At 41.8% G+C, this 72089-nt stretch overlaps 1 long non-coding RNA gene across 1 annotated transcript; it reads left to right on the top strand.

The window, feature by feature from the left end:
- The first annotated feature begins 53636 nt into the window (after positions 1–53636).
- On the top strand, positions 53637–65582 carry LOC131808254 (uncharacterized). Its single transcript, XR_009344746.1, has 2 exons — positions 53637–53760; positions 65424–65582. It is a non-coding gene; the product is annotated as an uncharacterized LOC131808254 (long non-coding RNA).
- Positions 65583–72089: the final 6507 nt, after the last annotated feature.

The raw sequence follows: 72089 nt of genomic DNA, 5'->3' as shown, positions 1-72089 counted from the left end.
GCTAGATAGCTTATCTAAAGATTGCAAACACCTACAAATCCAATGGCAGATCGAAGAGAAGAAGAACAGCAATTCTACAAGCAGATAATCAACCACTTTTTGAAAGGTAGGACTGGCGGGGAAGTGAATCCAAGGCGACAGGAAGATAGACCCTGGGGGGAGGGGCCAGCTCCGGACAAGTGGTGGAGCAACGGAGCACAAAATTGGGACTTTTAAAAGTCTGTTCCACTGAGGGACATCGCTCCAGAGGCAAAACCGGGGTGAAGCCCACGCGGGGTCAGCGTGGGCTCAGGTCCTGCAAGGTCACATAAGGATTGGGGGTGTCTAAGTGTCACAGAGCTTACTGGTATTAGAACAAGGAAGCCGGCTACAGAGACAGAGCCAAGGAGTGAGCTCCCAGCTCAGGGTTACCTTGAACTGGTCGCAGGCTCGGTGAGCTCGGAGCGTGGCCGGAGGCCAGGGAGATGAGAGTAATCGGACGCTGTTCTCCGAGGGTGCACTGAGGAGTGGGATTGTGGGCTCTTGGCTCCTCGGGGCCGGAGACCCCGAGGCCGCCATTTTTATTCCCATCCTCTGGAAATCTTCAGAAAGCGCTCAGGGAACAAAAGCTCCCGAAAGCAAACCCCAGCGGCTTACTCAGCCCGGCCCCTGGTAAGGGCAGTACAATTCCGCCTGGGGCAAAGACACTTGAGAATCACTACAACAGGCCCCTTTCCTAGAAGATCAACAAGAAATCCAGCAAGGACCAAGATCACCTACCAAGGAGTGCAGTTTCAATACCAAGGAGAGCAGCGGAATTCCAGAGGAGGAGAAAGCGAAGCACGGAACTCGGCTTTCTCCCCGTGATCTTTAGTCTTGTAGTTAATTTAATTTTTTTTCTTTTTCAATTTTTTTTCTCTTCTTCTGCTAATTTTATTTTACTTTTACCCTTTTCTTTTTTAACGTTTTTAAACTAGTTTATCTAATATATATATTTTTCTTTTTTATACTTTTCTTTACTCGTTTTCTTTTTTTTATTTAAATTGCTTCTTTTCTTTCTTTCTTTTTTTTTTTTCCTGAACCTCTTTTTAATCCCCTTCCCCCCACACCCACGATTTGGGGTCTCTTCTGATTCGGTTAAAGGATATTTTCCTGGGGTTGTTTCCACCCTTTTGGCATTTTACTTTCTCCTTCATATATTCTTATCTGGACAAAATGATAAGACAGAAACATTCATCACAAAAAAAAAAGAACAAGAGGCAGGGACCTAATCAATACAGACATTGGTAATATGTCAGATCTAGAGTTCAGAATGATGATTCTCAAGGTTCTAGCCGGGCTCAAAAAGGGCATGGAAGATATTAGGGAAACGCTCTCGGGAGATATAAAAGCCATTTATGGAGAAATAAAAGAACTAAAATCTAGCCAAGTTGAAATTTAAAAAGCTATTAATGAGGTGCAATCAAAACTGGAGGCTCTCACTGGTAGGATAAATGAGGCAGAAGAAAGAATTAGCGATATAGAAGACCCAATGTCAGAGAATAAAGAAGCTGAGCAAAAGAGGGACAAACAGCTACTGGACCATGAAAGGAGAATTCAAGAGAAAAGTGACACCATAAGACAAAGCAACATTGGAATAGTTGGGATTACAGAAGAAGAAGAAAGAGAGAGGGGAGCAGAAGGTATACTGGAGAGTATTATTGGAGAGAATTTCCCCAATATGGCAAAGGGAACAAGCATCAAAATCCAGGAGGTGCAGAGAACTCCCCTCAAAATCAATAAGAATAGGTCCACACCCCGTCACCTAATAGTAAAATTTACAAGTCTTAGTGACAAAGGGAAAATCCTGAAAGCAACCCTGGAAAAGAAGTCTGTAACATACAATGGTAAAAATATTAGATTGGCAGCTGACTTATCCACAGAGACCTGGCAGGCCAGAAAGAGGTGGAATGTTATATTCAGAGCACTAAACGAGAAAAACATGCAGCCAAGAATACAATACCCAGCTAGGCTATCATTGAAAATACAAGGAGAGATAAAAAGCTTCCAGGACAAACAAAAACTGAAAGAATTTGCAAACACCAAACCAGCTTTACAGGAAATATTGAAAGGGGTTTTCTAAGCAAAGAGAGAACCTAAAAGTAGTAGATCAGAAAGGAACAGGACAATATACAATAACAGTCACCATACAGGCAATACAATGGCACTAATTCATATCTCTCAATAGTTACCCTGAATGTTAATGGGCTAAATGTCCCAATCAAAAGACACAGGGTATCAGAATGGATAAAAAAACAAAACGCATCTATGTGTTGCCTACAAGAAACTCATTTTAAACCCGAAGACACTTCCAGATTTAAAGTGAGGGGATGGAAAAGAATTTACCATGCTAATGGACATCAAAAGAAAGCAGGAGTGGCAATCCTTATATCAGATCAATTAGATTTTAAGCCAAAGACTATAATAAGAGATGAGGAAGGACACTATATCATACTCAAAGGATCTGTCCAACAAGAAGATCTCACAATTTTTAATATCTATGCCCCCAACGTGGGAGCAGCCAACTATATAAACCAATTAATAACAAAATCTAAGAAACAAATCAACAATAATACAATAATAGTAGGGGACTTTAACACCCCCATCACTGAAATGGACAGATCATCTAAGCAAAAGATCAACAAGGTAATAAAGGCCTTAAATGACACACTGGACCAGATGGACATCACAGATATATTCAGAACATTTTATCCCAAAGCAAGAGAATACACATTCTTCTCTAGTGCACATGGAACATTCTCCAGAATAGATCACATCCTCGGTCTTAAATCAGGTTTCAGCCGGTATCAAAAGATTGGGATCATTCCCTGTATATTTTCAGACCACAATGCTCTGAAGCTGGAACTCAATCACAAGAGGAAATTTGGAAAGAACCCAAATACATGGAGACTAAACAGCATCCTTCGAAAGAATGAATGGGTCAACCGGGAAATTAAAGAAGAATTGAAAAAAATCATGGAAACAAATGATAATGAAAACATAACGGTTCAAAATCTGTGGGACACAGCAAAAGCAGTCCTGAGAGGAAAATATATAGTGGTACAAGCCTTTCTCAAGAAACAAGAAAGGTCTCAGGTACACAACCTAACCCTACACCTAAAGGAGCTGGAGAAAGAACAAGAAAGAAACCCTAAGCCCAGCAGGAGAAGAGAAATCATAAAGATCAGAGCAGAAATCAATGAAATAGAAACCAAAAAAACAATAGAACAAATCAACGAAACTAGGAGCTGGTTCCTTGAAAGAATTAATAAAATTGATAAACCCCTGGCCCGACTTATCAAAAAGAAAAGAGAAAGGACCCAAATAAATAAAATCATGAATGAAAGAGGAGAGATCACAACTAACACCAAAGAAATACAAACTATTATAAGAACATACTATGAGCAACTCTACGGCAATAAATTTGACAATCTGAAAGAAATGGATGCATTCCTAGAAACATATAAACTACCACAACTGAACCAGGAAGAAATAGAAAGCCTGAACAGACCCATAACCAGTAAGGAGATTGAAACAGTCATTAAAAATCTCCAAACAAACAAAAGCCCAGGGCCAGACGGCTTCCCGGGGGAATTCTACCAAACATTTAAAGAAGAACTAATTCCTATTCTCCTGAAACTGTTCCAAAAAATAGAAATGGAAGGAAAACTTCCAAACTCATTTTATGAGGCCAGCATCACCTTGATCCCAAAACCAGACAAGGATCCCACCAAAAAAGAGAGCTATAGACCAATATCCTTGATGAACACAGATGCGAAAATGCTCAACAAAATACTAGCCAATAGGATTCAACAGTACATTAAAAAGATTATTCACCACGACCAAGTGGGATTTATTCCAGGGCTACAAGGTTGGTTCAACATCCGCAAATCAGTCAATGTGATACAACACATCAATAAAAGTAAGAACAAGAACCATATGATACTCTCAATAGATGCTGAAAAAGCATTTGACAAAGTACAGCATCCCTTCCTGATCAAAACTCTTCAAAGTGTAGGGATAGAGGGCACATACCTCAATATCGTCAAAGCCATCTATGAAAAACCCACCGCAAATATAATTCTCAATGGAGAAAAACTGAAAGCTTTTCCGCTAAGGTCAGGAACACGGCAGGGATGTCCATTATCACCACTGCTATGCAACATAGTACTAGAGGTCCTAGCCTCAGCAATCAGACAACAAAAGGAAATTAAAGGCATCCAAATCGGCAAAGAAGAAGTCAAATTATCACTCTTCGCAGATGATATGATACTATATGTGGAAAACCCAAAAGACTCCACTCCAAAACTGCTAGAACTTATACAGGAATTCAGTAAAGTGTCAGGATATAAAATCAATGCACAGAAATCAGTTGCATTTCTCTACACCAACAGCAAGACAGAAGAAAGGGAAATTAAGGAGTCAATCCCATTTACAATTGCACCCAAAACTATAAGATACCTAGGAATAAACCTATCCAAAGAGACACAGAATCTATACTCAGAAAACTATAAAGTACTCATGAAAGAAATTGAGGAAGAAACAAAGAAATGGAAAAATGTTCCATGTTCCTGGATTGGAAGAATAAATATTGTGAAAATGTCTATGCTACCTAAAGCGATCTACACATTTAATGCAATTCCTATCAAAGTACCCTCCATCTTTTTCAAAGAAATGGAACAAATAATTCTAAAATTTATATGGAACCAGAAAAGACCTCGAATAGCTAAAGGGATATTGAAAAAGAAAGCCAACGTTGGTGGCATCACAATCCCGGACTTCAAGCTCTATTACAAAGCTGTCATCATCAAGACAGCATGGTACTGGCACAAAAACAGACCCATAGATCAATGGAACAGAATAGAGAGCCCAGAAATAGACTCTCAACTCTATGGTCAACTAATCTTCGACAAAGCAGGAAAGAATGTCCAATGGAAAAAAGACAGCCTCTTCAATAAATGGTGCTGGGAAAATTGGACAGCCACATGCAGAAAAATGAAATTGGACCATTTCCATACACGACACACGAAAATAGACTCAAAATGGATGAAGGACCTCAATGTGCAAAAGGAATCCATCAAAATCCTTGAGGAGAACACAGGCAGCAACCTCTTCGACCTCAGCCGCAGCAACATCTTCCTAGGAACAACGCCAAAGGCAAGGGAAGCAAGGGCAAAAATGAACTATTGGGATTTCATCAAGATCAAAAGCTTTTGCACAGCAAAGGAAACAGTTAACAAAATCAAAAGACAACTGACAGAATGGGAGAAGATATTTGCAAATGACATATCAGATAAAAGACTAGTGTCCAGAATCTATAAAGAACTTATCAAACTCAACACCCAAAGAACAAATAATCCATTCAAGAAATGGGCAGAGGACATAAACAGACATTTCTGCAAAGAAGACATCCAGATGGCCAACAGACACATGAAAAAGTGCTCCATATCACTCGGCATCAGGGAAATACAAATCAAAACCACAATGCGATATCACCTCACACCAGTCAGAATGGCTAAAATTAACAAGTCAGGAAATGACAGATGCTGGCGAGGATGTGGAGAAAGGGGAACCCTCCTACACTGTTGGTGGGAATGCAAGCTGGTGCAACCACTCTGGAAAACAACATGGAGGTTCCTCGAAATGTTGAAAATAGAACTACCCTATGACCCAGCAATAGCACTACTGGGTATTTACCCTAAAGATACAAACGTAGTGATCCAAAGGGGCACATTCACCCGAATGTTTATAGCAGCAATGTCCATAATAGTCAAACTATGGAAAGAACCTAGATGTCCATCAACAGATGAATGGATCAAGAAGAAGTGGTATATATACACAATGGAATACTATGCAGCCATCAAAAGAAATGAAATCTTGCCATTTGCGATGACATGGATGGAATTAGAGGGTATCATGCTTAGCAAAATAAGTCAAGCGGAGAAAGACAACTGTCATATGATCTCCCCGATATGAGGAAGTGGAAATGCAACATGGGGGCTTAAGTGGGTAGGAGAAGAATAAATGAAAGAAGATGGGATTGGGAGGGAGACAAACCATAAGTGACTCTTAATCTCACGAAACAAACTGAGGGTTGTTGGGGGGAGGGGGTGGGGAGAAGAGGGGTGGGGCTATGGAAATTGGGGAGGGTATGTGCTATGGTGAGTGCTGTGAAGTGTGTAAACCTGGCGACCTTTACCACAGACCTATACCACTGGGGATAAAAAATATTTTTTTTATTAAAAAAAATTAAAATTATTAAAAGAAAAGACAAAAGCTGCCTAAAAGGGTTCAAATATTGGCTGATTGACTAGCCACCTGGCAAATGGGTTCTAGAAAATGCAAGGATCCAAGAATAGCAGGACTTCAACTCCCAGACTCCATGAACTTGGATCTAGCTCTGGAGGTCAGAGTTACAGTCAGCTACATCCTTGTGTTAAGCAGGAGTCAACAACCTTGTGTTAAACAAGGAGCTCACAACCAAATGTTCCCAACATGGAGAGACCATTTCTATCTATAACCTTCTATTCTCATCTTCTTGCCTCAGCTCCTATGGAAATGAGTTTAGTGTTAATCAATGTGATGGTATAACCATCTTCATCTGCTTTATCAGGTTGCTTTGTAGAATATTTAATCATTGCATGTCATATACCTGTTACTCAACGAAGAATAATACATATTTATACACATCAACAGAGAAAGAGAAATAACCAAAAAAGGAAAGAACAATGAGTAACAATGACATCACTAGATAAATAATGCAGTGATTTAAAAAAAAAATATATATATCTATTTATTTATTTATTTTTTAGATTTTACTTATTTGAGGCAGATAGTATGAACAGGGGGAAGAGGAAGAGGAAGACGGTGAAGCAGGTCCCTACTAAGCAGGGAACCTGACGGGGGGGCTTGATCCCAGGACCCTGAGATCATGAGCTATGCCAAAGGAGATGTTTAACTGCTTAAGCCATGCAGACACCCCAAATTTTCTTTACTTTAAAAATAAATTTTGAAGGAATCTGAGGCCTGACTTGGATGCCTGGAGGACAAACTCATTCAAATAAAAATATTCTCAGAGACACTTTAAACATTTTTTTTAAAGATTTTATTATTTATTTATTTATTTGACAGACAGAGATCACAAGTAGGCAGAGAGGCAGGCAAAGAGAGAGGAGGATGCAGCCTCCCAGCTGAGCAGAGAGCCAGATGCCAGGCTTTATTCCAGGACCCTGAGATCACAATCTGAGCTGAAGGCAGAGGCTTTAACCCACTGAGCCACTCAGGCATTCCCCAAACATTTTTTTTCCCAAGGGAGCTTTTTCGAAATCCAAATTTAAACCTTTACCACCACAAAGAAAAACTATTCTGAAAGCTGGACATGTGCCAGGAGGCTGAGCTATGAATAACAGAGACAAACTTACTTTGCAACTTTGCATTAGAAAAGGATGGCCCCAGAAGAACAGAAAATGTAGAGGGTGGATAGAGGGTTAGAAGGAAAAACAGCCTGAAAGGTATCTGAATAGAGCAGAGGGCTGGATAATTGAGCAAGACTTGGTAAAGAACAGGCTCTGTCAGATTAATTGGGGGAGGAAGGCAAGTGAATGTGGGCGTGACTCTAATAATAAGATAATGGAACCTTTCAGGTAGCATTGTCAAGATGCAAAATCCTGCTTTGGAGCTGCAAATGCATACTGAACAAAGAAGCTGGGCTGGGAACAAATTTTTTTTTCCCCTCATGATCAATAATATTAATAAATTGATATTTATATTGATGATGATTACACTGTCTCATGCTCCTATACTTCATTGTATTTTAAGACCACAACAAATAAGAATACAGATAGAGATGCATTGTGGTAAAAAGATGCCTAGCTAGGGAGTCAGGAAGCTTCATGCAACCTACCAGCTGAGAGGTGTGTGCAGGTTCCTCTTGAGTTCACTCACCTGTGAAATGAGCAGTTGGAATTTAGGGAACTTGAACAAAGGTGTATGTAGGTATTCATCTGGGTATTTCAAGAATGTCTTGAGATTGCAGATAATAGTGTATGTGTGTGCAGTTTTCAGGGGAGAGGATGAGTCTGTAGCTTTCATCAGACCCTCAAGGGACATGAGGTGCAAACACTATCAACCACCACTAAATTGGATCATATCTAAGGAACATTTTAGCTCACTGATACTAAAGGTAATGGAATGCATAGAAAAGGAAACTGAAATGACCTTACATACATCAGAACCTATGAAAATTGGTTATTTGGAGGCAAACTGTCTATGGGATAAATTGTCATACACAATTTTAACATAACTAGATTATGTTCTTCATGGATGAATGCCTTAATTTTGATTCTCCAAAAGGACACACCAAGAGGTGCAAGTACAGGTGGTTTCCAGGGAGAGAATCCCACAGAATATAAGTGAGGAATGGAGACGTGAGAAGGGAAAGGGGTTGTTGATGAATCAGTAACTGCTATCAGCAAGTGGGACACAATTCCACCGGGGGGAGGGGTGCAGCTATAGACCATGTGGAACATACCTTAGGATTGTCTCAATAAGGTGGGAATACAAACTCATGAAGATGGTATTAATGTATCCAAGGACTCTCATCCGTCATCAACTGAGGTTGCCCCTTGTCATAAAATCTATCTGCTTTGTACATGGGCATAGGGACTCCATTGCAGGTAGAGGAAATTTCAAGTAGAGAAGTGGAGAAACACAAGCATTTAGGCAGGAGAAGTGAGCATAAATGGACAGACAACACAGCCTCTGTGCCTGAAAAGATACGAGTTGTGGAATGAACAAATTGGACCTGGCACATGAGTCCAATCAGATTCCTACTTGATGACTGTCTTTGCAAGCCATGAGCCCATAAAGGCTGGGAACAATGCATGGGTAAGAGTGTGGGCCTATCCCTGAGGCAAGAAAAACAAAAGCAAAAATAACTATTGGAACCTCATCAAAATAAAAACCTTCTACACAGCAAAAGAAACAATCAACACATTTAAAGGTAAACTACAGAATGAGAGAAGATATTTGCAAATGACATAGCTGATAAAGGGTTAATATTCAAAATATATAAAGGACTTATACAACTCAACACCCAAAAACCAAATAATCCAATTAAAAAATGGACAGAAGACATGAACAAACATTTTTCCAAAGAAGACATAGAGATGGCCAATAAACACATGAAAAGATGCTCATTATCACTCATTATCAGGGAGATGCAAATCAAAACCACAATGAGGTATCACCTCACACCTCTCAGAATGGCTGAAATCAACAACACAAGAAATAACAAGTGTTGACAAGGATGGGGAGAAAAAAGAACACTTACATACTATTGGTGGGAATACAAACTCATGCATTGAGTATGGCATTTCCTCAAAAAGTTAAAAATAGAGCTAGCCTATGACCCAGCAGTCATACCAAAAGATTACAAAAACACTAATTCAGAAGGATACATGCACTCTGATGTTTATAGTAGCATTATTTACATTATATAATGGAATATTATTCAGCCATTAAAAGGATGAAATCTTGGGGTGCCTGGGTGGCTCAGTGGGTTAAAGCCTCTGTCTTCGGCTCAGATCATGATCTCAGGGTCCTGGAATTAAGCCCCGCATTGAGCTCTCTGCTCAGCAGGAAGCCTGCTTCCTCCTTTCTCTCTGCCTGCCTCTCTGCCTACTTGTGATCTCTCTCTGTCAAATAAATAAATAAAATCTTAAAAAAAAATAAGAATGAAATCTTGCCATTTGCAATGACATGGAACTATGGAGCTAGAACATATTATGCTAAGTGAAATAAGTCAGTCAGAAAAAGACAAATAGCATATGATTTCACTCATGTATGAAATTAAGAAACAAAAGAAACAAACAAAGGGGAAAAAATGAGAGTCAAATCAAGGAACGACTAAGCATAGAGAAGGAACTGTTGGTTACCAGAGGAGAGACAGGTGGGGGATGGAGAGACAGAGGTGAGACAGGTGGGGGATGAGGGAAATAGGTGATGGAGATCACCTATTGTGATGAGCACTGAGTAATGTATAGATTTTTGGATCGCTGCATTATACACCTGAAACTAATATCACACTGTATGTTAACTACCTGGAATTAAAATAAAAACTTAAAAAAAAAGTGTCTGCTCAGATACCTGCCTACAGTCACATCCTGGCTCTGCTGTGTAGCCTTGTGCAAGTTAGGTGACATCTCTGTGCCTCAGTTTCTTCATCTGTAATATGGGGATTTATTCATGCAATAGCTGTTCACTGAGCACACCCCATGTGCCATGCTGGGTTAGGCACTGGGGGGCTGTAACTGCCCAGGTAAAGCTTATGTCCTGGGGGTGGGGGCATTCTGGATAAATAAAAAATATGTGCACCAAAGTCCAGCAAGTCAGAGGGTAAATAGGACAGAGAATCTTGGGGAGGGGTTTAGTTTAAGGGTAGAAAGGAAGGTATTCTGATAAGATAAGGTAAGGTATTCTGATAAGAGGTATTCTGAGTAGAGACACAAGTAAATTGGGAAAGGTGTGCAGACTCAGGGAGAAGAATGTCCTTTTTTGAGGAAACATTGACTGAAATAACTCTTCATAGGAGACGTGAAGCCCAGATGGGTTAGCATCAGCACAGGAGGCTCAGAGGATGTGCCTGGCCTATGGGAAACAATCCTGCCTATTATTATTATTATTGCGGTTATTATTACTATTACTATCATTACATTATCATTAATTTTATTTTGAGTATCCTTTGATCTAAGTCTTGACTTGTGAAGTAACCACACTCTCTTTTGAAGCTCGTTCCTGGGAACAAAACAAGGGCTTCTCGTTCTAACAATCTAGGAGCAGTGAAATTGGAGGGACCTCGGAATATTGTGTAAAGGAAACTGTAGAATAAAGCAGGCATCTAAGAAGCCTCCTGGCTTCTTCCTAACACAGGGGATGAGCTGGCTGGAGGTTGTAACTGATTTGGGGAGAGGGGAAGGCAGCTGTCATAAAGCTGTGTTACTGTGATAAGCCCAGGCCATGTCCTTCTGTCCCGTGGGCATGTCCGTCTGTCCCATCCCTCCCCCCTTCCTCATACTGAGCCATGTAAGGGCTGGCCCTTGGCACCTCTGGAGTGTTCTCCCATGTTGTCCCACCTTTCTGAGAATATGCTTGTGGCCCTGTCCAGTAACATAGTCCAAAAGGTCAGCAACAATCCCATTGCCCTGCTGAGGAAGGGGCTAAGTGTCTTGGTCTTTGGGGGCTTCTATAACAGACTACCAGAGACGGGGTTGGGGGTGTGCTCATAAACAACAGAAACTTATTTCTCACAGTTGTGCAAGCTGGAAAGATCAAATTCAGTGTCTGGTGGTCCTGCTTCCTGGCTTGTGTTTCTACTGCCCTCACTGGTTGGAAAGGGTAAGGGAATTTTCTGGAGCCTCTCTTATAAGAGTGTAAATCCCATTCACAGGGGATTCACCCTCATGACCTAATCACCTCCCAAACATTCTGCTGATGGCACTAAGCAAATAAGATCTGGACTTAGAGGGCCCTGAAGCAAAGATGAATTAACAGATATTTCAAACAGGTGCTGAATATCTATATGCTGCCAGAATAACCCTGTTGGGAAAGGCTTGCTAATTGGCTTTCAGGAGAAGTGCTGGGGCCAGCAGATGTGTGCAGCTAGGAGAGAGAGGCCCCTTCTCCCTGGCAGAAGCCCCCAGCCAGCTGGTGTCTGTGGAGAACAGAACTAGAGGCTCCTAGGGGCAGAACAGGGGAGCAGATCTCCCAAGCCAGAATGGCCTAATGTCTGTGTGCAGAGACCTTCTCTAGGGCCTTCCGGAGCCCAGGATGCAGCCCCATTTTCATGGATTCACAGGTAAGGGTGGGAGAGATAGGGGAAGAGAAAGGAGGCAAGGAGAGCAGGGGCAGCCTTAACTGTGAGATCAGGTAACTCAGGCAAGCGGGCCGGGTCTTGTGGGGGTGCAGGTTACTGGCATCCCTGAAGGCATCCTGTCCTAAGACCCAGAAAAGAAACATGGGATGTTTGCTTGTTGCAAATGTCTCACTTCATTTTCTCAGGCAGGAATCATTATTAACCCCATTTTAAAGCTGAGAATGCGAAAGGAGAGGAAAACAAGTAACTTGTTTGAGGTCCCAGAGCTGACAGGTGTAGAGCCCGTAATTGCCCCCAGGATCCTGAGGGACCCAGCCTCATTTAGTGCCCTCTGCTCCTCCTGACTGCTTGGGGCAGGGCAGTGTTTTCAAGGAGGGGTTTTTTCAATGCGTGCCTGTTGTTCTCAGTTGGATATGTAAAGTTTATTAATTTGTTAAAAACAACACAATAGGCCCCAAATGGAGTTCCTTATGCTAAGTCCCACATCACCAAGGTGAGACCTAATTTACTTACAGTTTAGGGTCTCTCAAAAATGGAATTTTAAATTAGTCCGTCAGGAATCACCTGGTCAGCACTAGCAAGGTAATCTGCCTGGCAGACCTCTGCCATCTGCTAGAGGAAAGTAGCATGCCTCACTTTTTTTTTTTTTTTTTTCCCCTTCAGTGTAACCTCCTGTTCTCACTCCCTTCTGCTTATAAAAACTTTTTATTTTTCACAACTCCTATGAGTTCCTTTCCATTGGCTGAATTGTATGTGGCCTGATTCATATATCATTCAATAAAGCCAATAAGATGTTTAAAATTACTCAGCTGAATTGTTTTATAATAAAATTGTTTTGAGACAGTCTTGTTGAACTTGGTCAACGTGGTAATGTTGGCTGTGAGTGGACAAAGATCTGTGTAGTGTTTATACCTCCCCATGTCACATGTGAGTGAGTGTATGCATAATGCTGGCCATATCTAATCATTTCTCCATCTCTTGTAGGTGACATTTATTGAATCTACCAATACCGGACACTGTTGTGAATCCCTGGTACATATTCTCCCATTCAATGTTTAGAACAATGTGGGTACAAATTTTATTTCCATCCTCAGATGAAAAAATGGGGTACAGAGAAGGTGCATGATCCTCTAAAGGTCACAAGACCAGTAGGGGGATGGGACAGTGGCCCCAACCTATGGCATGGGTCCTGCATGGTGACCTGACCAGGGGCTTCATGATTATACTGTGCTGCTTCTGTGATCCAAGCTGTGAGTTTTTACCAATGTTTGTGTGAATGTTTACCTATGACCTTAAAAACAGAAGAGACAAAGAAATTGTGAAATTAAAAACAAAACAAAACAAAACAATCTCAATGTACGAAAGGAATCCATCAAAATCCTTGAGGAGAACACGGGCAGCAACCTCTTCGACCTCTGCCGCAGCAACATCTTCCTAGGAACAACGCAAAAGGCAAGGGAAGCAAGGGAAAAAATGAACTACTGGGATTTCATCAAGATCAAAAGCTTTTGCACAGCAAAGGAAACAGTTAACAAAATCAAAAGACAACTGACAGAATGGGAGAAGATATTTGCAAACGACATATCAGATAAAGGACTAGTGTCCAGAATCTATAAAGAACTTAGCAAACTCAACACCCAAAGAACAAATAATCCAATCAAGAAATGGGCAGAAGACATGAACAGACATTTCTGCAAAGAAGACATCCAGATGGCGAACAGACACATGAAAAAGTGCTCCATATCACTCGGCATCAGGGAAATACAAATCAAAACCACAATGAGATATCACCTCACACCAGTCAGAATGGCTAAAATCAACAAATCAGGAAATGACAGATGCTGGCGAGGATGCGGAGAAAGGGGAACCCTCCTACACTGTTGGTGGGAATGCAAGCTGGTGCAGCCACTCTGGAAAACAGCATGGAGGTTCCTCAAAATGTTGAAAATAGAACTGCCCTATGACCCAGCAATTGCACTATTGGGTATTTACCCTAAAGATACAAATGTAGTGATCCAAAGGGGCACATGCACCCGAATGTTTATAGCAGCAATGTCCACAATAGCCAAACTATGGAAAGAACCTAGATGTCCATCAACAGATGAATGGATCAAGAAGATGTGGTATATATACACAATGGAATACTATGCAGCCATCAAAAGAAATGAAATCTTGCCATTTGCAACAACATGGATGGAACTAGAGCGTATCATGCTTAGCGAAATAAGTCAAGCAGAGAAAGACAACTATCATATGATCTCCCTGATATGAGGAAGTGGTGATACAACATGGAGGCTTAAGTGGGTAGAAGAAGAATAAATGAAACAAGATGGGATTGGGAGGGAGACAAACCATAAGTGACTCTTAATCTCACGAAACAAACTGAGGGTTGCCGGGGGGAGGGGGTTTGGGAGAAGGGGGTGGGATTATGGACATTGGGGAGGGTATGTGATTTGGTGAGTGCTGTGAAGTGTGTAAACCTGGTGATTCACAGACCTGTACCCCTGGGGATAAAAATATATGTTTATAAAAAATAAAAAAAAAAAAAGAAAAAAAAAAAACAAAAAAACAAAACAAAAAAAAACACAGGAGAAAGCGTCAAGATGTAGAAGAAACCCTATTCCCCCAAATATACACAAGGGATGACTAGACCAGCAAAAGGCAAATGTCATTCATGACTGATTTCTCTGAGGAATAAAGAGGAAGAAGTTTCTGCTTTAAGGACATTTTACAGTGAGTATTAGAACCTAAATGAGCAAAAAGAAAAGAGAGAGTGAACATGGAATTATTATTTGAACAAGGAAGGAAAATATATATAAATGAAGATAGGTTAGCTCTTGGTGGACACCTTCTTCCACAGTGTATGCAGGCATGGAGACCAGTCTTTGTCCTGTGCCCTCCTGCCCCAGGCAGGCCGCCTGTTTGCCCTTGGAGAGCTCAGGCTCCAGCGTGGCAGGGAGAACTGACCTGAGCAGTGACAAGCCACCTCCTTCTCTAGGACAGGGGAGCTGTTTATGCTGACCTGGGTTACCCATAGCTAGTCCTCAACTAGAAGGATGGGGTAGAGCGAGGTGGTAGCTTCCCATCAAATGAGGAAGAGGCATTCTTTCCAGGCAGCCACACAGCCTGGGACTCTAGCAGGGCCACACACAAGGGAAAGGTGTGTCTTCCTTCCTGTGGGACTCACTATGTACCGAGGAGGACCACCAGGAGCAAGCAGGGCTCCACTGCCCCACCCCAGGGTTCTGGACCTATCAGACACGGCCCTGTGTCTCATGCACCAGCTCTCAGATTTCCTTCTCTTAAAATGGAAACAACAAAATATGCACTGAAACTCCACTACAGGAGTACAAAGATGGGACATGGACAAACAGCCCAGATCACACCCTCCACTTTGCTTTCCTGGGGATGCCATAACAAATGCCCCAAATGGGTAGTTTAAGGAAACAGAAATTTATTCTTTCACAGTTCTGGATGCTGGGCTTCCAAAGCCTCTACAGGTGGTTCTGCCTCATGTCTTGCAGTTTTAGGAAGCCCAGGCTTGCCTTGCCTGGTGGACCTAGCACTCCAGTCTCTGCTCTGCATTCCTCCCCTTCATGTCTAGGTCTCTGGGTCTCTCACCCTTTTCTTTCTTTCTTTTTTTTTTTTTCCAAAGATTTTATTTATTTATTTGACAGATAGAGATCACAAGTAGGCAGGGAGGCAGGCAGAGAGAGAGGAAGGGAAGCAGGCTCCCTGCTGAACAGAGAGCCCAATGCAGGGCTCTATCCCAGGACCCTGAGACCATGACCTGAGCAAAAGGCAGAGACTCAACCCAGGCGCCACCCAGGCGCCCCTCTCTCACCCCTTTCTATAAGAACGTTAATCATATTGAATTAGAGCCCACCCTAATGACCTCACCTTAACTCAATTACATCTGCAAAGACCCATTCACAGATACTGGTTAGGACTTCAACAAATCTTTTGGGGGAACACTTAACCCATAACATCCTCTAGTGGGAGCTTTTCAAGGAACAGTGGAATTTACCCCTTTTGCAGCATCCCTTTGTGATTAAGAGACCTGTACCCCTGGGGATAAAAATATATTATATGTTTATTTAAAAAAATAAATAAATTTAATAAATTAAAAAAAAAAAAGATCCATGCACCATCATGGTAAATGGTTTATCAACACCTTCTCATTGGCTGCCTTTCCTCCTGCTTCCCCCACCTCCCCTGCCATTATTCCCTTACCTCCCAAATAAACTACCTCCTCTTGAACCCAACCTAAGACACAAGCTGCAAGTTCATGGCTTTGGTGGTAGAGGAAGAGGGATGGGGCAGGATCAGCCCCTTTGAGGGTACTTCATCTTTAGATCAAGCACCAGGGAGCCTATGGCGCAAGGAGAGCACATGTGCTAGATGGAATAAGCAGGACCCAGGCTGTGCCCAGGAGCTGGGGAAGGATCAGGGTCCTCTCTTCAGCAGCAGCCAGCATAGGCCCTGGTTCATCCAGCAAAACTGGTGGCCTCTGTGATCTGGCACTCAACTTAGACCCTACCCTACCCACCCCACATAGATATCCTCTTTAAATAGCTCAGGACCCCTTGGTAATACCCTTGGTATGGACAATTAGACCCTGTATGAGAATCCCCCTGTGCAAGGGGGAGAATCCCTGTGTAAGAACCCCCCTATTTGGCTGCAGAGGGATGCCAAGTCCATTCTCCCCTTAGGAAGCATTCTGTCTAAGCCTCCTGTCCCATGGCATCTGACTCAGACCCAGAAGTGTGAACACACATTTTCTAGAGAGAGAAGCAAAAGCACTTCCAAGCAAAAGAACACCTAACAAGATGGCAGTGAGGTCCTATTGAGTGTCCAGAGAGCATGAATTCCAGAAGCAGTCCATTGCTGCTGGGGTGGCAATCCAACCTCCACAGTTAAAAGAACATGACTGTGCTTTAGGGCTCTAGCTTAAGAAAGGTGAAAGGTCAGCCTGGGTGGGCAGGATGATAGTGCAGTGGTGGGGCATGGAGGACAAGAGACGTATGTCCCTGATCATGAACACTAGGCAACAGCACACCACATCAACTAAAAATGAGGTGCTTTCTCTACCTCAGCAAGATCTTCTCCCAGCTCTGGGATTTTGGCATGCACAGGAGGAATCTATACAGACCCTTAAACATGAGGCGCATTCTTCTCTCCTCACCAGTATCAGAGCTTTTGAATGGATTTTGGAGTTTAATGAAATGTAATTTGGAAGAAGCTCCTACCAGTACAATGAAAAATGTCAGACTTGGTGGAGTGATGTCACCAAGATGGTGCAACACAGGTTGTTTCTGATTTTGCTCTCCCTCACAAGAACAACTAACAATAATTCAATAACAGACACCACTGAGACAATCCTAGAACACTGGGGTGAGCCCAAAGCACCCCCTTTACCAAGAGACCAAGACTGAAAGAGTAAGGGAAGTAGCCAACACTGACTACATTGCCCCTCCCCCAGGCCAGTGCAGCACCATGTGGAGAGGTCTCTCCTGAGCTTCTAGCCCCACCAGTGGGAAAAGAGAACCCAGGGGGGACAACCAGCCCCCAGCTTCGTGGGTCTCTTTGTGAGAGCCCCTACTCTGGTCTCACACCATGGGAATTGCAGGGGAATCTGACTGTGTTGGAGAAGGTGGGGAGGGGCTTGCACAACCAGCACATGGATCTTGGCAGATGGAGTTCATACCTGCAGTGTTCAGGTTGTAAATCCCACCAGGGGCTTTGTTCATCTTTGTAGAACCAAGTCAAGGGTGCATTCGTACCAGGGAACTCACTGGGGTACAGATATGCTTGATTCAGATTCCAAAACAACTAATTCTGCTGTCCTTAGAGCCTGTTTTTTCCCCACCCAGGCAATGAGCTGAGTCATAGTGCCAGCCACTGAGGAGAAGGGGACTGACAAGAGGACCTGGAAGCTATGTAGCCAGCCCAGCAACACTCAGCTGAGGGGCAGAAAGGGCAGGTGATTGTCCCCAGAGCAAAGCCAGTTCTGGGTGTGCTATGCCCAGACAAGAGGATTCATTCATAGCCAAAGTTGAGGGAAGCTCCTGGCCCCTCCCACCTGGAAAGAGAACAACTTCCTTTGGATAGAGAAATAGGAGGTCAGGACAGACATTAGGGACACTATGTCCCCTACCTATCTAGCAGCCAAAGGGGCTCAGAGGATCAAGACCTGGGCTCCACTGAGCCCTGCATTCATTGTCATGTGTCTTAGGTAAGTCCCTCAAATTTTAAGTCTGTTTTCAATTCTGTAAACTTGAAATAGACCCCGCCAAAGGGATGTGAAAATCACACAAGACACAAAGGGGGAAGATGCAAAAGTAGGCCACTGTGATAATTACAATTTGACAGAGTAACTAGTATTTCCCCAGCACTTTACACTCTCCATGAATTTTTCACACCTTCCTTCCTTTGATCAGAGCAAAAGCAAAAATGACACACCCAGGTGCTCCCCCTGCCCTTGTAGCTCAGCTCATTCTTCTAATTAGTCAGTAATTGTTTGAGCCCATAGCTGGGGCTGTACTAACTCTGCTGCCACCTGCAGAACCAGACTCTGGTGGAGGCTTTCCAGAGGGCCTGGGAATGGGATCTAGGATGCACAGAGAGTATCCCAGGAAGAGTGAAATTGAACATAGATAAGCCCTCTTTATTCATACACTATGGTCCAGCTCTGCATGGTCCGCTTGGGTAGTCACTACTCAGGTGAGATTATTTAAGTTTAATGTGAATTAATTAAAATGAAATTAAATGGAAGTCAGTCTCTCTGTTCCCAGAGCCACATGTCAAGTGCTCTTGACACATGTGCTCATAACCACATGTGGCTGGTGGCTACCATATTGGACAGTGAAGATATAGAAATGATTGTCATGGTAGGAGATCAAGCCACAGTGGTCCTCACTGCACAATGATTACCATGTGTTTTTCTCAGCCTTGTTCTAGGGTTACATTGACAATGTCCACACCCAAGAGTGTCTATTCTTTTATTATTATATGGGGAATAGAGGAAGACCACCCTGCAGGGCATAGGTCCTACACAGTGAGAAGCACTTTGGCAGAACCACCTGCAAATATCTCAGTATGCTCAGAGTCAGGTGGGATTGTCTCCTTTGACGGATTGCAAAAGTGATGCTTAGTGCATAACAGGAGACATGAACTTGGCTCTGAGTGCAGGTTCCATCCCTACTCTGGGCCGTCTTGAACAAGGCTCTTGTCCCTGAATATTGCTTCTGTCCTCAATAATTATGCTTTGGCAGGAGGCTGTAGATTGACCCACTCCAGCTAGGAGAGCACACATTGCTTGTTGAGGAAAGTGGCCATCCTGTGAGTCTTTCACAGAGCAGCCCCCACATGACCAGGCACACAGTAAGAGATCATACTCGGTTTGTTTGCTTCCCTGATGGCTATTTAAATCTTGGTAAGAGACTTGACCTTTCTGTAGTTCGATTTCCCCCAGTAGTACTGGGCATCAGTCTATTAAAGATTTCTAACAATAACATATCCAGAAAGTGTAAATGAGTTCTTTGAGGTTCTGAGCAAAGCTGTATTATAAAGATTACCCAAGTCACTACCAAAGTCATGATGTTCTTACTACCAAAGAGGTTAATGAAACCCAAATCAAAGACATAAAGTACAAACAAAAACTCTTTCTTTTTTCTCTTTTTTGAGTACTCTGTCTTCCTCCAAAGGTTTCAGTGTGCTTTATAGCTCCTGTCCAGAGATTTAGCACCTAGGTGGAAACTGGCTCTATGCAATGATATGAAGAGAGGCCACGAGGTTCAGAGAACTTCTGAAGACTGTGAGGCATGATCCTGGAGATGGAGCAGCTCATGTGGCCCTGAGCACACTACTCTTTGAAATTGAGTTTCCTTACATGTAAAGTGAGACAGAGTACTGCACAGGATTTCAGTACAGAATAAAAGAGATGTATGTCCAGGCTTAACTCACAGAACCCCCTAAAGTGGAGCTGTGACCTCTTTACATTGAGAAGGGGAAACCTCAGAGTGAGTGGCCAGCCTCTGAGCTCACTCAGACCCACAGTACATCCGCAGCCCCTTCCCCAGCACTGCTGGCCCCAGCTCCAGTATGCCCATGGACTCATACCTGCAGCACCCCCAGATCATACCAGTTTTGGTCTAGAACCTGACACCAGCCAACCCGAAGTCCAGTGTTGTTTGATAGACTTGGCATCACGATGTGCTTGTGCCAGAACCCCCCACGGCCACCTTGCCCTCTCCAAGTCTCTGTTCCTGAATTAGCACTGACTTCTCATAGCAACCTTGGATGAGACCTAGACAGAAAGAGGGCCACTGACACCTCCGGGTGGACATCGGTCCTAAGTCAGACGGCACATAGGCCAAGTACCTATGCTGTGGGTTGAATTTCCTCCGCCTTTTTCTCCTGTCAACTTCTTTCCTTCTGGTGGCCTGCTTTGGCTCTCCATACTGGGCAGAGCAGCCAGGTGTGCCGTCATAGTGGGACCTGGGGAAAGAGTTCACCTACCTCAGATCTGGAAAAAAAGTTATAAATCAATAAAATAAACTGTTAAGTAAAAAGCATTCTATCCTCCTGCATTGAAAAATACACCTGCAAATATCCTACAGTTGTAACCTTAGGAGTTTCATGCTGGAATGTGGCATTGTTAAGGAAGCCATCCTATTATCGCCAGTCTAGGAACACCTACTCCTCTTCCCACCCCAAATCCACTCCCACTGTGAGCTGCCCTGCCCATAGGCAGGGGGACACCCTGGCCACATATCCAATTTTGTCTGTACTCCCATGTTAGGTCTCCGATTTAGGGGTGCACTGAGCAGCCCCAAGAAGGGCTGTTCTGGGGAAGGAAGGCTCTTGCCAGGCCATAAAGAGAGGTTCAGAGAGTTTGAGCAATCTCTTCAGGTCCCCAGACACTCCTCCAAAATCCTATTCCTAGATCTCATCTCTTACAACCCTTAGCTAGTTGTTATTAAGGTGCCCTGCCATGGATTTAAATTACATGCTTCCCCATTCTAAGCATCACCTAAGCTTCCTCCCATAGCAGCCAAGAGTTTGCCTCCTTCTCTTATGCACACCCATCCCATGCATAATTTCAATCCATTCATGGTCCCCATACAGTTATATTATAAATTCATGTATGTAAGTATTCAGTGTTTACATCATTGTACTTACATAAAGATAGTTCATAGATGAGCACCAAATATGCACCATTATTTTGTTATTCTGGAGTATGTTTTTCAAAAATTTGTCTGCCATGAAGCTAACAATTAACTTGGCTTTTTATATGCCTAGGTTCCTATGAAATCATCACTAATTCATACCCTGACTCCACCCTTATTTTCCAGAATGGGACTCAGTAAATTGGACTATGGATGAAAACTGACCTGTTTTCTCCTTTTTGTAAATAAAGTTGTACTGCAACACATCCACCCCCTGGATTTATGTTTTCCCCAGGTCTGTTTTCTCCCTATAATGGCTGAGTTGAACGGTTGCAACAGACTCTTGCAAAGTCCAGCACAAAATATTCACCATCTGGCCCTTTAAAAAAAAAAAAGGTGCCAACATTTGGTCTAAATCACAGGGAAGTAAAAAGTGTTCCACCAATTCCATTTTCCTGACAACATCTCTCTGAGACCTCTCAGATCTATTTCTGTTGGGACTGATTGTTCTGGTATGTTGGAGTAGAACTGTCATCCTGGAGTCACTTTGTCATCCTCAGATCCCCTTAAACTCTCTCTCAAGTTGTTTCCCCTTTTCTGGGTCTGCTGTCTTCTGGTTTCTTGGTTTAGTCCCTTGTTTTGGTGGAGCACATCCTCCAGCAGTTTTCTATGAAAGGGCAGTTGGCAGATGATTTTTTGAGACACACATGTTGTAAACTATCTACTATTGTGTTTATCAGGAATTTGGAGAAAAAAATGGTTAGAAATAATTTGGTTGAAAATAATTTTTCCCAGAATTTTCTACTGTTGGTGTTTTTACTGATACTTCTAAAACCACACTGATTTGGGCCCTTTGCAATGAGCTTTTGTTCTTCCTTTCTCTGTTGGGTATTAAGATTCTTCTCTCAGTTCTGACAAACTCCATATTTTCCCATCTTTTTTCCATGCCTTTGTCAGTGTTTACATCATTGTACTTACATAAAGATAGTTCATAGATGAGCACCAAATATGCACCATTATTTTGTTATTCTGGAGTATGTTTTTCAAAAAAATTACTCCCAGGTAATTTTTTTTTAATATAATTTTTTATTTTTTATAAACATATATTTTTATCCCCAGGGGTACAGGTCTGTGAATCACCAGGTTTACACACTTCACAGCACTCACCAAAACACATACCCTCCCCAATGTCCATAATAGCACCCCCTTCTCCCAAACCCCCTCCCCCCAACAACCCTCAGTTTGTTTTGTGAGATTAAGAGTCACTTATGGTTTGTCTCCCTCCCAATCCCATCTTCTTTCATTTATTCTTCTCGTAACCACTTAAGCCCCCATGTTGCATCACCACTTCCTCATATCAGGGAGATCATATGATAGTTGTCTTTCTCCGCTTGACTTATTTCGCTAAGCATGATATGCTCTAGTTCCATCCATGTTGTCGCAAATGGCAAGATTTCATTTCTTTTGATGGCTGCATAGTATTCCATTGTGTATATATACCACATCTTCTTGATCCATTCTTCTGTTGATAGACATCTAGGTTCTTTCCATAGTTTGGCTATTGTGGACATTGCTGCTATAAACATTCGAGTACACGTGCCCCTTTGGATCACTACGTTTGTATCTTTAGGGTAAATGCCCAATAGTGCAATTGCTGGGTCATAGGGCAGCCGCAGCAACATCTTCCTAGGAACAACGCCAAAGGCAAGGGAAGCAAGGGCAAAAATGAACTATTGGGATTTCATCAAGATCAAAAGCTTTTGCACAGCAAAGGAAACAGTTCACAAAATCAAAAGACAACTGACAGAATGGGAGAAGATATTTGCAAATGACATATCAGATAAAGGACTAGTGTCCAGAATCTATAAAGAACTTAACAAACTCAACACCCAAAGAACAAATAATCCAATCAAGAAATGGGCAGAGGACATGAGCAGACATTTCTGCAAAGAAGACATCCAGATGGCCAACAGACACATGAAAAAGTGCTCCATATCACTTGGCATCAGGGAAATACAAATCAAAACCACAATGCGATATCACCTCACACCAGTCAGAATGGCTAAAATCAACAAGTCAGGAAATGACAGATGCTGGCGAGGATGCGGAGAAAGGGGAACCCTCCTACACTGTTGGTGGGAATGCAAGCTGGTGCAACCTCTCTGGAAAACAGCATGGAGGTTCCTCAAAATGTTGAAAATAGAACTCCCAGGTAATTTTTCACAGTTTTCTCTTCCAGATGGTCCATTAGGGTTTCCAGTTGTACCATCCTAATTTTACCTCCCATGGGTGCATTCATGTTCTCTGCCCCTCTTTACTCCCATTTGTTTTTTTCCTACTACCTCTCCTGTTAGATCCATATTGAGCATTTCCTGTGTCTCATCTCGTATCCTCTCAGCCCACCTTTCCTTCAGACTTTGCTGCCTGGGTCAACTATGTAAAGGAGAGCCACTTCTCTTGAACCATTCATATCTTGCTCCCTGTGCCAGGGCTCCTGTGCTACCACAGAATGTGTCAGCTGCAGAAACCACTTGGTGCTTACTCCTGCACTACTTGGAAGCACAAGAAAGCAACACCCAAGGGGCAACCTGGACAATTTAGGGTATGGATCCTGTGGTAAATGCTCCCCACTCCCATCCTTTGTGCGGACAATTCTAAGGCACATTTGACACAATTTCCAAAGGAAGCTCAACAAGAGTGAGCTGAGTTGCCCACAGTGGTGATCTGTTCAAACCATGGGTTGAATGGTCTCTTTCTTTGTGTCTTTTTTCCTGTTTTCACTCCTGTTCTCTAGCATTACTTCCCCTGAATAAATTATCCTCTGGCAAACTCTTACCTTAACATCTGTTTGGGTTCCTGTGAGGAACCCAAGCTAAGACAATGGTTGACCCATGATATCTGGTAATCTCAGGGTGTCCACACAATATTAAGAGGGTAGTATTAGGGACACCTGGGTGGCACATTGGTTGAGTGTCTGCCTTTGCCTAAGGTCATGATCTCAGGGTCTTCAGATCAAGTCCCACACAAGTCTCCTTGCTCAGCAGGCAGACCTCTTCTGTCTGCCACTCCCCCTACTTGTGGTTATGCTCTCTCTTTCTCTCTCTCTCTCTCTGAAAAATAAATAAAATCTTAAAAAAAGAGGGCAGTATTAAAAAGAAATAACTAGGAAGACAACAAATGGCAGAGACATTACTCAGCCCTAAAAAGAATGAGATCTTACCATTTGCAACAATATGGATGGGCCTAGTGAAATAAATCAGACAGAAAGACAAGTGGCTAAATTATTTCACTTACATGTGGAATCTAAAAAACAAAACAAATGAATAAACAGATAAACAAAAAGCAGAAACAGATCCATAAATACAGAGAACAAACAGGTGATTGTCAGAGAGGAAGGAGGTAGAGGATGGGCAGAATAGGCTAAGAGGAGTGGGAGATCCAGGCTTCCAGTTATGATTTGGATAACAGGGATAAAAGATGAAGCATGAGTAATATGGTCAATAACATTGTAATAGCTTGGATATGGGGATAAAAAGTACAGCATAAGGAATACAGTCAATAAACTATAATACCATTATACAGTGATGGAAGGCAGCTACACTTGTGGTGAATACAGCATAACATAGAGTTTTCCAATCATTATTTTGTACACCTGAAACTAACATAATATTGTGTATTAATTGTATTAAAACAATGGCAAGGTCATAGAGTTAGCAGCTGTGTAATCAGGCCCTACCCACTGGCCTTTTTCAGGAAGATAAAGGAAAGCCCAAGTTCATTTCTCTACTGGTACAAAGCTATTGCCACCCAGGGAAATGTCTTCCTCAGTAGCCTGCATCCAAAGAAAAAAAATCTGGGGGCGCCTGGGTGGCTCAGTGGGTTAAAGCCTCTGCTTTCAGCTCAGGTCATGATCTCAGGGTCCTGGGATCGAGCCCCACATCTGGCTCTCTGCCTGTCAGGGAGCCTACTTCCTCCTCTCTCTCTCTCTCTCTGCCTGCCTCTCTGCCTACTTGTGATCTCTGTCAAATAAATGGATAAAATCTTAAAAAAAAATCTGGAGCAATGGTGACACTAGATTTGAATGATTTTTAATATTTACTTTGAGCCCCATTGAAATCTATGTGAACAGAAAGAGTACAGAATTAAGTGGAAAATGATAAACCAGTTTCAAAGCTAAACTTTGTTAGTTCTTGAATGTTTTGAAAATGACACCTAGGTTCTGATACATTTGTAGACATGACAATCCATAATCTGAATTTAATAAAGAGAACAAAAATTCACAAATGACAAAGGAGAGTAAATCATACTATTTCTTTTATCATATTTATACTAACCCTAAACATAGACTCAAGGGAAAAAGTCCCCCAAATGAAGCCAATATTTCAAATTGCAGCTTTAATATCATCTTGCAAAGATACCTATCTACAGTTTAAGCTGTAGAAAAGGAACCTGTCCTGTGCCTCATTTATTAGTTTTGCTAATTTATCCTCCTGAAATGGTTAGTTAGATTGTGTTTGGATACAAGTGACAGAAAACCCGAGATAATACCCTAAATATAAAGTGGTTGTTTTGCTTCATATGAGAAGTCAGAGGTAAGTGGTTCTTGCCAATGGCTTGGTGACTTAATAATGTCAAAATTGATGGCCTTTATAGTCTTTTGACCCTTCCTTCATGTTTGCAAAATGGCTGCTGCATCTCCAACCATCACAACTGTACTCAAGGTCAAAAGGGAGAGAGAGAGAGAGGAGAAAAAAGAATGTCAGTGTCAGACACATCTGTTTCTTGTTACTGAGAAAGCGAAAGGTTTCTGAGAAGTCCCACAGAAAGATTCTTTCAGGTTTCATTGGACGGAACTAGGTCATCTAACCTCCCCTCAGCTGCAAGGTAAGCCAGGAAAGCTAAAAACAGAATGATCGGTTGCCTGTGGCTACAACAATAAACCTCTAAAATTATGATCCTGATAGCAAAGAGGACAACAGATGGATGCAATGTTGACACTTTTTTTTTTTTAAAGATTTTATTTATTTATCAGAGAGAGGGGGAGAGAGCGAGCACAGGCAGACAGAATGGCAGGCAGAGGCAGAGGGCAAAGCAGGCTCCCCGCCGAGCAAGGAGCCTGATGTGGGACTCAATCCCAGGACGCTGGGATCATGACCTGAGCCAAAGGCAGCTGCTTAACCAACTGAGCCACCCAGGCGTCCCCAATGTTGACACTTTTGATCATGTTCCCTACAAGCAGAGTCTGAGATGGGGGTTCTTGCAAACTGATTTATTGAGGGAGGGCTCACAGGAGAAAACAATGAAGTGAGGGAATCAGAACGTGGCAGGCAACATGTGATTTCATCAGAAGTCTAGCACCTGCCTGATACTGAGGACTAAATTCTGTGACCTTTTGCATTTGAAGGAAGGCCTCTGGCCCCTCGCATGGAGTCTGGATGTATCTCTGACAACTTTGACAAAAGGAAGTGGTAGGAGTGGCACTATGATTGTTTCTAGGCCAGGCCCTAAGGAACTGTTAGCTGCGACATCCTATCTCTTAGAGCCCTGACCTGTCAGATAAGAGGCCCAACCACCCTCCTGGAGACACCACACAGAGACCCTGAGATATCATGAAGAGGGACAAGGTCCCAGCCAGGCTCAGGTTTCTAACTGCCCCCACCAAGGCACCAGGCAAGTAAGTGAACCTGTTTGTGACCCTTTGGACCAATCCATCTGACAGCTAAAGACACTATAAGCCACAGACAACACTATGTGGAGCAGAAGTATTGCCCAGCTGAGCCTTTCCCAAATCCCTCACCCATGTACCATGATATATAATAAAATGTTGTTTTAAGTTGCTTAGTTTAGGGTGGCTATTAGTCCATACAGGAAACTGGGATCAGTGGGGGACTTGGGATAGTAAATGACATCTGAGATAGTCCCACCCAAGGCAGGAAACCAGGCCCTTATGTCCCAGGATTAGTTTTTACAATCAAGTAGGCTTTATTGCAGGGGTACAAGCTGAGGGAAGCTCCAGGAGAGGCATTTCCCACCACCTAAGGGAGGCTTTCCATTAACCAAAGGCAGTTTCCCAGGAAGGGTATGGCTTAGGGGCTTGATAATAAACCTCACTGCAGCTGGGAGTGGGTGTACCAGCTGAATAATGGGGATCTGGGTGAGGGGCATCAGTGACATTTCCACAAGGGACAACTAACAGTTCCAGCCAGATAAGGATGTGCATATATACATGTATGTGCACACATATACATCTACGTGCATGTAAACATGTGCATACATACACATCTATATACATGCATGCATGTTTATTTAGTTAAGCACGTAAGTCTATACTAACTTCAATAGAAATACTTATATTTTCTTTCAGTTCTGAGAATCAAAGAGTAAATGTTTAGTCTTCATTGACTTTGCCATTGGTTTGCTTTATATGTCACCCCTCTCTGTCTCTTTATCCTGTATCTCTGTCCCTCTCTTTTTCTCTTCTTCATTCTTATGATATCTTTCTCATTCATCCCTTTGTTTTTTTCCAGCCAACTATGGTAGCTTGCGTGGCAAGGTGGTGTCAAGGTGGTGTTTCTCTGTGAGGAGCAAACTATAGTGGGCTGATTTTTTTTAATGCACCTGCTTGGTGAACACAGTGATGAACACCAACATATCAATCTCATTATAAAGGTTGGAGCCAAGGTATCTGAAGAAAGGAGTGATGTTCCAGAGACCTTAGCATGTTTTCATAAATATATATTTATTTTTTAAAATATTTTATTTATTTATTTGACAGGCAGATCACAAGTAGGCAGAGAGGCAAACAGAGAGAGAGGAAGGGAAGCAGGCTCCCTGCTGAGCAGAAATCCCACTATGGGGCTGAATCCCAGGACCCTGGGATCATGACCTGAGCTGAAGGCAGAGGCTTTAACCCACTGAGCCACCCAGGCACCCCCATAAATATATATTTAAAATATATATTCCCATGTGGGAAATTTCTAGGTGGACTACACATCTGATAATAAGATTACTTGAATGACTCTATCATTCATACACTCACATATTCATCCGGAGGTTATTATGGAAGTCTTACTTGCTACTATTGAGGGAGATCATTGAGATGACATGACCACTGGTTCACCTGTGAGCTGGACCTTGACAACTAAAGGTTCCTCTCTGCCCATGTCCTTGGAATGTACATTTTTTCCCCTCCCCTGCCCTAAGAGGATATCCCAAGGACACAGACTTGAGACAATATTGTAGCGTTGAGCCCATCTGAATGGTATATGCGACTGAACTCAGTTAAGGTCACTATATAAACTTGGGACTATGGCAGGAAGGTGCAGGATCTACTCGTCTTGCAGTAACCCAATGCAAGCCTCATACACAAGTTCCCTTGCTTAAGAAAACTGCCACCTACCAATCTGGAGTGTGCTGCTTCTTTCATTGGTTTCTTCCTGCCATCCATGGATGGAGGCCAATTTCATATTTCACCAGGGAAGATCCACAGGAGCTTGGAGACCAGCAGCTACAGAATACACACCTAGGGACACAGAATAGTGTTTTTTTTTTTAATATTTCTAATTCCTAATTTTTATTAACATATAATGTATTATTTGTTTCAGGGATACATGTCTATGTTTCAGCAGTCTTACAAAATTCACAGCACTCAGCATAGTACACACCCTCCCCAATGTTCATCACTCAGTCAACAAATCCCTCCCACCACCACTCCAGCAATCTTCAGTTTGTTTCCTGATATTGAGTCTTTTATGCTTTGTCTCCCTTTCTGGTTTCCTCTTGTTTCATTTTTCCCTTCTTTACCCTATGATCCTCTATCTACCCTCAATAGGGTAGGTTTATTTTCAACTTTTTGAGGAACCTTCATACTGTTTTCCAGAGTGGCTGTGCCAGCTTGCATTCCCAACAGTGTAGGAAGGTTCTCTTTTCTCCACATCCTCGCTAACCCCTGTCATTTCCTGACTGGTTAATTTTAGCCATTCTGACTAGAGTGTGAGTGTGCTTTTGATTTGTATTTCCCTAATACTGAGTGGTACTGAGCATGGTATTTTTGAACATGATATTTTTCATGTGTCTGTTGGCCATTTGGATGTCTTCTTTGCAGAAATATCTGTTTATGTCTTCTGCCCATTTCTTGATTGGATTATTTGTTCTTTGGGTATTGAGCTTGATAAGTTCTTTATAGATTTTGGATACTAGCCCTTTATCTGATATGTCATTTGCAAATATCTTCTCCTATTCTGTCAGTTGTCTTTTGGTTTTGTTGAGTGTTTTCCTTGTTGTGAAAAAGCTTTTTATCTTGATGAAGTTCCAATAGTTCATTTTTGTACTTGCTTCCCTTGACTTTGGTGATGTTTCCAGGAAGAAGTTGCTGTGGCTGAGGTCGAAAAAGGGGTGCCTGTGTTCTCCTCAAGGATTTTGATGGATTCCTGTATCACATTGAGGTCTTTCATTCATTTTGAATCTATTTCCGTGTGTGGTAAAAGGAAATGAGCCAGTTTCATTCTTCTGTATGTGGCTGTCCAATTCTCCCAACACCATTTGTTGAAGAGACCATCTTTTTTCTTTTGGACATTATTTCCTGATTTGTCGAAGTTTATCTCCTGATTTGCAAAGTTGACCATAGAGTTGAGGGTCCATTTTTGGGCTCTCTATTCTGTTCCATTGATCTGTGTATCTGTTTTTGTGCCAGTACCATACTGTCTTAATGATTACATCTTTGTAATAAAGCTTGAAGTCTAGAATTGTGATGCCACAGCTTTGATTTTCTTTTTTGACAACCGTCTGGCTATTTGGGGTCTTTTCTGGCTCCATATAAATGATAGGATTATTTGCTCCACTTCTTTGAAAAAAAGTTGATGGTCTTTTGATAGGGATTGCACTAAATATGTAGATTGCACTAGGTAACATAGACATTTTCACATTATTTGTTCTTCCAATCCATGAGCATGGAAAGATTTCCATTTCTTTCTGTCTTCCTCAATTTCTTTCATGAGTACATTATAGTTTTCTGAGTACAGATTCTTTGCCTCTTTGGTTAGACTTATTCCTAGGGATCTTATCGTTTTGGGTGTGATTGTAAATGGGATGGGCTCCTTAATTTCTCTTTCCTCCATCTTGCTATTGGTGTATAAAAATGCAACTGATTTCTGTGCATTGATTATATATCCTGACACTTTATTGAATACATTTATGAGGTCTAGCCATTTTGGGGAGGAGTCTTTTGAGTTTCCACATAAAATATCATATCATCTGCAAAGAGAGAGAGTTTGATTTCTTTTTTACCAATTCAGGTGCCTTTTATTTCTTTTTGTTGTCTGATTGCTGAGGCTAGGACTTCTAGTACTATGTTGAACAGCTATGGCGATAGTGGACGTCCCTGCTGTGTTCCTGACCTTAGGGGGAAATCTTTCAGGTTTTCCCCATTGAGAATCATATCTGCTGTAGATTTTTCATATATGGCTTTTATGATATTGAGGTATGTACCTTCTATGCCTACACTGTGAAGAGTTTTGACCTAGAGAGGATGCTTTACTTTGTCAAATACTTTTTCAGCATCTATGGAGAGTATTAAATGCTTCTTGTTCTTTCTTTTATTAATGTATTGTATCACCTTGATTGATTTGCAGATGTTGAACCAACCTTGCAGCCCAGGAATAAACCCACTTGGTCATGGTGAATAATCTTTTTAATGTACTGTTGGAACCTATTAACTAGTATTTGATGAGAATTTTTGCATCCATGTTCATCAGGGATATTGGTCTGTAATTCTCCTTTTGATAGGGTTTTTGTCTGGTTTGGGGATCAAGGTAATCCTGGCCTCATAAAATGAGACTGGAAGTTTTCCATCCATTTCTATTTTTTGGAACAGTTTCAGGAGAATAGGTATTAATTCTTTTTTAAATGTTTGGTAGAATGCCTGTGGGAAGCCATTTGGCCCAGGGCTCTTGTTTTTTTGGAGATTTTTGATGACTGCTTCAATCCCCTTACTAGTTATGGGTTTGTTCAGGTTTTATATTTCTTCCTGGTTTAGTTTTGTTAGTTTATATGTTGCTAGGAATGTATACATTTCTTCCAGACTATCTCATTTCCTGTCCTATAATTGCTCATAATATGTTCTTTTAATTGTTGTATTTATTTGGTGTTAGTTGTGATCTCTTCTTTATCATTCATGATTTTATTAATTTGCATCCTTGGTCTTTTTTTTTCCCATAAATGTGAACAGGAGTCTATCAATTTTATTAATTCTTTCAAAGAGCCAGTTCCTAGTTTCATTGATCTGTTCTATTGTTCTTTTGGTTTCTATTTCCCCCAACTCCCTTCTCCTCTCCATCTCCTCAAGTCCTCCTTGTTATTCCTCATGCTCCACAAATAAGTGAAACCATATGTTAATTGACTCTGCTTGACTTACTTCCCTCAGCATAATCTCTCCCAGTCCTGTCCATGTTGATACAAAAGTTGGGTATTCATCCTTTCTGATGGAGGCATAATACTCCATAGTATATATGGACCACATCTTCCCTATCCATTCATCCATTGAAGGGCATCTTGATTTTTTCCACAGTTTGGTTACTGTGGCCATTGCTGCTATGAAAATTGGGGTACAGATGGCCCTTCTTTTCACTACATCTGTACCTTTGGAGTAAATACCCAGTAGTGCAATGGCAAGATAATAGGGAAGTTCTATTTTTAATTTCTTAAGGAATCTCCACACAGCTTTCCAAAGTGGCTGTACCAACTTGCATTTCTGCCATCAGTGTAAGATGGTTCCCCTTTCTCCACATCCTCTCCAATCATGTTGTTTACTGTCATGTTAATTTTGGTGACTCTAAATGATGTAAGGTGGTATCTCAATGTGGTTTTGATTTGAATCTCCCTGATGGCTAATGATGATGAACATTTTTTCATATGTCTGTTAGCCATTTGTATGTCTTCTTTGGAGAAGTGCCTGTTATTGTCTTCTGCCCATTTTTTGACATGATTATCTCTTTTGTGTGTGGTGAGTTTGAGTAGTTCTTTATAGATCTTGGATATCAGCCACTTTGTCTGTACTGTCACTTGTGAGTATCTTCTCCCATTCCATGGGTTGCCTCTTTGTTTTGTTGACTGTTTCTTTTGCTGTGAAGAAACTTTTGATCTTGATGAAGTCCCAAAAGTTCATTTTTGCTTTTGTTTCCTTTGCTGTTGGAGACATGTCTTAAAAGAAGTTGCTGTGGCCAATGTCAAAGAGCTTGTTGCCTATGTTCTCCTCTAAGATTGTGGTGGATTCCTGCCTCACATTGAGGTCTTTTATCCATTTTGAGTTTATCTTTGTGTTTGGTGTAAGAGAATGGTCGAGTTTCATTCTTCTACACATAGTTGTCCAATTTTCCCAGCACCATTTAATGAAGAGACTGTCTTTTTTCCACTGTATATTTTTTCCCTGCTTTAAGACTGGCAAGACATATTCAAGGCACTAAATGAAAATAACATGCAACCAAGAATACTATATCCAGCAAGGCTGACATTCAAAATGGATGGAGTGATAAAGAGCTTCCAAGACTGGCAAGGTTTAGAAGAGTATGTGACCACCAAGATGGTACTACAAGAAATATTAATGGGGGGGCTCTATAAAAGAAGAAAGAACCCAAGAGTGTCATAGAACATATATTTACAGAGGCAATCTATAGAAGCAAGGGCTTCACAGGCAACACAATGTCAATAAAAATGTATTTCTCAAAAATCACCCTCAAAGCGAATGACCTAAACTCTCCCATAAAATGGCACAGGGTTGCAGATTGGATAAAACAACAGGACCCATCCATATGTTGTCTACAGGAGACCTATTTTGAACCTAAAGATACATCCAGACTGAAAGTGAAGGGATGGAGAAGCATCTTTTATGCCAGTGGGCCTCAAAAGAAAGCTGGAGTAGCAATTCTCTTATCAGATAAATTAGATTTTGAACTAAAGACTGTAGTCAGAGATAATGAAGGACACTACATCATTCTTAAAGGGCCTATCCATCAAGAATATCTAACAATTATAAATATTTATGCCCCAATACAGGGGCAGCCAACTATATAAGACAACTGTTAATCAAAATAAGGTCATATTGATATGAATACATTAATAGTAGAGAATCTTAACCTGCCACTCTCAGTAATAGACAGATCATCCAAGCAGAAAATCAATAAAGAAACAAAAGCATTGAATGACAGATTGGACCAAATAGACCTCATAGATATATACAGAACATTCCACCCTAAAACAAGAGAATACTCATTCTTTTCAAGGGCACATGGAACTTTCTCCAGAGTAGACCACATACTGGGTCACAAATCAGGACTCAACCAATACCAAAAGATTGAGATTATTCCCTGCATATTCTCAGACCACAATGCTTTGAAACTGGAATTCAACCACAAGGAAAAGTTTTGAAAGAATTCAAACACCTGAAAGCTAAAGACCATCTTGCTTAAGAATGTTTGGATCAATCAGTAAATCAAAAAGAACTTAAACAATTCATGGAAATCAATGAAAATGAAGACACTTCAGTCAAAAACCTATGGGATACAGCAAAGGCGGTCCTAGGGGGGAAATACATAGCCATCCAAGCCTCCCTCAAAAGAACTGAAAAATCCAGCACATATCAGCTCTCTTTACACCTTAAAGAGCTGGAGAATCAACAACAAATTAAGCCAACCCCATGCACAAGAAGGGAAATAATCAAGATTAGAGCAGAGATCAATGAGATAGAAACTAGAGATACAGCAGAACACATCATCAAATCTAGAAGCTGGTTTTTTGAAAGAATCAATAAGATTGATAAACTAATGGACAAACTAAAAGAGAGAAAGGCCAAATTAATACAATTATGAATGAAAAGGAAAAGATCACAACTAACACCAAGGGAATAGAAACAATCATCAGAAATTACTATCAACAGTTATATGCCAATAAAGTAAGCAACCTAGATGAAATGGATGCCTTCCTGAAAGCCTATAAACTTCCTAAACTGAATCAGGAAGAAATTGACAACCTGAATAGACCAGTATCTAGTAACGAGATTGAGGCAGTGATCAAAAACCTCCCAAAAAATAAGAGCCCAGGACCTGATGGATTCCCTGGGGAATTCTACCAAACTTTCAAAAAAGAAATAATACCTATTCTCCTGAAGCTGTTTCAAAAAATTTTAAAAAATTAACTTTGAAAGACTAAAGAATCATTGGAAAAAAGCCATGAATTCTATGTTCTGCATTCCCCTAGCACTGGTGTTTTGTAGTTCTCATTGATCAGTAGACTTGGTCTTGACTGGATGTTCTTGCTGATATTCTAGGGGAGGGGCCTGTCACAGTGATTCTCAAATGTCTTTGCCCAAGGTGGAATTACACCACCCTTACCAAGGACCAGGCTAAATAATCTGCTCAGTTTGCTCTGTGTAGCTTTTGTTCCCTAAAAGATTTCTGTACAGCTTTCGAAGATGAGAATGAAAATAGTGGCCTCCCAATTTCCAGCCCCCAGAGGAGCCAAGAGCTCAGGCCCCCCTCTTCATCAAGCCCTCAGGGAAAAGCACACTATCAAGCCTGTCTTCCTGGTCTCTGGCTGTGCTCCCTGCTCAGTCAGCCTGTGAATGAGGATTTCTATCTCTGGCATGTGGTCCCATTTGTAGTCTCCAAACCCAGCCAATTCCTGCAATATGCCCCCACACCACACCTCCTGGTGGAGGACAGTGGGGATCTTCCTGGATCTGCAACTTGTGGAGTCCCTGCTTGAAGAGCAATGGCCTGATTGTGCATCAGATCACAGTTTAAGCTAACCCACGCTGAGAGCCCACTTCTCAGCTCTGTCTCTGCAGCCAGGTTCTCCTCTCTGATACCTGAGAGCTCTGCTGCACTCAGGCACCCCCAGTATTTTAGTAATACCAAAAATCCTGAGACTGCACTGTCCCAGGATGTCTCTGCCCCACACTTAGCCTCTGGAGCTACATCTCTCAGTGGAACAGACTTCTAAAAGTTCCAATTTTGTGCTTTGTTGCTCTATTGTTTTCTGGGAGCTGGCCTCTACCCCCTCAGTCTCTCCTCCCATATATCACATCAGATTCACTTCTCTACACATCCTACCTTCCAAAAATTGGTTGCTTTTCTATCCCTAGAATTTCTGCTCTTCTCTTTGATCTCCTGTTGAGTTTGTAGGTGTTCAGAATGTTTTGGTAACTATCTAGCTGAATTTCTGGGACCAGACGAAATTTATGTCTCCTACTCCTCCACCATCTTCCCTGGGGCTCAGAATAATGTTTACACTTTGTACAAGCAGAGGACGTTATGCAGAGGACACTATGTTGCAGTGTTAGTGTCCACTGAGCAGTGGTTCTCAGTTAAAGAGATAGGTTCACAGGTGACTCCATTGTTTTCATGCCGTGTAACCAATTCCTCTCTCCCTTGCAGAGTTTTGTGCAGATTTAAGACAGCATGACTGTGTTGTATAGTGCAGTTTCTGGAATACCAGAGGAACTGAAATGATGTTCCTGTTCCCTCTTATTATTATTCTACATGATACCAATTTATAAAAATATAGAAGACTGAAGACCTTACAAGAAATCCTGCTGCCAGTCTTATGGTTGGTGGTAAGTCACTTTTTAAATAAAATCTTTATAAAATAGAGAGATCAACTTTGCTTCTATATTTTATACAAGATGAAAGATATTGCATAAAAGGAAGACAAAGTGAAGAAGGTGGAAAATAGGGAACATCAGTAAACAGATCAAGAAAGTATAAGTTATTGTCAAGAAATGGCACAAGTGTATATACTCATTGTCTTGGACTATTTAAAAGTAAGTTTTAAAGTATGGCCTGGGACAGCACTTTCCCTTATCTTTAAAATAGTGTTGGAGACTTTGAGTTTAAATTAAAAACAATGAGAAATTTGCTTTTGAGAAGAGAAAAATGAGAAGAGCTCCAAAGTGAGGTGGTCAATTAAACCCTGGACCCTACTTGGCATAGCAGCACCTCTGCCCCTTGGATGGATCCCCAAGGTGGATGGAAATGGTCCCTGAAGGCATTGGGCAGCACCAAGGAGACAATTTGGGATTCTTCTCTCTGACATTCATTAAGACAAGCTCTGTTCCTCTTCATAGGCAGTTTTCTTCATAGAGCAAAGGTCAGAGGGTGAGGAACAACTCTGAAAATTGATGATTCCTCCTATACACACACATCTCTCCTTACCTTATGGAGAAAGACCCAGGGTCCTGCAGGAGGTCCTTTGCTAATCACTGTGGTGGCACACAGTCTTGGTCAGCACTTTCTACCAATCAAACCAATTGAGAGCTTTGCACAGAACACACAAGCTTCAGTGTGAGACACAATTAGCCTGATACTTCAGGCTCCAGGGAAAAACCAAGCTTGGGGTCTGGGGTTTTTCTCCTTTCCTGACCTCTCATTTCTAATATTCTCCTAAGTTTTCATCATAAAGCACTGATGACTCCTCAAAAATCATGAATTTATGGTATCAGCCCTTTTACAGCCAACTTTATGTGAGCTTGGGGCTTAGTCCACACAAATATCCAAAACGTCATCATTTCAGAGAATAACAGAAATAAGACTGAACTGGCCCTCGGGGGGGGGGGGGGAATCATACCCTGTGGCCACCCTTTTCATTTCTAGCTATTTATCTCCCAAATCTCTCTCGAAGTCATTCAGACTTTGAAAACACCCTTGCACCTCAAGTTGTGTGTAAAGTTTCCTCCAAATGTTTAGCACCTGCCCAGATAAGCTCTTAACCTACCCACCATTACAATTTAGTCTTTGTATTCATTCATTTGGATGTGTAGGTTAACATGTCACTGTACTTTTTCTTCTATAAGTTAAATAGACTTTTATAAACAAGGAATGGTTCTGTTTCTAACCTCAATGAACATCAGCATGTTGTCTCAGCAGAAGATAGATGCAAGTTCCCCTCTGTTCCTTGTTTTACCTCCAGTGCCCATTTATAGAATCTAATAAATTAATGGCAGTGGTAAGTCCTAGATTGCCTCTTTTTCGCTACACCCAGGCAATGGTGGATCTCACCATCCCTTCCCCATTTTTCAGAAATTAGAAAAACAATTGTAGCACCTCCTTCTACTGCCAGCAGAATAGCATTCTCAGATAACCCCCTTTGTCCACACTCCCGCAGTGACAGGAAGAAAAAGTGACATTCACTTTGTCAAACCACAGGGGGTACTCAAATCTTTGGCTGATGACTATATTACTCCCTGTTACTTAAAAATAATATTGCTAATTTATTCAGAGTAATTAATCTCTTCTTGCATGATGAGTTATTCAATGTTACTTTGCTTTGGGAAAATCTAGAGAGAAGAAAAACTCAAACCATGGGGCTTAAATGGGGAGAGGATATCCAGATTCTAAAATCAGACCCAACTGCTTACTTGAGGGAGAAGAAAGAGATTTTCCTCTTTGAGCAAAGTGAATGAACAGCAATCTTCATTTAAGAAGCTGGTAGGAAGAAAATTAAGATTCCTTTCACCCTACTGAATACATTGTGTGTGCTCAATCTACCCCTTGCACTTCTATTCATAAGTGTGTCCCCTCCTCATTTCTCTCCAGCCCCTGAAATCTAGGGTTTACCATCTTTAACCTCCCCTTTCCTTCCTGTCCCCAAGAAACTGAGGCATTGGAAGAGAGAATTTCCCTTTATCAAGCACCTGTTGGGAGTGCTAGGTACAGAGCCAGCTCCTCACTCCTTACTTGTTGCTGGAGGTTTATTCATATCAGAACAGAGAACCCCCAAACGCAATCGTAATTGAAGTAAAAATGTGTGTGACATAATATATTGAAAAATGAAAGAAAAACTAATATAACCGGTTGATCCTGGTTTGTATAAGACAAAAATTAGGTTTCTTTATAACCATGCTCTACTGCATAAGATAAACAAATAATGAATCAAGTATGTAGGGGATGTAGGAATTGAATTTTTCCAAAACATATTATGAATGCCCAGTATGAAGTCCTTTGCCTGGGTTGGACTCCCACAGTCCTATACTAAGGGGAGAAGGTTTTGGATGTGGGACATAGTATTCCAGAGCTGCATTAATTTTCTAAGAGCTCTTTTAATCCTCTTATGGTCAAGATTCTCTCTTCTGAAGCTGTTGTGTTGTGGGATATCTCTCTCCTTCCCAGCCTGGGGTCTTGACGCTGCCAGAGCCACCAGAGTGTTGCTCTTTGTCTAGCTCCCAATATTGTCCTCATCAACTCATCCAAATCCTGAAGCTTCTGCAAATCAGTGGTGTTCTTTTTGCAGTTACTTTGCATTTTCTCTGACTTATCCAAGTTAACAACTATCAACAGAGGGATTGTGACATGAATATTAATGGATTAGTAGAGATGGATATGAGGGTTGAACAGAGAGAATGATGGAATGGAGACTCTACATTCTAGTGGCTGCCATCTTGTGGGGAATTATGTTCATGCCATGATGCTTCCCTGTGAAAGCACATAACTATGTGGCATCAGAAAACATCACTCAGGTAATGAGGACCCTCTCAAAGTGTTGCCCAACCCTGAGAGTAGCACAGAAGATGCAATCACTCCTACTGTACAGAGATGTAGATTCAGAAATGAAAGGATTTGTAGAAGTTTGCTCTGCTCACCCATACTTCCTTGTCAGAAGTCACAATGAAACCCTCCACATCCCCACTGTAATATTCCACACCCTCCTTACCATGGCTAGGCACTCAGGTTGAACACCCAGTCTCACACCCAACCTAGCTCACCTAGTGTCTTCATCCTTCAACATGTTCTGTCTCAGCAAATCCAAAGGACTCCCAAGGGAGCACCCACCTGTGTGTCCCAACTCCCCCAAACCACAAATGCTCCAGACAATAATAAACACTTTCCACCTAAAATGAGCACCTGATCCTTCTCTTCCCATTCTCCCTTAGCCAAATGGCACCAACACTCTCCCAGTGCCTGACCCAGAAGACTGGGGGTCTTCTTTCCTCCCTTGTCCCTGCAAACCCCCTGCCAAATCTTGTTTTCACTTTAAACTTGTTCAATCCACTCTTTCCCCTGTAACCCAGCATCAACTCTCATCTATACAATCTTGAACATCATAGATAATTTCTTGGCTTGTTGGAGGCTACGGCATGGTTGGAGTCGAGGAACAAACCAGGCCCTGACTTGTGTCTCCTTCAAAGTCCGGACACCTTGACAAGTTTGAGGAAAGTTGAGTGCACTGAGAAAGGGTCTGTGCTATGTGTCATGTGCTCCCCTACACTTCCCACACACACTCCCTCCAGTAGGAAACAATGTGGCCAGGGTCCTGAAATCTTAGTTAGTCCTTGTTGTTCTGTACCTACCATAACCCACTCCCTGGTTGATTGTCTTGCTAATGGCTTTAGCCAAAACTACCTGGCATCACGAGGTTTGCTTGTAGTAAATATAAACTTGTTATAGAAACTTGTGGTCATCTGACTATGTACTGATGCAATGCTCCTCCTATTCTGGCCTGCCTTATAAATGATTGTGAGATGTGGAATAAAATTGGCACTGTTGGACATCATCTTCAGTGTCCCTCCTGTCCCCATCTCTTTGTCTCTTAATTTCTTTTCACCATCCTCTTAGCCCTCACGGTTTTCCTGGTGAATTTGTCGCGCTGGCCGCGACAAGTGGCGCCCGAACAGGGACCATGAGGCGTTTCAAGGGAGCACGCGGGTACAAGTAAGTGTACGAATTTCGGTAAGAGAAGACGGAGTCGGCGGGCGACAGCAGGAGTAAAATAATATGGGGCAGTCTCTTCCTGTGCAGGAAGGATCTTTTTGTTACGGCATTGCAGGCCCTAAAGCAGAAGGGGTCTAAGTTCTCAGTAAATCAGTATTTGAACTAAGTTAAGTTTGTTGGATTAATTAGGATACACATGTTTTTTGAGTTAACAGTAGTAAATGTGAAACTTTAGAGTTTTTTACTTAAAGTCAAATAAGCTCATGTTATTTGTTAAAATCTGTGTTAAAACCTGTTGGGTTAAAATCTGTTAGCAAAGAGATGACTAAACTGATGGTTAATTGTCTGTCTCAAAGCTTTAATGGGTAATTGTTAAAGTAGCTTTCAAAGTCTTTGCTAACCTGAAACTTTAATTCCAATGGGATAAAATGCTTGAGCGGTCGCCGGAACATCACTGCCGGCGTGACAAGAAGGAGCAGGGTTGAAGGATAGGAGGATGAAGAAAGGGAATGTGGGGAACAGAAGGGACACAGGCGAACGTGTCAAGCAAGTGCCAAAGTTTATTTTGCAGAGTTCTGATTTATACCACACAGTAAGGGAATCACCTCCTGTACATCTGGTGCTAGCTTCTAATTTGGCCTGAGAATAGCTGGCCATGCAGAGATATCAGACAGCCTTGACCTTCGTGGTTTGGGCACCTAGGCCATAACTCAATATTCACAAAACACAGGAGCCTTATTAGCTTAGTTTTGAAACAGCAGCTGCAATGGCAACAAGCCAAACCTCACAATGTTCTCAAAACAATCACCAGGGAGACAAGGTGGCACTCTAGCTCACCACCTGTGAAGGCCCTCGGTGGAAGAGGTTCCCAAGAACTGTTGCTTGATTGGGTTAACCCCTTCTAGGCACGAGACCCCCAACACTGGAACTAGGTTTGTGCTTTTGAAATCTGTTGGTAAACATCTTTTGTGCTTAACTGAATTCTGTTGTAACAGCCCCGGGGCCACTGTCTGAGCTAGACCCATTCATAAAGAATGGAAGGGGAGACTGATCACCTCCCATTAGCCAGGGATACCCAAAGGGGAGGGTGTCCATCCTGTTTGAATCTGAAGAGTGCCTGACTGTGTGAATGTGTCTGTATGGCTCCATCTCTTCAGCTACAGAGTCTGAGTGGGCTGCACCTGAGTCTTGTGGGGCATCATATGGCATAACGGTCATCTACTCCATGTAGTAGACTGGTCTGGGGTTTATAAGGACAGACCTTAGCTAAGACACTCCTAAGTTCCCGCGAGGGATGCAAGCAGGACAGCATCTAAAACATCCCCCTCCCTTTTGTCTGTGACATCATTTACGATGGGAGGGAAACCCAGAAAACTGTCTTAGGAAGAAAAAGGAAAGACACTGGTATAGAAAGGCTGTTGGAAATGAGAAAGCAACCCTGTATGTAGGAAAGTAGGAGATATGTAAGAAAGATTTAAGGAATGGGAATACATTTTCTTGAGGGTAAGAGAAGGTAATCTTGTCCTAAATGAGATGGTTGTATGGAAAGAAATGGCTTGGGACAGAACCTGAATGCAAAGCAAGTTGTAGAAGGTTTGTGAAGGGAAATCTTCAGAAAAGGAATTTTAGCTATGGTCAAGACAGACTAAGATTGAAATAAATGGGTTTTACAGGTATATTGGTGTAAGACTGAAATTCTGTTTTAAAGGGCAAAGTTTTCTGAGATTAATTGATCTGCTGTTATGAAAATGTAAATGTTTTCTCTTTGCCTGCCCAGAGTTGTAAATGAGGTCTCTTTGACTCAAGACTTTTCCTTGATAGGATAACCTTGTGTTGCATTTGGGTTACTGCGCTAAAGGAAAGTGAAATGGGAGATGTTTGGGACAAATACAGGTCTTTGATAAGTTAAAATCCTGGGAACTGAAATGGGTAAGAATTTCCAGAAGTAAAAGCTGCATTTGGAGTAAACCAGAATTAGTAATATGGGACTAGATGAACTGAAGGATTTGAAAGGAAGAATCTGACTTAGTGGGAATAGTGGAAATAGACGCTGAGGACTATGGGTCATGCTTGCAGGGGACGAGAGCTCTCTTACAGACTCTGCAGGAAAAGGGTATAAGGTGTCAGCAATGAAAGCACAGCTTGGTCAGAGCCATGCCACTTATTTAGGCTTTGATCTCCAAGAGGGAGTTTCTTGGGATGGTGGGCTACTGCAGGCTGTGGATACCGCCTTTGCAGAGATGGCGCAACCTCTCTATAAACTGGCCAGAAGAGGATATATTGGCATTTATAAATCTTCTCATTTGGGTCATGAATCTTTTCGAGCATTTTATGCCACTAAGTCTGTACAGAGAGCTGAATTAAAAGCAGTACATTTAGCCTTGGAAAAATTTCCTGAACCATGTAACTTATACAGTGATTGCCATTATGTAGTACATGCTATTCTGTTGTTACTAACTGATGTATTTTCTTACTAATGATGACGAACTTTTTCATCTCTTTATGAGTATTCAATGTTTACTGCAAAAAAGAGCTAATCCTATTTATATCGCTCATATTCAAGCACATACTAACTTGCCTGGATCTTTAACTGAAGGCAGTGCTATTGCAGATGCGTTAACTCACATAGAATTGGTGTTAACCACTAAGTTTGGGCAAGCCGCTCAAAGTCGTGCTCGTTTTCATCAAAATGCAGTGGCTTTACATAAACAATTTTGGATAACTTGAGAAGAAGCTCGACAAATAGTTAAGAGCAGCTCCACTTGCCCTATTCATCATCCCCAACCAACTTACGCTGTGAATCCTCGAGGCTTAATGCCTAATCATTTGTGGCAAATGGATGTAGCTATTTTTCCCCCTTTTGGAAGACTTAAGTATCTCCATGTTTCTATTGATACCTTTTCTGGATTTTTACATGCTACGGCACACTCTGGGGAATGCTTTACTGATGTTCAAAATCATTTGCTTTCAGCATTTGGGCACCTCAAAAGCAATAAAGATGGATAATGAGACTGCCTATACATCTCAAGCTTCTCAAACCTTTTGTGTCGTTTTAGACATAGCACACTCTACAGGCATCCCATATAATTCTTAGGGTCAAGCCATTGTTGAACGCGCAAATAGTACTCTTAAATCCTATCTTAAAAAATTAAAAGAGGGGGAGATACTACAGGGAAAAGTAAAATACTCTCCTCATATGCATTTAATTTTAACTCTATATATTAAAATTTTTTGTATGTAGATGATGACCGGTCGGACAGCGCCTGATCGATTCTGGCATCCTGATTTTTCTTCACTTCCATATGCCCAGTGGAAAGATCCCTTGACCGAAGTATGGAAGGGTCCTGACCCTGTCCTCCGAAGAGGAGGTTTTGTTTGTGTTTTTCCGCAGGATGACACCCTACGGACGCTGGCTTCCAGAAAGGTGGTGCTGAATCCTCGGGTCTCCAACAGAGCTTGGCTCGCCTCACGTTAAAGGGCCAGAACAGACAAAGAAGACGTCTCTCCCCTTACAGCCGGAGGGATGTTTCATGCAGAACTCTGGAGCAACTCTGGTTGCTGCCCTGGGACCAATCGGAGTGCAAATCGCCAGGAGTGGTTGTACTGCCACAAAAGACTATAATCTGACTTTGTGGGCCGGTGTTCCTAGATCTTTTTTACTGTTAGTGGGCTCGGGATCAATAGTTCTCACCTCTTTCCAAGGGGGACATCTATTGTATAATATCCATTGTGACCATTGTATGTTCTTTCGCAATCTGTACAAACTGCCACATCTGTGAATTCTCTAGCCCAAAATATCTCTCATGCTTTGGCTACTCAAGAACATAGAGACCAAAAATTTTAAGCTGGTTGGAAGGATTGGAAGAAGCAGTAGAATTTTGGGGGGGACAATTACCGGTGTTAAGAACTCAAATGTCTTTAATATGTCATGGAGGATTTCAACATATTTATGTCACTCCCTTGAAAGCCTTGAACTATTCTTGGGATGCTGTTAAACATCATTTGCAAGGAATATGGTTTCATAGTAATGTAAGTCTAGATCTCACAGAGTTGCAAAAGGAAATTGCTAATATAGGACATTCACAACTAGATGTACAAAATCCTGCTACTATGGTATCTCAGATTTTGGATGGATTACACAGGTTTAATCCTGGAAATATAATGAAATATTTCTTTCAGATTTTTATCATTATATTCACTGTCTTGGCTATATTGATTATAGGATGGGGAGTTTCCTTGTTTCGTACAGGACAACAAGGACTGCATACTCAGGCACAAATTCATAATTCATATGCTTGCTTTATTTAAAAAAGAAGGGGGAGATGTTGGAGGCTATGGCATGGTTGGAGTCAAGGACCAAACCAGACCCTGACTTGTGTCTCCTTCAAAGTCTGGACACCTTGGCAAGGTTAAGGACGGGAAAGTTGAGTGCACTGAGAAAGGGTCTGTGCTATGTGTCATGCGCTCGCCTACGTGACTTCCCACACACACTCCCTACAGTAGGAAACAATGTGGCCAGGGTCCTGAAATCTTAGTTAGTCCTTGTTGTTCTGTACCTACCATAACCCACTCCCTGGTTGATTGTCTTGCTAATGGCTTTAGCCAAAACTACCTGGCATCACGAGGTTTGCTTGTAGTAAATGTAAACTTGTTATAGAAACTTGTGGTCATCTGACTATGTACTGATGCAATGCTCCTCCTATTCTGGCCTGCCTTATAAATGATTGTGAGATGTGGAATAAAATTGGCACTGTTGGACATCATCTTCAGTGTCCCTCCTGTCCCCATCTCTTTGTCTCTTAATTTCTTTTCACCATCCTTTTAGCCCTCACAGTTTTCCTGGTCGATTCGTTGCGGTGGCCGCAACATTGGCTTGTCTTTAATCTTAAACATTCTCAAAACTGCAGCAAAAATGACCCACTAAGATACAAATCCACATGTTTTGATTTGTTAATGTTTATATTATAATGAAAGTATAGTTAACACACAATGTTATATAGTTTCAGGCATACAACATAGTAATTCAACAATTCTACATGTTGTACAGTGTTCATCATGATGAGCGTAGTCTCTCTCTGTCACCATACAATGTTATTACAATTTTACTGATAGTATTTTCTATATCATACTTTTTATCCCTGTGACTTATGTATTTTATAATTGAAAGTTTGTACCTCTTAATCCCCTTCACATATTTCTCCTACACCCCCATGCATCAGCCTTTCTTCTGGCAACACCAGTTTGTTCTTTATAAGTCTCTTTCCATTTTTTGTTTATTTCTTCTTAATATTATTAAAATATCCATATTAGCCACAGCAATCTGCAGATTCAATGCAATCCCTACCAAAATAGTATTTTTTTTAACAAGAGTAGAACAAGTAATCTTAAAATCTGTATGAGTCACAAAAGACCCTGAATAGCCAAAGCAATCTTGAGAGAGAACAAAGCTGATGGTATCATGATCTCATATTTCAAACTATGCTACAAATCTATATTTATCAAAACAGAGTGGTACTGGCACAAAAATAGACTCATAGACCAATGGAGTAGAATAGAGAGCCCAAAAACATACCCACACTTATATGACCAATCGCTTTTTTTTTTTTTTAAGATTTTACTTATTTACTTGAATGAGAGAGAGAGAGAGAGAGAGAACAAGAGGGAGGAGGGGCAGTGGGAGAGAGAAGCCCCCAATAGGGGGCTGGGACACGATCCCAAGACCTAGAGATCATGACATGAGCCAAAGGCAGATCCTTAGCAGACTGAGCCACCCAGGCACCCCAACCAATCACTTTTGAACCCCCAATCTTGTACCATATAAAGCACACTCTTGTGAAGTATGCAAATCTTTCAATTCTTGCTGCAGCCCTTTCAAGATTTCTCTCCCACTGGCCCCATCACCTCACCCAGACCTGATCTCCTGAGATGGTCCCCTTCTGCCCAAGAGCCCCCAGGTGTCAGCACAGGCTGACTCTGCCCATACCATCTGCGGTAGACCATCAGGGTCTACTGCACCTGGGGCCAGCATTGGGGTTATTACCTGCTGTAGCATAGAAAGACCTTGCACCTCCCAGTCAGAGGGTGCCAGGAGGAGCCTATGACCAGGGCAGGGCTAGTGTTGTATGACCTGAAAGGGGTCAATAAAGCAGAGATCTCTGAACTGGATCCTGCCTGAAGATGAGATCACTCCATGATTGAGTCTCTAATGATTTTTGTCCAAGGGGTGGGAAGATGGAGCAGGACTTGAGCTAGAATAGGTAGAGAAGCAGCAGTCACTCCTCTGGGAGGGGGAGGGATGTGTGGTCCCACCTGTGCTTTGAGCAGCATTCCTATTTTTGTCTGCTCTCAGACACAATGGTGGGGGCCTTGGTTTTTCTTGCTCCCCCATGGCTGCTGAATGGCCTATCCTGATGTTGGTTTCTATGAAACAGTTTAGCACCAGGCCAGCTGTTATCTGATAGCTTTCCAGAGACACTTTCTTTTTCTCAACTCCTTGATTTTCACCTTCTTCGTTGCTTTTGGCACTTTGAAATTTTCCTTATTTCTGAACAAGCTTGATTTTGCATGAAGAGGATGTTTCTTAGATTGTGTTCAACATTCTTGGGTGTATTATAGTTAAAGAGGGTCTCAGGTTATCTAGCCTATGTTTGAGAATGGAAGTCTGCCTTCTCCTTACATGGTGGAGCTCAGAGCTACAGCTTCACTGGGGTAACTGGGAGTCATGTTCTGCACACCTGAGAGCTAGCGTTTCCCCTGAGAACTCACATGCATGCCATTTCTCTCTTTTCCCACATTTTCATCATCGCTACCACTGCTAATCTAGATCAGAGAAGCTATTGGTATATTATTTTCTATTACAATGGTTGTTTTTTGTTTTGTTTTTAATATCTTGGTTTCAATAGTTAAGTTAGAAATTTGCATAAATTTACTGTGGTGTATTGCAGGTTATAAATGGCCCCACTTCATTCCATTTTTATTTACATGTTGATTTCCAATGTATATACTTATCTTCTTAATGAACAATAAAATAAAAAAGTGTAAGTTATTGTCAAGAATAATAAAATACACTAATAAATACCATTGGGAAGCAATGGCATATTTAAGAGAATATATAATCAACTACTGAGTGAAGAGGATTTGTCATGAAAAAAATACTCCTATTTTAGAGAATCACAAAATCAGAATTTAAAAGAAATTAAGAAGAAGCTGCAGAGAAAGGGGCTGAAGTGAATTAAAGATAAATCATAGAATGCTCATTGCACGTGTTTATTTTCTTACAAATAAGGTAGCTGGGAGAAACAGATGAAGCTAAAGCAGGCAGAGAAACTGAAGAGTGGGTGTCAAGGAAAAAAGGTTTCTATAATTTGCCCCCCAAAACTTCCCATTTAAAAGGAACACATTTTCTCCAGGCTTTTTCTTTTGGACATCTAGGGACATAAATGATAAAGGCCTTATTTTAAATGTTTTTCTAAGTCATAAAACAATCACCTGTCCCGGGAGCCTGGGACGTGGGGTAGATCTGTAGCCATGAGGGGCCTGCCAATGTTTTTGGATGGCACAGGATGCAGGGGAAGTGTCAGCACCAGGGAACTGCATATTTAATGAAATGTTTCCAGAGATAATGACTCAGCTTTCAAGTCTTTAGGCCATTGGTGACGCTAATCACTGTAATTTCAGCCCAAACTGTAAAGCACTGGGTCAGTGATGGAAAAAAACCATTTTGAAATAGAAAAAGCACCTTCAGAGCAGGTTTAAGTCACCCTGGTTTAACCGCCTTTCTGTGGAGTTGATTCTCTGGGGCATCTCAGCTCCTTCCCCTGGTGTCCCTGGCAGGGATGGGTCTTCTTTGTCACTGTGCTCCTTCCCTGAAATACATGTTGTCCCTTCAAGAGCAACCACCCCACCATTGGGCCTTCTTCTCCCTGAGTTCTGAGTTGTCTCACAGATAGGGGACAGTGCTTCTGATAACCATAGCAGGATCAGCCTTCTGAAAAGTTCCCTCTGAGGGCTCCAGTGAGTCAGACAACACAAAAAGACTTTCCTCCTCCTCTCCTCCTTCCCTTACTTCATTCTAAACCATGTTCTGAGTAGTGGGTGGTGGTACCCATGTAGGGCCACCAACATCATTTTCATATTGGGGAGGGGAGCTCTTCCACCTTCTCTGGGGTTGGAGTCTGGCCAGTCCTAGAGAAAATGCTCCTACCCCACTGGCTCCTCCTCAGAGAGGATAGGGGGGGCAGCAGCAGTGGGACTAGTCAGAAGAGAACTTTGCTTCTTCTCTTCTCCTCTGAGGGCCTGCCTGAAGCACCCCATCCTCTGTCTTCCTTTGTTCCTCTTTCAGTTTGCTGTTTGTATAAACTGCGTCCAGCTCCACAGGCAGAGGGCAAAAGGTCTTCCAGTTTCTCAGAGCTCCTTGTCAAAGCCATATTTCTTCAAGCTGCCCTTGCATGGGGGGCCGTTGTATACTCGTTAGGTGTTAACAAGATGGAACGTTAATTCCTTAATCAGTTCTCATCTTCATGAATTAGCTCCCTCAGCGTGAAACTCAAGGGGCAGTCAGAGGCAGACCATCAAACCTCACTTTAGAGGTTTAGCTTTAATAAGACTCATATTGAGGGGCGCCTGGGTGGCTCAGTGGGTTAAAGCCTCTGCCTTCGGCTCAGGTCATGATCCCAGGGTCCTTGGATCAAGCCCTGCATTGGGCTTTCTGCTCAGCAGGGAGCCTGCTTCCTCCTCTCTCTCTGCCTACTTCTCTGCCTACTTGTGATCTCTGTCAAATAAATAAATAAAATCTTTAAAAAAAAAATAAGACTCATATTGAGCCCATGTAGGCACCTGACATTTGTGTTCTCATCTATTACTCATAATACCAAGCAGGCGATTATCACCTTCATTATTACCCATTTCACAGATGAAGACACTGAGGGCACTGTGGCTTGGTGACTCTACTACAGTTACATGGCTGACACGTGGCAGATCTATTATGCCAACACCTCTGAGGGCTGCAGCATGCCACCAGCCTGTCCCCTTCTCTGTCCTCCTTTCCCCTTGGACACTGGCCAATGTGAGATCCAGCTAGGCTGCCACTCCCTTGTTCTGTCCAATGGCATGGCACTCAGCTGTGCCTAAACCTCCTGGAGACCAGGTGCCTTGTTTTAGAAAGAAATCTGTCTTCATTTATGATTTGACATCTGTCAACACTTGGGTCAAGCTGGGGCAAGGCCATGCCTGGAAACGTTGTTACTTGTCCCTTACTGGGGTGAGTGGCCAGGAGCACATGGACACTTGGATTCTGGCCTCTCCTTTACAGCGTGAGGTCAGCCCAGACCTGGAGCTAGGTTCACTATCCTGCTGACTTCCCATGAAACTGCAGTAGCATCTGTTCCTCTTTCCATTCCATTACCTTTGTCACTTACAAAACTCCATTTCTAAAGAAACAGATAAAAACAAACAGAAAAGAAACTAAATCTCCCCATGGTGCTTACTACTTACAGACCTGCTGTTATCAGTAACAACACGGACCACTCATACAGCTGTGTGTATGGAGTTAATTCTGGAGTTAATCCTCAGAACAGCCCTGCTGGGTGGGTGCTACCATCACCACCACGTTGCATATGAGGAAACAGGCACAGAGAAGCTCTGTAATTTGCCCCTGCTCACACACAAGAGGCTGCAGCATCAGAACTGGAAAACAGGCTGCCTGACTGCAGAGCTACACTCCCAGTCTGGACACATCCCATCATGCCACTGGCTAACTTGAGGGCCAATCACACCCTGGCCCCTGACCACCTTTCCTGCCTCCAAGCTGCCGCTGCCACTTTGGACAGCCTCTGCTTAACACACCGAACTCCTTCATTTCCCAGAACAAAGTGATAACTTTAGCAACTTCCTCATTTTACACAAGATGCTTCCTTCAACTACAGTAATGTTCTCCCTTTGGGGGCTAGACAAGCTCTGGTTCCCTCTTCAACCCGGTGACTCAGCTCTGCCTTCACCTCCTCAGGAAGTTACCTTCAATCATGTCATAATCCTAAGCCTTGCTCCTCTTTGGCCAGAATCAGGGTTTCTCAAACAGTGATGTGCACCTGAATCACCCAGGGAGTTTGTTTAATGCAGGATCTCAGGGCCTGACTTCTGCCTTGAAACAAGGATAAAAACACAAGTTAAAAACTTGATCTGTTTTTAACAAGATCCCAGATGAGTCCAGTGTGGCTGCTCTAGGATCACATTTTGAGTACCTGTGGTGGTCATTCTGCCGCCACTCCCTCTGTCGCAGGGCTTAGCCCTACACGTGATCCCTAGAGGGTCCCCGGAGGCAGGCAGCAAGCCCATGGGAATGTCCATTCCTCAGTCACCTACCTCACAGTGGAGGAGTAAAATATGCACTTTGATTTCTTTCAGTTAATTCTAAAAGGCATCTCAACACCAAAAGTTAAACAGCATCTAGATGAAATATAAATCAGTACAGGAGTATAAGCAACTTGCTCTTAAGTTCATCTTTTTTCATGAGTACCATAAATACCAGAAGAGACAAGAGCCTGTTAAACATAGTAAATTAAGAGTGGAAGCTAAGGAAATGAACAGGAGACTTTAAGATAAGGAAAGCCAAAACTCGACACATCTGCCCATAATCATCTTAGCCAGCAGCCCAGGAAAAAAAGACCCTCTGGTTTATAATTTCCCCTATTTGTTTAACTTAAAGACCTGTGTGCAGCCACAAAATGTATTATGTGTTGAGCATCCAGAACTGATAAAAAGAACAAACATGAATCGTTACCACTCAAGCTTAAGAACCAATTTTAGCCAAACTTGCTTCCCCATCAGAAAAATGAGCTGACTGGTTTTCCCTTGAGGTTCCCCAGAGAATTCATCAGGAAGAGGAACAGGGTAGAAGTTTGCATCCCCTGTGGAGGGAGAAAGCAGGAAACACAGCTGTGTTTTATCACAGCTACTGGAAACACTCATACACTGGAAACTTTACCAGGCCCCACGGTTGCACATTCACAGGCCCAGGGTTGAGGTATCCTAGAGGCAATGGCCTGTGAAGTCCAGGGGTGAAGGTCTTAGAAGAATAGAAGGAGCTCAGGTGTCAGAAAGAACTCCCCTGAGGGTGTTAGTTGGCCAAAGTCTGCTTTGGAAACTTTGTTAAAATATAGACTTCTGTTCACAGAAATACTTTTATTATTTTACGTAGGGGTGAGTTTTCCATTCCGGTGGTACTGAGTTTTTGCATCTGAGGGAGTAAACATCATAGATCATGCTATAATTCACAGAGGTTTACTTTCACAGAAGCAAGGTTGCTAGAAATAGGAAGGATCCCCAAATCACATTTTTTTTTCTTCAAATGAGAAAACAAACCTGAGAAAGATGAAGTAGAATTCCCAAGGTCACCTTACCACGAAAGGATGGACTTACATTTCTGAACTAATCCTTGTTCTCATCTTGTCAAGAGAAACTGAAGACAGAGTTAGTTCTAAGGGAAATAAGGAAGAATTGGAGATTCAAAGAAATTGTGAGTCACCTCTTTGCCTGCTGGCAAAAATCAGGCAGTGCCCCCCAGCACCCTGTCCTCTCCCTCCCTCAAAATCACAGAATCCTGTACTTGGCAGCTTCCCAATTGTATTTCTATTATTTTATAGACAAGAACATCCCGAAGGCCAGAGGGGAGCCCTGGGCCCTGTAACTAGGCAAAGGCCGACCTCAGACTTAAAAACCAACACTGGTCCCCACATACTCAGTGTCCTTACATTATAAGAAGTGATAAAGTGGGGAGAGTTTCCACACTAGCCTCCCTTCCATTTCCTGAGCTGCCGCTCCTCCTCACAGTGGCCTGCAGCACAGCACCAGTCCATCCCTGGTCATCCTAACTAGGTCCTAATAACTGTGGACCCTGACAGGGGAAGCTGTTCATTGGGTGTCACTAATGCCAACCTACAGCACCTGCCACTAAGCGGAAAAACCATATTTGGAAAATGAAGCCTAGTCTGCCTGGCTGAATGCAGAAGACATATTATTAGATAAAATGTATTTAATTCAGTTTCAACCTTGTATCAGAATGATACTTTGCTTTGTGAGGCAGAAAATAAACTGAAGTCAAGGCATGGCCACAGAAGCCCAGAGAGGTGTGTATGCATGTGGGAGGTTTACTGGTGGGGGCAGGGCTCAGGAGGGGTGAGGAGGGGATTATGGTGTGGTGCCTGGGGTGAGTGTGGGTGATGGGTGAATCTGTAAAGCCATTGGTTAATTCAGAAGATCTTACCAGTATTTCAGATTGTAGAATATCCATTCTTAAAGGACAGTTTGGGCTTTTGTATATTTGTTGTTGTTGTTTTTGTTACTTTATTTAACAAATAAGTCACTAGAGACTCAGAGAAATAAAACAACTTGAAGGAAAACAGTTCGGTGGCTATGGCAGAGCTGGGACTAGAACAAATTGATTTCCAGATCTCTAAGAAAATGAATCTGGCACCAGATGCCTGAGACCCTCCTGGCTGAAACCCTCTGTGCCCGTGGCACCTTGGACCTGCAGGAGTCGTATCTGCCCTGTGGCTACTGACTGAGGCTGGGAGGCTCTGCCAGCACTCAGGCATCTATGTACTTGGGTCCCGATCTACTGTTCTGCCTCTTAGCAGGGGAAGTGTAGACACTCTCTGCCTGTCTGATCCCATGGGAGTGGTTCTAGGAGTCAGGAGCTAACCATCCTGTCCTGGCCCATCCCCACCTCCTGGTCCTCACTCCTTAATGTTGTTAGATGTGTGTGACACTGTCAGTCTTGAATCTGCTTAATTCACTCTGTGGATGTGCCTGCACTGGTCTCATTTTCCAGTCTGTTCTTCTTCACCCACGTTTAAATTAGGCTGACCTGAGATGCTTTGCCTGAGCCTGTCTGGCCAATTTGCTAGTGATTACTTCTGCTACCTAATGCACTGACCACAAGGATGTGAAATCTGTCCGTTTGATTAGGAAATGAGAGACAGCCACAGACCCAAACCTTTGGAAAGTGGCTTCAGGCACGCACAGAACATCTACATGAAGGTGACTCCAAGGGCCCAGAAAAAGGGCAATTAACTACGTGGGCACAAGGAGGTGCAGGAAATAAATGCTGCCTATGCACTAAGAGCACAAGGAAAGGAGAACAGTGACTCCCTGCAGAGAGTGTGCAGACACACTGCTTTATTCTCAGGTTATGACCATCAAGGACACCCTCTCAGGCTCAGTCTCCCCAGTGGGCCCCCCACTCACCAAAGGCTGAACTCCTGGTGACAGAGCCGATGCATGTCTCCACCCATTAATCCAGTGCCTTCTCTGTAGGGACAAGGAGACCTTGAAGGCACATCCTAAGGGACGTGCTCTGTATCATGGCAAGACCTTCACATGTTCATCACCTCTCTGAGCCTCAGTTTCCCATCTATCCCATCTATCAGCTGGCTGGCTGCTCATTCTCATTGCCATATTTGGAAAGTTAGACCCAGAGGTTTAACTCCCTGGCAGGCATCAGGGTGAGCATCACCTGATGGCCAAGAAAGCCCTATGGGGAGGGAGGAATGAAGGGGAAGAGGAAGGGTCAAATAGGGTCTGAATTAATTCAGACCACGATCCCCTAGCTTTTCGCTGGAAAAGGGACAAAGACCACCACTGGTTTTACACCAAGACCTGAGAGCTCTCATTTTACCCTCACAGCACTCCTGCAGGAATTGGGGCCATTGCCATTTTGTGAATGAGGTATCTGAAGCAGGGGAGTTTAGTCCTATATTCAGGATGACCAGTCAAGGGGCAAACTTGGGGCCACTTGTCTCCATGGTGGGTTGCCTTAGCAGGACAGAACAAGGAGCCCTTTGTCCCCGAGTTCTGAAAGAATCTTCTGGATGTGGCTGAGCAGAACACAGTGGAGGCCAGCCTCCTCCTCCACTGCCCCAAGGGGAACACCTACCACGGAGAGAGAACACTGCTCTAAGGGATCGGAAGGACATTTGTGGGTAACTGCCACATGTGTCCCTTGCAAAAGGTGAGTGTGTGACCGGAGACATGGATAGAGATGAGGGTCCCTGACATCTTGGGGTAGCCAGTTAGGCTCTGTGGGTGAGGAGCAGGGAATTACCCTCCCAAACGCCTGTTAAAATCAGCTTGTCAGGCCCCATGAAAACCCCTGGTGAGGCTTTGGTTGGGATTGTATTATATCGAAAAATCCATTTGATACACTAGAGACATTCGATAGCTCTAGAATATAAAGAATTTTTTACCATAATCAATGTCTCTTCACTTCATTAAGACTTTTATAATCATTTTTGACAAAGAATCATGTGTTTTTCATGTTAAAGTCTTACATTTAAAAACTCTATTTCTAAAAAAAAAAAAAAAAACTATTTCTAGGCCCCTTATATATGTGCCATTGTAAATGAAATATTTTCATTGCATTTAATTAATTACAGTTGAGTACATAATACTGTAGTTGAGTATAAAATACTTTAATAAACACTTCTTGTATTAACCAATAATATTAGGTGCTGTTATATTATTTCTTATAATTTGCCAGTACCTTCTTTCATGAATGGGAAGTGCTGGTGGTGGGTATCCTTGTCTTGTTCTTATTTTTAAAGGAAATGCTTCTAACATTTCATTTAATCAGGATTTTTTCATACCTTTCTGGCAGATATCATTTATCAGAGTAAGAATGTTTTTATAGATTTCTAGTTGGCTAAGACTTTTTACCATAGATTTGTATCAAATTTCTCAAATGATTTTTCCGCTTTCATTGAGCTAACTGTATTGTCCTTTTCTTTTAATTATTAAAATAAAAATTAGATTAAATTAAATTACTAATTAATTAAATTAAATTATTCATTTTTCTAATGTTTAGTTAATATTGCATTATGTAATAATTTCAACTTAGTCATGAGTATTACTTTTTGGTATAATTTGGGTTTTATTTAAATATTTTGCATCTGAGCTCCCTAGAATTTGGTCTGATTCTCCTTTCCTTTGTTTTTGCTTTGTTTTGTTTTACTTTATTTATTTGAGAGAGAGAGAGAGCAGAGGGAAGAGCAGAGAGAGAGGGACAAGTGGCCTCTGAACTGAGTGCAGAGCCTGATGCAGGGCTCATTCTCACAACCCTGAGATCATCAAAATCAAGAGTCAGAGCCTAACCTACTGAGCCACCCAGGCACGCCTCTCTTTGTCTGGTTTTGGCATCAGAATTAGACCAGCTCAATGAAAGGGGATCTCCTTCTCTGGAAAGGTTTGTGTAAAAAGGGATTGCTGTTCCTAGAAAATAATCTGAATGTCCAGAGTGTGGTGGTATTGTGGAGTCTGTATACACCAATGGCCCAGGTTCAAATCCTCACACTCTCTTGTGTGGTCCTAGGCAAGCCACATAACCTCCCTTCTCCAATTTACCTGTGGATCAGAATAGCACAACACCTGCAAGGTTGAACCATTGTGACAAATGAATTAATATGTATAAGCCAATGAAAATAATGCAGACACATGGCAAATGTATATAAGGAAGAGCCACTGGGTCCTAAAGTGAGTTACCGGCAAAACTAAGTAGGGAACTTCACTTGTGGGAAAACTTTTAAATACCTGCTTAGTTCATGTAATGACAGAAGTAATAGAGTTAGTCCAGTGTTCTTTTTCTTCTCCATTCAACTTTTATTATTTGTACTTCTCTAATATCAATTTTATCTTAATATTCCAACACATGTTCTCTCTTTTTTTTTTAAGATTTTATTTATTTATTTGACAGAGAGAGATCACAAGTAGGCAGAGAGGCAGGCAGAGAGAGAGAAAGGGAAGCAGGCTCCCTGCTGAGCAGAGAGCCCAATGCGAGGCTGGATCCCAGGACTCTGAGATCATTACCCGAGCCGAAGGCAGCAGCTTAACTTACTGAGCCACCCAGGCACCCATGTTCTCTTTTATTAGAAGCTTTAATTATTTGCTACATCTGTAATTATATGTTACTTTGCATTATTAATGTTGTTTACGTCATTCCTGTTTTCCTCCAAAAGTTTTGTCTCAGGCTTTTCACCTTTCTTAGTTTTTTCAACAACAGATTTTGAGTAAGTAGATTTTCTCTGTTTTATTCCTTGCTATTCTTATCCTTATTACTTTTCTCCTGTGTTCCCTTTGGGCTTAATTTGTGGTTCCTTTTCTATCATCTTAAGTTCTACAGTTAGCTTTTAATTCTTTCTTTTTTCTTTCCTTCTTTCTTTTTTTTTTTTTTTTTTTAAGATTTATTTGAGAGTGACAGAAAGAGAGTGGGGCGGGGAGGGGCAGAGGGAGAGAAAGAATCAATCTCAAACTGACTCCTGGCTCAGCACGGAGCCCATGGCGTGGCTTGATCCTATGACCCTGAGATCATGACTTGAGACAAAACCATGGGTCACATGCTTAACTGACTCAGCCACGCAGGTACCCCTTTAATTCTTCTTTCTAATACAGACATATAAAACATGCAATACTCATCAAATTCTTCCTTAGCTATGTTCCCTTGGTCTTATAATCAGGGTTTAATTTATTTATTTGTCATAGAGTTGCAGCAGTTTTTGGAGTTTCCATTTTTACTTATTTGTGTCACTTACACATTTAGGAAAAATGTATTAATTCCAGTAGTAGTGTAGGGCTGTTGGTCATGGCAGTGACCCAAGGTGATGAAAGACTCACTCCAAGGGTTCACCAGAAGCTAGGGCATTCATCCTGGTGGTTCTCCAGGAGAAGCCATCCTTATCTGCCAGATCAGAATGGTGGTTCCTGCCCTGTGGCCAGGCAGGGTCGCCTCCATCACCACCCAGGTGCATTCCATTTGCTTCCTTCTCCTCCACTTCCACTTCCTTTCTCATCTGTCCTGGATCACACTCCCTGAAAGCAGGGCTCTGGTTGGCATCCTGTGTCACAATCCTTCACTGTGGTTGGACAGAGACTTTGTAACACACCCTCTCATTGGCTCAAGCCTTGCTTTGCTTGGATTAAACTAGGTTCTTATCTCACCTGATGTGCCTAGGATGTTAAGGATCTAAATTGCAAAGCATGAATCCGGTTCCCAATCCCTTCACCTATCACAGACTTCCAGGTGCTCTGGCCATGAGAGTTAGTCAATACTAGAGGCAGTTGGGCCAGTCAAGATCTCCTTGGAGGTCTCTCATCTAGGATGATTGAAAACAGCAAACCCCTCTCCTCAGCTCCCTGATTTATACCAGAAGAAACTAAAACATCAGACCATGAGGCATTTGCAATGCCATATGGGAGACCTCATCCCTGCCTGCAGAGAGCCTTTCCTATAGGAAAAGGAATATATATATATATATATATATATATATATATATATATATATATATAAAATATTCAAATTGCAGGCATACCTAATTTTATTGTGCTTCGTAGATACTGTGTCTTGTTTGTTTGTTTTACAAATTGAAGATTTCTGGTCACTGTGCATTGAGAGACCCTATTAGTATTATTTTTTCTAATAGTATTTATTCACTTTTGTGTCCCTGTGTCACATTTTGGTAATTCTTGCAAATATTTCAAAATTTATCATTATTATTTGTTATGGTGATCTATGATCAGTGATTACAACTTGCTGAAAGCTTGAATAATGGTTAGCATTTTTTAGCAATGAAGTATTTTTTAATTAAGGTTTATATTTTTTTAGACATAATGCTATGTTTCACACTTAGTAACCTGTATAGTGTAAACAATTTTTATATGCATTGGAAAAGAAAAATTATTTGAGTTTTATTATGATATCCATGTTATTGACGTGGTCTGGAACAGAACCTGCAATATCTCTGAGTTGTTGCTATACTATTCTCATGTTAGAGGAGAAAATTGCTGAGGTACTTGAAGTTTGTGAAATAAAAACCAGAGAGCATGATTCTGGGATGTCTTGTTCCTCTTCCAGCAACACCAAATTTTCAATGTGGGAAAAGAGAATGGGAGCACTGGGAACTTAGCAGTCCGTCTAAAAGACAATACAGATCCTCTCCCCGCCCCCCTCATCTCCCTTTGATACTGCCCTGAGAGATGGCCATAGGTCTGTGATGGATGTCAGCCTGCAGTCCCCACCTTCCAGTTGGCAGGGGTTTCTTTCCTGTTCTATTGATTGGTGCTTTCACAAGTGATACTGCTGGGGCAGCTCAATTTCTGCACCTGAAAATTGACATCCCAGTACCACTTGCCATCAGAATCAAAAGGAAAAAAGGACACCATCTGCTCTGAAAAATTCCCCACTGTGATATCGGCCTGACCTTTTTATCTTGAACTGTGGACCATCTTGCAAAAAACATGTTAGAGAGAGAGACTAAATCTTTATTCCAGAGATTTGGGTTTCCCTGCTGCGTTCATTTTAGGATGGGTCAACCTTAGACAAGATTTAATAAGATGTTATTTCTGGTCTGAAATGACATCATCATAGGAGGCACCTCTGGCCTCTGGTTGTTGTGAAGAATATAAAATTTCTCTGAGAGGTCATTTTTCTTCTAGGAGGTACCTATATTTTGCAGTGTTATTTCATCATGGCCCAAAGAATGTCTCTTTTAGCTTCAAAAAGTTTCCTTCCTACACTTCATTAGAAGATATGTGAAGAGGAGATAGTTTTAATTCATGTGTTTCACTGATAGATTTACAAAGTATCTTATAACCACCTACTGAATATTTTCTAAAGCAATTGCTTGTTATGTAGTCAGAGAGGCAAATACCACATTCTAATTAAAGTTGTGTTTTGTTTTTTCCTGCTGTTTGGCTATACTTGTCAACACAGAATGACTGTATCTGTGGTTAAGCTTTAAAGGGCAGAGTACAAGTGACATCCTTTCTGTCAACTTTATAAAAAACCACTCCTGTCTTTGGGTTGAAAAAAAGAAAAAAAAATGCTAGTGGAATTGCTTTGTCAGAAACAGAATCTTCTGGGGACTGAACAGAAATGAATTTGGCAATAATCAATATTTGAAATCAGAAGGAGACAGGTTGGATTTAATCTCTGGGGAATTGTTTGATCATTGCTGGCATCTAACCGAGAAAACCTAATCCCATTAGCAAAATGATTTCTGCCCTGAGAGGAACAGGAAGCAGAGATGTCATGCACGCAGAAGGAACGTCACCGTCTAATTAAGCCAAAGTGGAGCCAGAAAGCTGTGGACAGCACTCCTTGCTCTCACTAATTGATCGGAGCATAGCAGTGCAAGAATACAGGACTCATGTCTTAATCTTTGTATTGACTGAATATTATAATCAACAAATACATTTTAGGAACCCTCTAAAAAATAAACTATTTAGAGGCAAAAGCTGTAATGCATGAAATGCTTCTATTTTTAGGGAAGTATTTGATAGCTTTTAACAAATATATAAACTATGTAATCTTCCTTCTCATCAAGGTTTCTGACATTCCTATCACTCCCCAAATCCCATGTGCTCCTCTGTGATCAATATCTCCTCAAGCCCAGACCCAGGCAACTGCTAACCTGTTCACTGTCACAGCAGATTTGCCTCTCCTGGATTCCACCCAAACAGAATCATACAATATGTATACTTCCGTATACCATCCATGTTGCTGCATGTATCAACAGAGATTCATATTTTATTTACAAGTGGATAGTTTTTCTCCAGTTTTTGGTTATAATGAATGGTGTTGCACTGAACTCCAGTGTACAACTTTCTGATGGGCATATTCTTTCATACTCTTATAGTAAGTGTATGCTTAACTTTATAAGAATCTAACAAACTGCTTTCCAAAGGGTCTGACCCCCGTTCTTCAAAATCCTGGCCAATATTTTGTATTGTCAGTCTTTTACAAAAAAAATTAGCCATCCTTATGTGCATGAGTTGGTATCTCATTGTGGTTGTAAATTGTGTTTCCCAATAAATAATAAACAATTTTTATGTGTATATGGATCATCCAGATATGTTTTGTTGGTTTAAGTTTAAATCAGAGTTTTAACAGGTAGAACATTACTGAAACTCAAAGAATTAAGATTCTGTTATTAAATGAATCAAATAAACCAGTGATATCTTTATGTATATTTTAGTCATTTAAACTATTATATAAAGTATATTTTTAGTATCTTATAGGTATTATTATACATATATAAATATATATATATATATAAGCTATACAACATATATTATATGTTGTATAGCTTAAACCCTGACTATAACTGATGCCTCTGCATCCACCCTGCTCATTGGCTAATTCTCAAAATGAAGTGTCAAAATCACCAAATGGTATCAGCTCATGACCACAACAGGGATTTCATTGTATTATGCTGTGTCATGGTTGGCAGATGTGAGCCATGCTAGGGCAATTATTAATCAGCTTGGGACTATAGCAAAACAACTTGAAATTTTAAAATTTTAAACAAGTGGTGCAATCTGATAAGCTTCCACTATAAGTCATTCAGGAAAATGGCCATACGTATATAGATTGCATCAGCAGACCTCCCAGTAACACAAGTTCCACTCTGCAAAAATAGTCATAACATCCTCACAGTTGTTTTCAGTATCTCTCACCATGGGTCAGTTTCATAGCTCTCAAAGTGGGTAGCTTGATTAATGTTGGTTAAAGCTGCTCTTTTTTTCTTTTTACCATGCATATTTTTTTGCCTCACCACAACTGTAACTGCTGTGAGAAGAGTCTGTGTGGGTCAGGAGCCCAGAACTTGTGCATGGAACTCTGCTTCATCCTTTAGGCAGCCCTCCCCTTGAGAATGTATGGTTGCTCAACCAAAGAACGCTTCATCTCCCTAATCTGGAAGCAGCAGCAAGAAGGTCCCTTCACCCTCCAATGCTTTCAACCTCCCTGTTAGCCCCAGTGGCTCCTACAAGGGCTGTCTGCAAGAGGATCCTTGGACCAGTGCATTCATCTGGAAGACAATCTCAGATGTGAGATTGCTGCTGCTCACTTATCACACAGTTTGTTATACCCATTATATATATATATATATATATATATATATATATATATACACACACACACACGCACATATATATATGTGTGTGTGTCTATATATTAGCCTGTTCATCAACAAGATTACCAGTGCTGACATAATGGCCTCGGGACAAGTTTGGGGTTTGCTGGGACTTTAAGTTGTCCTGGGATTCCCAGGATTAACTTGCTGCCTATTTGTTGGTATAAAAACCCAACTCTCCATGGCCAAGTTTATATGTTTACCAGGTATGTGATCTGAAGGCACTACCTCAATATACCACCATGAAAAAAAAAGAGCCAGTCTTGGAATCCCATAGTCTTTCTATGAGATATCATACACTTTCCCTCTTCGATCCTAGTCCAGCCAGAGAGAAGCAGTAGTTATCACCTGCCACCTGTTCTATCATGACATTATCATTCTCTCAAAGGAAGCCATCCTAACTGCACATATAAGCAATACAAACATGTTACCCTTAGGAGTAATTCATCAAACCTGGTGCTTTGGAACTATGAATCCCTGGTTTCCTGGTACTTCTAAAACCCAGAATTATTTTTTAATGTCTTACATAATAAGACATTTGTTATCCACTTATCATTCTGCTCTTATAGTCTGAATAAGCTCATTAAGAGAAGCCAGAGCGCACATGTGATTACCATAACAGACACAAACATTGGTCTGGATTCCTCCCTCTGTGGGCTCTGTTCATGGATTCATAGGAAAACACTCCCTTTCACAGAAACTATGGGGTCTTGTCCTTGCTTCTTCTCTCCACCCCAGGGTAGTATCACAGCTTTACTCTGCCTTGGACTTACTGATGACAGCAATACATCTCCCCATCTCTTCTTCCTTCAGTCGGCCCTTCCCCCATCACTTCAGGAAGACACATGCTTCAAAAGCAAGCCTGGAGTCAAATCAAGTGTCCTCTCGCAGGCACCTGTGGTATACGACCTTGCTCATGCCCCAGGACTGTCCGAGCTGCCAGAGCAGAGGAAAGGTTCTTCCTCTTTATCTGTCACTGTCTTTCAGCCCTACCACCATTGCAGCTGTGGATGTTTTGAATCTCTCTGATTTGTCTCAGGCGCAAGCTGGTGCCATTCTAGACCAAGTGATTTGCACTGATTTACTCTGTGCTGTGGCAGGTTATCCAATTCAAGCCCCAGTAAATCTCACCTCCCTTGACAGTTGAGTGTTGGCTCCTGTCAAGAGCCTTTCCCTCTGACTCTAAACTTGGGCACCACTGTTTCTTGCTCTAACTGATGGTGGTGGGGCAGGCAATGCTGTGCGTGCTCTAGAACCTCAACATGGTCACAGCTCCCACCTTCTCCCTCCTGCAATCCTGGGCTTACCATGTTGTAGAGATGCCTGAGCCAGCTTCTTGGAAGACAGGAGACCACTGGGAAAACATCAAGGTGCCCAAGCCAACAGGTCACACCATCTGCCCTCAGGCCCACTGAAGCAATCAGCAACATTAGTGAGCCCTTGGGACAAACAGAGGAACTCCTCAGTGGCCAGCCCTCAGATTGTAAGAAGTAAATAATTGAGTTATGGACACTAAATATTGAGGGGTTATTGATATAAAGTTTTCAGAACGTCTTGCTCTCTTTCATCACTCTGGACTTCTGGTCCACATAGAAAGGATGTAAGCTGGAACTCAAGTCCCAGGCTTTTCAAGTAATTGCCACCTGGGCATTGGGGGTGTTTCATGTCCATCAGTCACTGAAAAAGAAACTCTGGTTCAACCTGCACTACCACCTTGTCTCTGACATAATAAAAAAAATTCCATAGAGATCTTGATGTTGTGCCCAAATTCCAAGACCCCCCCCAAAGATGACCACCAGAGTCCAGAGTCAAAGCCAAACAGCAAGGGTCATTTATTACGAGTTCGAACCCGGACCTCTGCGCACTTGTTGCCGGTGACGCTAAGAGGTCCTGAGCTCGGGATCACAACATCTTTTATACACTATTTGTGGGGAGGCAGGGACTTAGCATACATCATAGTATCTTGTAGCAAATCGCCACATACCGCGGGAAAATCAAAAAGCAACTCTATAGTATGACTGGCGCACTACAGACCAGGAAAAAGCTGGGAACAGATTATTGGTTAGGTTAAAGGGCTGTCATTTTTCAAACTGCTTGGTTGGCACCGCTAGGGTATGTGTCACCTCAGGATTGGCCAGGGTCTCCCTGTCAAGCCGCAGGGTGCCAGATGGTTATTATCTCTTGTACCCAGAGCTGGGTGGGGGGTCCGGGAACAGTCATTTTGTCATGTCCAATTCTGGGTGGGGGTTTCTCTGGTGCCAGATGGCTGTTATCTCTCGGCCCAGAGCCAGGTGGGAGTCCAGGAGTGGCCACTCTGCCAGGTTCAATTCTGGGTGGGGGTTGTGTGGTTACAGAGTGCCTACAGAAAGTTTGCTAGTATTTTTCCATCTCCTCATGGGTTAGCAAGCAAAGGTACAGAAGCAGAAATAGTGGTAATGGTTATAATTTAGGCAACTCATTGGAATATTTGATGGAAAGCAGAGGAGGAATTCAGCTCTTATTTCTCTATTATCCTTAATTGGGAAAATGCATCTCAAAATTTCTATGTACAGAGACACCTTAACATAGAAACATCAGTCTATCTCCAATCTAACCCATTCCTTTTCCTACAATGTACTCTGGTTTCTATTCTGCTTTAAATTTTCCAAAGAAAGTCCTAACGGACAAAAAACAAAAACAAAAATGAAAACAAAACAAAACAACAACCACCACAACAACAAAAACTCTTTCTGGATCCAACACTGACTTTTCAGTACTGAGATAATAGAGAAATTACTTTTAGAGAAGGCATTTTTTCACTCTTTTCAACAGATATATTTTCAATACACTTATATTCTGAGTAGAGTGGTAGATTCTGCAGAAACAGTTCTGGATAAGATCTGCTCCCTGTCCTTAAGAATCTGCCAGTCTACTGGGGAAAAAGATTATTAAAACACATCATACTACTGTTATGAGAGGGGTGTTTGTGTGATAAAAGGTACAATGGAAATGCACAGGAAAGGCAAAAGTATAGCCTTCAGGAATTCATGAAAAAATTCACTCATTCAGTCCTAAAAGCATATTTTGGGATAAAGTCATATCATGTGAAAAGATTATCATAAGAAATGCAAAGTGGGGGGAAGGAAAAGAGAGTTGGAGACAGAGTTTTAGACTTCATTTCATAACCCAAGTGTTCACAGGGCAAGTAGGTAAGGGGAAGGTCATGGGGTTGGACAAACATCAGATAAAAACACATCTTTTTTTGTTCTGATAACAAGTGGAAAACACTTTCTGAAAACAGTCAAACATTTTCTGAAAGAGTAACCTGCCAAGTGACCCTATCCCATATGCATATTAGAATGCTCATTTTTTTGTTTTACAATTACTTTTAATACTATTACTTTTTATTACTTTCATTATGGTGGTTAGTCACCATACAGTATGCCATTAGTTTTGATGTAGTGTCCCAAGAAAAGAATGAGGCTCATTTTGAATGCAGTGTGCTGCCATTGGAAGAGATGGGCTAGTGAAGACACTTGCTGAAATTCAGGAGAACTGACAAAGTTCTGGTTGTAGGGATGGACAAATGCAGTGATCTGAAGGGGCACATGCACCTGAATGTTTATAGCAGCAATGTCCACAATAGCCAAACTATGGAAAGAACCTAGATGTCCATCAACAACAGATGAATGGGTGAAGATGTGGTATATATATATATATATATATATATATATATATATATATATGACTATTATGCAACCATCAAAAAATGAAATCTTGCCATTTGCAACAATGTGGATGGAACTAGAGGGTATTATGCTGAGCAAAATAAGTCAATCAGAGAAAGACAATTATCATATCATCTCATCTCTCTGATATGAGGAATTTGAGAGGCAGGGTGGGGGTTGTGGAAGGTAGGGAAGGAATAAATGAAACAAGATGGGATCAGGAGGGAGGCAAACCATAAGAGACTCTTAAAGTCACACACAAAAAACTGAGGGTTGCTGGGAAGTGGAAGGTTAGGAGGGATAGGGTTGCTGGGTGATGGATACTGGGGAGGGTATGGGCTATGGTGAGTGCTGTGAAATGTGTCAGACTGATAATTCACAGACCTGTGCCCCTGGGGCAAATAATACATTATATGTTAATAAAAATAAGTTTTAAAAAGGAGGGGTCAGATTTGAGTGGTGTTCTGGAGCCAAACAGCTCAGGACTTGGTGACTGGTGGGAGGAGTCAAGTAACTCACCTATGGTGTCCAGTAAATACACTCTCAGTCTGGGATATCTACCCAGACAGAGACCAAGGACAGCCCAACACCAGCCATGTGTTCACCTGTGGCAGTAACATCATTGGCTTTGCCTTCCTTTTTTGGTGTCCACATTTTCATTTTTCTGTCTGTGCAGGACCCTCATCACAGAAGGAGGCAACGTACCCAGGCAGACCCTACTAACACAGGCGGAAAGGCACTCCAAGCTGGTGGTGGTTTCAGAGTCACAGATGGCTTTCCCATTTTTGTTAATTCTGACACTTTTCCCAGTACAGGAGTTGTCACAACATGAACTGGATATAATGAGATTCATGAATTAGATAATAAGATTTGCTAAGGCTTGACTGGGATTGGCTCTAACTTGATTAGGATCTGAAACTAGAAGCTGAAGGAGTGGGAGAAAAGGAGCTTCCTGTTCTTTTGTTCACCCCTGAGATTTCATTGTTATTCTTTGTCTTTAACAGGGTGGCTTGCTTCACATTTTGCAGGCGCCAGGATGACAGAGGTTCTGAATAGCTGCGGACCATATGGGTTTAAAGACAAAGGAGGAAGCCTTTAGATTTGTTTGTTCATTTGTTTGTCTCAGCTATAGATAAACCAGTTTCCAAATTTTAGCTTGCAATTAACAAAACACACTCATAAGTCTAAAACACCTTGTTATTGAAATTCCTGCATCTTTGTATCTTTGTTACATTAGGGAATTTAAGTCTCTAGACCTCTTTTCCCTCTGAAAAAATTTCTGTGTACATGTGATCTTTGGTTAATAGAAGGATGCTTACTAATGAAATACAATGCAATGCATTTTTCAAGACCTCAAGATGGTCTCTAGGGGAGATGGTTACAAGAGACTGGACCAAGAGAGCTTTTTCTGTTCCAAATCTCCCTATTTAAACTTTGTTTTAAATCTTTCTTTGCTCCCTAAAAACCAGGCCAATACCTACTATTCTGTTAGTACCAAGAAGAATTTAAATTTATGGGTCTTAGTTCCTCCCCCTTTACCCAGCCTCTACCAAATCAGATGTGGTGTAGAATTAAGTCACATTGCTGGACCAAGACTAAAGTGTCAGGGGACCCCCAACCTCAAGTCTCCTTTAAAACTGACCCACTTCTGGGGCGCCTGGGTGGCTCAGTTGGTTGAGCAACTGCCTTCAGCTCAGGTCACGGTCCTGGAGTCCTGGGATCAAGTCCCGCATCAGGCTCCCAGCTCCATGGGGAGTCTGCTTCTCCCTCTGACCTTCTCGCCTCTCATGTTCTCTCTCACTGTCTCTCTCAAATAAATAAATAAAATCTTTAAAAAAAAAAAAAAAAACTGACCCACTTCAGAAAAGGACATGCAGAGAATGAGTCCTGATTATCCTTGGAGTTTCCACTACCCAATGTGGCCAGAGCTCTGTTGGGTCCCCGGATCCAAGAGTGCAGGAGGAACAATAGAAATGACCTGCGGCTCTGGAGGCTCCCCGGAGTGCAGGAAGAGCAATGGAAATGACCGCTGCTGGGTCTCGCCTTCTTCCAGCCTACCCCCCTCCTTAACCCTTGACTCTCCCACCAAAAGGGTGTATGCCCAGGTCACATCTCCATAGGTAACCCGATACCTATGCAGGAGACAGATAAAAGACGCCCCCCCAACTCCCTCCCAGCGGGACTTCCCCCACTCTGCTTTCCAGAGTCCTGGAACCTCGCAGGAGGGTGCCCACCTCCTCCCAGAGCAACTTTCTTGGCTCCCCTTCTCCTGAACCCTGAAACTTCGCCAGAGAGTGCCTTAATAAACCTTGCCTTGCACCCACTTTGCCTGGTGTCGTGTTTATCTCGTTATAAAACCTTACAAACTCTAAAAGGCTGATCTTGCCTAGATGTACCCTATTTGGTACCGACCAACTTCTCCTACTGACTTTTTGGGCCTTGTCATCCTCTTAAATGACCAAACCCTTGCAGTGAAATCAAGTCTATGTTGATTGGGCTTTGACGTCAGGCCTCCTCCTTACACAGAACAGTTTCTATCGCTGCAGCATGTGCACTGCACACCTGAGAACTCCATAATGGTGCTCCCATGGTTGTGCAGCATGCAATAAGGACCACCATTTATTGAGGCCCTGCTACATTTGTCAGTTCATTTTCTGAATCAGATTCTGACCATTCTATACACACACACACACACACACACACACACAGTTTCAGAGAATGAGTGTCTCCTCCCTTTCTGACACTTGAGTATTTGACTCTGATCTGGTTTCTTGCTTCGGTACTCTGATCCATGCAGCATCTGGAAATCAAGACCATTCTATTTCCTTAGTCACTGTGCCAGAGCACCCAGCTGCATATATCAACTCACCTTCAAAAGCTAGGACAGGTCCCTCAAGCCTTGCACACATGTGATGTCCAGCTCTGAAACCCACAGACTACTCATTTATTCAACAATTGCCACAGAACACCTCCCGCATGCTAGTTGCTAGTTTCCTATCTGCATACCAGTGTTGGGCATTAATGTCACTCATATAATTCATCTGATTGATTGCTTCCATGTTTTATGACCTTTCAAAGTTTGAACTCATATAGTTTATCAACTACACAGAATTTTGCTTACAAAATTAGTTTCTTAATTTTGCTAAATTAACAAATCTATGACTTAAAATGTCAGTGTAGCATACAATGGAAAACAGCTCCACAATAAAAAAGGAATGAATACTTGATATTTGCAACAGTTTGGGTGAACATTAAGGAAATTATGTGGAGTGAAAAAAGCTGATATCAAAAGAATACATTTATGTAACATTCATGAAATAATATAATTATAGACTTGGAGAAAGGTTTGGTGGTTACCAAGTCTAGGACAGTGAAGGGATGGGTGGGTAGGTATGGCTATAAAGAGCTAGCAAGAGGGAGCCTGTGGTAATAGTAGACTTGAGTGTCTTAATTGTGGTGGTGTTTACACAGGTGATAAACTTACAAAGAGCTACACATCTACATACATACACACACATAAATTCATATGAACTGTTGATATCTGGATATGTTCTATAGATGATGCTCATGTCAGTTTCCTGGAAGTACCTCTAATTCCTCATAAGGATGATAATGATGACACCAGCATCATGGAATTTTCTGAGGGATTAAATGATATGTTGGATATGAGGTAGTAAGCACTATACATGGCACATTATATTCATAGTAGATCTATTGATATTTCTGCCCATCTGTCTGTCCATTCATCCATCTATCTCTGTGATGGGGGTGGGGAGGTGGTGATTACCAAAATCACAAGATAAGCTGAAATGTAGAGCAAGAAATTCAGAATAACACTGATATGCTTACAATATACAGTTTCATTTTTCCTTCCTCTTTCTACCATAAAATTGTTGCTTTCTCAGAATTCCCCAGATCTTACATTTACCTTCTGTACCACAGTGTATAGTACACACTTAGAAATAAATACAAAACCATTAGTCATATTCTGCAGAACTTCTGACTCATCAACCCTGGTATTTGTTTTCATTTATGCTCAACATCCTCCAGCTGTTGATCAAAATATCCAAACTTTCATGTGAATCTGCATTTGAGTCCCTTAGGAAGGACCTAGGATGACCCCGAAAAGTGTGATTATTATCAAGTAAGATACTGCCACAAAACTAATCAGAGAAGATATTGGTAATAAAGTCCATTGTTCTCGATTGTCTTCATTTTATAGAAGGAAAATCCAAGAGTCTGTCAAAATTAGGGGTTGGGGAGAAGTGAGTTGGAGTCAAGAATCAGAATGTGCTAGCCAGACCATTGGTAATAATGGAAAGTCCACTTCAGCAGTGGAGATAAATTAGGAACAGGATGGGCCTATGTGGGAAGAGAAAATGAGTCACTTGCGAAGAAGAGCAAGTTCTTTTTGTTGGCTTTTAATGGCTCAGGTATGAACTGGTGGCTCCCACCTTGATCTAATCCTGTTATGTGGATACCATGCCACCTGCCCCTCCTTTCTTTAGGCTCTGCATCCACCCCAAACCATCTCTATTTTGCAAATCTCTTAGCTCTTTTATTCATCATATCTGTGAAATATTCTCAGAAATATTTCTTCTTTTTTCTCAGAAATGGTTCTATATTTTGTTTAATAATCTTAATTTGATTGAGCTTTTACTAAAGCCTCACGATGTGCCAGGTACATATCTCAGCAGTTCACACGCATAAGCTCATCAGATGCTTATGGTAGAGATATGCTCACTGTATGGATGGGCAGCCAAGGCACAAGGGATTTGAATAATTTGCCCCCATTTCACCCAGATAGCCAACCCATGCATTCTCAGATCTCTTCTGCAAATCCATTTTTCCACCTCTCTGCCTAGTGTAAATTTAGGCCCTATCTTTCCTTACATAAATTGTTGTAAAATTCTCCCCACTTCCCTCACTATCTCTACTACACAAGTTGGTTTTCTCCCCAAACTGTTGACTTTCAACATTTTAGGACATCATTTTTCCTAGCTTCATTATTCTTAGATCTTAAGTTCCTATAGTCACACAACCATTCTCAGAGAGCTTTAATTCATATGGCTGTTGATTTAACTGTTCCCATTTCATGGGTGGCTTGGTCATCAGTATCAGTAATGGTCTCTGCAATACTGGATAGCTTCTCATTTTAGGATAAAGCCCTCTTATATTAGCATAAACAACAAATCAGTCACCACTCTTTCTCATCTGTATTATAAGTCGTCTTTATTTGCTCCAGGGACAAACCTCCACTCTAGCCACCATTAATTATTCATCTTTCCCTTTGTATCCATGCACTTCTAGGGACCCAGCTTGGATGAATGGATGGATGGATGAACAGATGGAAGAGTAAATGAATGGACAGATGGTGGATGGATGATTGAGTAAACAAGTGAGGAATGAATGAATGGGAAAGGTTGGACTGGAAGATTTAAAGATAAAAATAACAACTGTTTGGAAATTGGGAGGATAAGGACTTGGTTGAGATGTGAAATTAATAGTTATTAAGCATTGACTCTATCCCAATCATTCTATCTGGTCTATGTCTATGTCTCTGTAGTCTTAACTGAATTCTCATGAAATGCTTTATCTCAATTTATACAATTATCTCATTGTATATCTCATTGTATAAATGAGGAAATGAAATTCCAGAATATAGTAGCTTTTTCAAGTATATGTAATGCCAGAATTGGAATTCAAACCCAAGTGAGATATGTCAGAAATTTATGCTCCTTCAACTGTACTACTTGGAATGATTTCACTTGGGGGCATACTGACTGGCAGATGCTTCAGTACCTTCTGATGATACCTAGTAAAAAGGCACATATTAAAATTTAGTGCCCAGGAGAAAAGGTCCCTGGAGATAATGATTTGGGATTCATGGTATGTAGGTAATGGCTGTTACAACAGACACATATAAAGCACATACTATATGTCAGACATTCATCTAAGCCCTGAATGAGATGGAAAAACTGATAGGAACACCAGCACAAAGACAAAGAATAAAGAGAAGAGAAGTAGGAACACAGGTCTCGAAGACATGGCCTGGCAGGTGCCTGAGACATATTCCTGTCAGGTGGGTGGAAATAGAAACAGTGTTCCAGGTGGGAAGGGGAACCCAGTGTGTTTTGAGGGAAAGAGGGACTTGTGGTCCTGTGATGTAAAGAGAAAAAATGAGAAATGAGTGTCTCACCAGATGAAAGTTGCGGCTCCTGTTAAGGAATTTGACACTTAGAACAATGGAGAGTCCTAGAGGGCTTCACCCAGATGCATGTAGTGATTAGCTCTGCACTTTCCAAGTGAATTCTGGGAAGAAGTGGGCTGCAGGGAGCAGTTGGGAGTCACCCCAGGTATCCAGGGCACAGAGTGACCTCTAGGACCAGAGGCTTGCAGCCTGCCCAAGGTGCCGCACAGCTCTGCATGCTTGCTGTTTCCTTTTTACTCAGGATGGTGGGCTTTGCATAGCAAGATCAGAATTATTTAGTCTCCTGTCAGAAAACTCTGTGGTTTTTTTCTTTAACAGTCCCATCAGAGGATCACCCCTCAGGACACAAAATCAAACCCTTTCTCCACTGTAACATGTTCACCTACATGCACCCTGAGCTCCACAGCTATTGCTTACCGCCACCATGAGTGAGTGCCTCCAGTGGGTTGAAACTGAGAAAGGGAGCAGCTTTTGTGGCTGGTGGAGCCATCTGTCCCTCAATTAAGACACACTGGCTTCCTCAATCTGCTGCTCTCTCCACCCATTAATCTAAGAACTTCCAGTAAGTTTCCACCTCAGCCAGCTATAAGCAAGCCTCTCAACATCTTCATTAAAATCCTGGCAGAATCAGTTTTATTTTAATTAATTTGTGCTCCTCAGGTCGTTGGTGCCCTACATTCATTTTGAGAATCATCATTGTGAATGGCCAGATCTCTTTCAGGATGTTGGCATGTTTTAGCTACAAATTCTATCAATCATGACCCCACTTTTCACCAGGGGCCACATTTTTTTTTTACCTGAACTGTGGATTCCTTTCAAATGATGCACATTTTAAAAACTGATTTAAGAAAACAGGGGATGGAAAGAAGAGGAGAGAGGCAAAGCTGAGAGAAAGCCAGGGGAAATGAGTGTTGGAAAGACAGTCTTCAAACTGACTTTGACAGCTGGGTTCTTATTGGAACTCCTAGGAAGGTTTTTGGGTCATTCGTCTCCTCAGCAGAAAACACAGAAGTTCACCTGATACACTCAGGCATTGCATTTTGATTAGTCACCAGGTTTTCACATCCAAGCTTGATGCATGAAATTACAACGAAGCCACAAGCAAATTTATTATCAGTTATAAATTATGAAGAAAAATGTGAGCAGTCAGTAGTTGTCAAGGTCTATCTTGAAGATACACATATTTTTAGTAGGATGAATGGGAAAGGGAGGGCATTTCAGTCCAAAATCATGAAGTTAATTCATCATGGAATTTATGGGCTAAAAGGAAACTTGATAATCATATTTCTATCCTGTTCTAGAATTTCCTTTAATATCTTTTTTTTAAATATTTCATTTATTTATTTGAGAATGAGAGAACTAGAGAGAGAAAATAAGCACAAGTTGGGGGCAGAGGGAGAGCAACAAGCAGGTTCCCTACTGATCAGGGAGCTTAACTTGAGGCTCAATCCCAGAACCC

The sequence above is a fragment of the Mustela lutreola genome, chromosome 9 (genome assembly GCF_030435805.1).
Source record: "Mustela lutreola isolate mMusLut2 chromosome 9, mMusLut2.pri, whole genome shotgun sequence".
NCBI lineage: Eukaryota > Metazoa > Chordata > Mammalia > Carnivora > Mustelidae > Mustela > Mustela lutreola.
Note: the sequence above shows the minus strand (reverse complement) of the source record. Positions and strands in the feature narration are given on the sequence as shown.